The 71,424-nt window shown below is 36.2% G+C and overlaps 3 protein-coding genes, 2 long non-coding RNA genes and 6 other non-coding genes across 18 annotated transcripts; 3 read left to right on the forward strand and 8 right to left on the reverse strand.

Moving 5' to 3' along the window:
- The first annotated feature begins 2,057 nt into the window (after nt 1-2,057).
- On the forward strand, nt 2,058-6,243 carry LOC133790792 (cysteine synthase). Of its 4 annotated transcripts, none has more exons than XM_062228557.1 (11): nt 2,058-2,220; nt 2,796-2,850; nt 2,973-3,082; nt 3,426-3,483; nt 3,560-3,823; nt 3,903-4,040; nt 4,151-4,202; nt 4,475-4,554; nt 5,279-5,338; nt 5,431-5,511; nt 5,882-6,243. In XM_062228557.1, the coding sequence occupies exons 2-11, from the start codon at nt 2,809-2,811 to the stop codon at nt 5,972-5,974; spliced, it is 978 nt and encodes a 325-aa protein (XP_062084541.1). In that variant the 5' UTR covers nt 2,058-2,220; nt 2,796-2,808; the 3' UTR covers nt 5,975-6,243. The 4 variants fall into 4 exon arrangements, with proteins under 4 accessions (XP_062084541.1, XP_062084544.1, XP_062084543.1 ...); XM_062228560.1 differs by having other exon boundaries at nt 2,084-2,184; nt 2,794-2,850; XM_062228559.1 differs by having other exon boundaries at nt 2,117-2,274.
- Nucleotides 6,244-6,930: 687 nt separating this feature from the next.
- On the reverse strand, nt 6,931-8,641 carry LOC133789478 (uncharacterized). The gene is made up of 3 exons (XR_009873568.1): nt 8,486-8,641; nt 7,533-7,849; nt 6,931-7,199 (listed from the first exon to the last, which is right to left on the reverse strand). It is a non-coding gene; the product is annotated as an uncharacterized LOC133789478 (long non-coding RNA).
- On the reverse strand, nt 7,573-7,732 carry LOC133792934 (U1 spliceosomal RNA). Its single transcript, XR_009874397.1, has one exon. It is a non-coding gene; the product is annotated as a U1 spliceosomal RNA (small nuclear RNA).
- LOC133792935 (U1 spliceosomal RNA) lies at nt 8,497-8,656 on the reverse strand. The gene has a single exon (XR_009874398.1). It is a non-coding gene; the product is annotated as a U1 spliceosomal RNA (small nuclear RNA).
- Nucleotides 8,657-33,590: 24,934 nt separating this feature from the next.
- On the reverse strand, nt 33,591-33,747 carry LOC133792936 (U1 spliceosomal RNA). Its single transcript, XR_009874399.1, has one exon. It is a non-coding gene; the product is annotated as a U1 spliceosomal RNA (small nuclear RNA).
- Nucleotides 33,748-33,976: 229 nt separating this feature from the next.
- LOC133790793 (cysteine synthase-like) lies at nt 33,977-38,090 on the forward strand. Of its 3 annotated transcripts, none has more exons than XM_062228564.1 (11): nt 33,977-34,221; nt 35,625-35,711; nt 35,806-35,915; nt 36,044-36,101; nt 36,430-36,693; nt 36,775-36,912; nt 37,011-37,062; nt 37,148-37,227; nt 37,471-37,530; nt 37,678-37,758; nt 37,867-38,090. In XM_062228564.1, the coding sequence occupies exons 2-11, from the start codon at nt 35,673-35,675 to the stop codon at nt 37,954-37,956; spliced, it is 972 nt and encodes a 323-aa protein (XP_062084548.1). In that variant the 5' UTR covers nt 33,977-34,221; nt 35,625-35,672; the 3' UTR covers nt 37,957-38,090. The 3 variants fall into 3 exon arrangements, with proteins under 3 accessions (XP_062084548.1, XP_062084547.1, XP_062084546.1); XM_062228563.1 differs by lacking the exon at nt 33,977-34,221 and adding an exon at nt 35,139-35,277; XM_062228562.1 differs by lacking the exon at nt 33,977-34,221 and adding an exon at nt 35,148-35,477.
- On the reverse strand, nt 34,070-34,229 carry LOC133792933 (U1 spliceosomal RNA). Its single transcript, XR_009874396.1, has one exon. It is a non-coding gene; the product is annotated as a U1 spliceosomal RNA (small nuclear RNA).
- A 192-nt stretch (nt 38,091-38,282) lies between the features above and the next one.
- On the reverse strand, nt 38,283-38,999 carry LOC133790795 (uncharacterized). Its single transcript, XR_009874075.1, has 2 exons — nt 38,868-38,999; nt 38,283-38,443 (listed from the first exon to the last, which is right to left on the reverse strand). It is a non-coding gene; the product is annotated as an uncharacterized LOC133790795 (long non-coding RNA).
- Nucleotides 38,886-42,932, forward strand: LOC133790794 (cysteine synthase-like). 3 transcript variants are annotated; one of them, XM_062228566.1, is made up of 11 exons: nt 38,886-39,043; nt 40,263-40,363; nt 40,463-40,572; nt 40,721-40,778; nt 41,135-41,398; nt 41,474-41,611; nt 41,726-41,777; nt 42,101-42,180; nt 42,359-42,418; nt 42,513-42,593; nt 42,691-42,932. In XM_062228566.1, exons 2-11 carry the CDS (start codon nt 40,325-40,327, stop codon nt 42,778-42,780), a joined length of 972 nt encoding a protein of 323 aa, XP_062084550.1. In that variant the 5' UTR covers nt 38,886-39,043; nt 40,263-40,324; the 3' UTR covers nt 42,781-42,932. The 3 variants fall into 3 exon arrangements, with proteins under 3 accessions (XP_062084550.1, XP_062084551.1, XP_062084549.1); XM_062228567.1 differs by lacking the exon at nt 38,886-39,043 and adding an exon at nt 39,755-39,988 and having other exon boundaries at nt 42,359-42,410; XM_062228565.1 differs by lacking the exon at nt 38,886-39,043 and adding an exon at nt 39,766-39,988.
- On the reverse strand, nt 38,891-39,051 carry LOC133792931 (U1 spliceosomal RNA). The gene has a single exon (XR_009874394.1). It is a non-coding gene; the product is annotated as a U1 spliceosomal RNA (small nuclear RNA).
- A 164-nt stretch (nt 42,933-43,096) lies between the features above and the next one.
- Nucleotides 43,097-43,256, reverse strand: LOC133792932 (U1 spliceosomal RNA). The gene has a single exon (XR_009874395.1). It is a non-coding gene; the product is annotated as a U1 spliceosomal RNA (small nuclear RNA).
- Between the last annotated feature and the right edge of the window lie 28,168 nt (nt 43,257-71,424).

Genomic DNA, 71,424 nt, shown 5'->3' on the forward strand with positions numbered 1-71,424 from the left:
TATTACTTAACCCATTAAATAAAATTAATTTTATTAATTAGGATGTTCTTCATTGTTCATAGGTATTAACCTATCGAATTCGATCATCACCAACACGGGGTGTTTCTCATATTCAAGAGTAACACCATAAGCATCAATAAACCTAGAATTTTCAAACTATACCATCACACCATAACTCTGAAGAAAAAAAAATAGAAAAAGAAAAACATATCCAACATCCCGACACAGCCCATATCCAACAACCGAGGTCCACTGTCCATGAGGAAACCTCGCCTTCGCCCAAGCCAGATCCAATAGCTCTTCTGTCGCTCGAGCCCATATCCGATAGCCCTTCCGTCGCTATCCTCCATGGTTGCGAAGAAGAAACACCATGTTTAAGATTTTTTGTGATTTAGTACCCAATACTTTTCTTTTTGTTAGTGGGAAAAATACCAAATGTCAAGTTTCATATGTTTTCGTTGGTACCCACTCTAACGGTCTTGTTAAAAGTTATACACGTGGCACGATTTAATTAATTTATTTCATAATATATTTTAAAATTCATTCAAAAATTAAGAATTTTGGGAAAAAATAATAATAACTTAATTACCATTAATTATAACTAAATTGTCAAAGAAGGTGAAGTTTAAGGGCCATTTATGCTAAAAATCCATTATTTTAACATAAAATGTATACAGTTTTTATGTTTTATTTTAAGATATTTGCTGCGAAAGTAGCCAAATTATTATGTTTGTAGCACTTAAGTATCAAAATTACTTTTTGCTGGCAAAAGTACATTCAGTCCATATTTTGTTGCATCCGTCTATTCCAATCGTTAAGTGTGCTTGTGCATTGTTGGCGAAAGTACCAAAATAAATAAATATTTGCGGTGAAAGTACATAATTTAAGAGATGTGTATGTACAACAAAAGTACCCAAATTATAAGATATTTACGGCGAAGGTACCCAGGTTATATGTAAATTTGACGTCATGTGGTGGACTTAGCAGGAAAATAAACAACTGCAACAAAATATGGACGGAATGTATTTTTGCCGTCAAAAAAATAAATTGGGTACTTAAGTGCTACAAACGTAACAATTTTGGTACTTTCACCACAAATATCATTTTTCTTTTCTACTTTATGCTAAATTTACATGTATAAAATTATTATTTTTATTTTATGCATGAACGGTTTTGAAACCGATAAACACATGCCCTAATAATATACTACTAAATTTAAATAAATATTAATGATTTTTTCTTTTGCACTACTTTTAGGCGGTGCAAATGAATCTAAAAAGTTTGAAAACTTTATTATGGGTGTTCATTGGTCGGTTTTGTCAAGTTATAACATATTTTAATCAACCGAATGTAAAAATTGGGTTGCAAAATTCTAACTCTAACCCGTTTAGTTAATAGAAAAAAAGTTTAACCCGTCTAATGTCTTAGGCAGTTTGGTCTGGTTAACCTACCCAAACCAATCTTAAGTTTTTTTTTTAAATGTTCAAATAATTAGATTCATCAAACTAAAAATATAGTATACACATTCCAAACTTAGACATATTATTTTAAATTGGAACTTTAAAACATTATTCTAAATTTATTATTAAAAATTTAAAAACAATATTTAATATTACATATAATATATGCAATAATATATGTATGTATAAATGAAAAAAAAATTCTTAATTGGCTTATTCCGGTTATATTGGGCGAGTTGATAGAATTCACAAACCACACAATATAATAATTGAACGATTTGAATTTTTATCGAGTTATTTAGGTTGCATTTTTTTTTTTTGTAGATTTTTTAGTTTGGATGATTTATTCAAATTTGGCGGTTTGCAAAATATTTTGTAGAGCCCTAAATTTTCCTATTAATGTTAAATCACAATCTAAATAAAAAAAAATTAATGCTAGATCATACGTTTGGTATAAAAAAATACAGTATGGTTATAATTATTATTTTCCTAAAATAGCCAAAATCGTATTTGGCCCACAAAGATAGCAAAGTACATTTTACAATATATACTTTTTTATTTTTTTAAGAAAAAAACGAAATAGAAAAAAGAAAAGAAAAAAAAAGCGGAGAAAATGAAGTATGGAAAATTATATAAAAAAGACAAACCGAAAAGTCATAGGATCAGACGCAACGCTAGCTCTTAAAATTGTCTAAATCTGGGTTTGGTTCTGTTCTGAGCTAAGATAAGTATTGCTTGGTCGAAGTTCGATTATCACTTGGTATAATCTTCATTTCTTGACAAGTTTCTTTGCATTTTCGGATTTTCTGATAAGGTTTCTGACATTTATTTCATTCAATTATGAATTTTTAGTTTTGTTTTTAAGATTTGATTTACACGGAGACTACGTTTTCCACTTGAATCTCTTTCGTTTTTTCATTTGAAACAATAATAAGTCGGGGATATATCGGTTTCTGAGGTATTTAAGTATAGTTGGAGGATCTGTTTATGAATTCTTTACTTTTCAGTAGGTGATATTGTGTATTGGGTTGTTGTTTTGAAGTTCTTTCACTTGTTTGGTAGCTGAGTTTAAAGAGGAAAGGGTTAGAGAGATTTTGGTTGTAATGGGTTTATTTGTTGTTCTTCTTGTGTAAGATGAGAGACCCATTACTCAATTATCTCTGTTATACAGTAATTAAATTTTAGGGAGTTCGAAAACAGGACCATATTTCCTCTTTTGGAGGGGGAGGGGGGACATTTTTGTTCTGTTACTTTTATTCCCGTTGACTTTTTTACATGATTTTTTTAATATGATTTTCTATGCTGATTCTTTTGGATTATTGGTTGGTTTCACAGTGATCGGATAAAAATGGTGGAGGAGAAGTCCAATATTGCAAAAGATGTCACCGAAGTAAGACCCTACCCAAATTTCATCACTAACTTTGCTTCCCGTTGATGTTTAAGTATGATAGTTTGATAATTGTCTAGCTCACAATGGCAACTATTTTGTTTTTCTTTTCTTAAATTATTCAGTTGATCGGCAATACACCATTGGTTTACCTCAACCATGTTACCGCCGGTTGTGTTGGTCGAGTTGCTGCGAAGTTGGAGATGATGGAACCCTGTTCTAGCGTCAAGGACAGGTACTATATTGAGTTTTAGTTGGTTATCCTGGATGTTGTATTTTGGTAGCGTGCTTTATGATCCTTGTATCATAATTTTGTTTGGGATGATTTTATTTTCTGAGCAAGTTGGATTTTGATTTGAAGATGTGAAATGTTGAAATTCTTATTTAGTATTCTTGCTTCACTCAGTAATGTTTTCAGAAGTTAGGTTTTAGAAATCTAGAATTTAACTTAAAGGTTACTAAGAAATGAAAGGGCCTACCAGGCCACACATTGAACTAACAATGGAATCTGTGACATTGAATATAGCCTTAGGTGTCAATTAAATTAATACTTAATGCACATTCTATCTCCATTGTAGGATTGGTTATAGTATGATTAAAGATGCAGAGGAGAAGGGTCTCATTACTCCGGGTGTGGTTAGTATCTACTTTGTCATTATAATTGTGTCGTATAATTTTCGACATGACAAGAGATTTCGTTTATGTGGTGCAGAGTGTTCTTGTTGAGCCAACAAGTGGCAATACCGGCATCGGATTGGCATTTATGGCAGCTGCGAAGGGCTATAAATTAATAATTACAATGCCTGCTTCCATGAGTCTTGAAAGAAGAACTATTCTCCGTGCTTTTGGAGCTGAGCTAGTTCTCACAGATCCAGCCAGGGGCATGAAAGGAGCCCTTTCAAAGGCAGAAGAGATAGTAAACAAGACACCGAATGCATATATGCTTCAGCAATTTGAAAACCCTGCCAACCCTAAGGTTAACTTATTGTTAATGTTAATTCATACATGACAAGCTGACTGCATAGCTTTACTCAGATTTTTTCTTGTCTGTTTAGATTCATTACGAGACTACTGGACCAGAGATTTGGAAAGCCTCTGGTGGGAAAGTTGATGCTTTTGTTTCAGGGATTGGGACTGGAGGTACAATATCAGGGGCTGGAAAGTATCTTAAAGAGCAAAACCCTGACGTTAAGGTTGGCTTGTTTGCATTTAGGAAATACCAGTTGTTCAAATTTGAAATTTTTCTTGCTTTTCTGGTATTCTTTAGTATCATGTCACTGATAAGCTTCTTACTTATGTTTAGCTAATTGGTGTAGAACCTGTTGAAAGTGCTATTTTGTCTGGAGGAAAGCCTGGTGAGTAATGATTCCAGTTAACTTAATTTACAAAACTCTTCTTTGTTTGTCATAATCCTTACAGATTGAGCAATCAAATGGATTTGTTCCTTTTTTTGTGAGTGGGATATGTTGTCAAAAATAGCTTGTATTTCCTCTTCAAGGAAGTGTGGCAAACAACTTCCTAATCCTTACTTGATTCATTTGATATCCATCCCTGATTATTTCTATGATCATTTCTTTCTTATATTAGCTTTTGCCTAATTGATAAAATGAATGCATGTATGTCAAAGGTCCACATAAGATCCAAGGAATTGGCGCTGGATTCATCCCTGGAGTTCTGGAGGTCAATCTAATTGATGAAGTTGTTCAAGTATGTCTCAGAGATTCTATTTGGAATAAGTTATTTTAAAACCATTGGATGTTGTATTCGGTTAAGCTTGAATATGATACATAATGCTTTGGCAAAAATCTGACAAAATTAGTTTGTGATGGTAAACCATCCAATACACAGTTGAACAAAAAGATATGCATTATCCTAAATTTTCACATGTTATACCGCGTTCTATTATGACCTGGGCCCTTTCGGGATGGTTTGAATGTAGTTTTCTAATTAAAATGATTGCTTCAGTTAGGAATAAATTATATTGAAATCATGCATTATCATATTCAAATAGTTTGAATTAATGAATTATACATTATGCAAAAAATGTGAAAAGGTTGTCATTGATTGTAAACCATCAATTTTAATACTGTCACGGTTTATAATACAAGTATCTTAAGTGCCCTCAATGTGATTTTGTGCTGAGCATGGGATTGCCACGTTGAATTTGATTTTGCTAGAGTTTGCATGCTTACCTTGAGTAACTACCTTCTGCAAAGTTCCCCAGTGAACACCAAGCTTTGGCTTTTTTGTTTTAGATCTTAGGTCATTTTTAAGCCTTTGTTATTCCTTTCTTGTATCATTTTGGCTATACTTTTGATGGATTTTTTGTTTCATATGCACAGTCTTCCTTGGTTATCAATTCTTTTCCTGGGATTTGTTGTCTCTTCTATGCTTCTCTTTGACTGAAGCTAATTTTTTCTTTATACTCCAGGTATCAAGTGATGAAGCTATAGAAACTGCTAAGCTTCTTGCACTTAAAGAAGGCTTGTTGGTAAGTTTAGTGATCTGTTGGAGAACATGACTATATATATAATATGTATGTATTTTAATTTAGCTCTTTGTTCTACTTGTCTTGTCTTGCAGGTAGGGATATCATCTGGTGCTGCTGCTGCTGCTGCAGTTAAGATAGCACAAAGGCCGGAAAATGCTGGAAAGCTCATTGTTGTAAGTTGATATTGCCTTACATTTTCTATATCATAGACAATTCATGTTAAAAACTTGAAACTTCATGTGAAATCGCCAAGTAAGCCCAACAAATTTTATTGAGTAACCATGACAGAAAAGAATTTGAGTTTTACTTCTCTATGATTTTCCTGACAATTTCCTTGGATATTTGTAAACCCTTTCGAATATGGAGCAGACAATTGCATCACCAGTCAAACTATGTAACCAGGTGTCAGCATTGTATTACATCTCCTGTAGTGTGCAGTTTATGTATATTTTGACTATAAGCTTGGACTCCTGGTTTCTGTACCTGCCACATTTAATCCCCTGTTATAAGCTCTTAACATTTCTTCTTAACATATATGAACAGGCTGTGTTTCCCAGCTTTGGGGAGCGTTATCTATCCACTGTGCTGTTTGACTCTGTCAAGAGGGAGGCAGAGAGTATGGTTTTCGAGCCCTGAAGAAGTGTTTCCTATCTATTCAAAAGGAACCATGAATATTCATGCGCATGAGGCAAATAACATGGTTGGGAAGTTGCGTTGGCTTTTGAGTTTGGCTATTTTTACTTTAGATAATTTTTAATAAATACGCAATAAACAATCTAATGAGTTCTTGTTTGATGTTGTAAAGTTTGGTTGGTATCAGCTGTTAGAGGTAACAGCTGTGTACATGTGGACAATCTTACTCGTTGCTATGAAATATTAAAGAATGGTTGTTTCTCCTTGGAAAAGAGTAATTGTGATCTAAAGTAAGTTCACAAAACGACAGTAATCTGAAAACGACAACAAGTCCACAAAAACAATTGCAAACGAGAATGAGCTGAAAACGATAACTAGTTTTTTAAAAACGTCTAGAATTTTTATAAAGAGAATAATTTCAATGAGCGACAACGTTTTCGCAAAAAAGACAAATTTAAAAACGACAAAAATTTCAAAAACAGACATGTCAGACAATAATTATGTTAAATAATTTAGTAGAATCGATTGTTAAATGTTCATTTTTGTTTCTGATCATATTCCCATACCTGTTTTCATAAACTTTACGAATGTGTAAATTTCATTACCTAACGATTTTTTTTAAAAGGTATGCTATAGTTGCAAAACCTTAGCAAGTGAAGTCAAAAGATTTATTTATTTGCTAAGATTCATCAGAGCCATTAAGCCAATGTTTCATGTGTCAAAATAAAACATTACAAGTAGATAAGTGGTGTAAAATAATATCCCAATGGGAGTTTGAAAAAGTAGATAAGCAGTGTGAAAGCTTGTACATAACTCTTATTTATCAAGTATATTTGTCAGATAGAACATAATTTTATAAATTTAAAAATAGAAAATCAGTTCGGTCCACATAAATAAATATCTGATTAATTAAATGATTTCAAATTTAAACTTCAAATTAAGTTAATAACAAAAAAAAGTAAAAACTACGTTTTCATAATATTTCCATTAAGCTAGACAATTAGTCTTTTGGATTGAAAGCCACGGATCACATAATGGGAATGTCCCTCAAAGATTTGAGTGCATATCCAACCCTTTACCCAATCTATGCTTATAGAATGTATATGGATATGAGAGATTTGGACGGATGGACGAACAGTTACATATCTAATGAAGTATTTGTGTGCTTCAAATTCTATAACCTTTTTCATTGTTTCAAAGTTGTAGGCACGAATAAATCCATTGTCAGCTGCAGTAACAAACAAGTATTATCTAACAATGAACTTTGCCGATCTCACTAAGCAATCACAAGAAAAATAAAAATTTCTCTTTAATTAGTCCGTGAAAAATCCCCATGGTTTTGAATGTGTACGAGTGCACTGTACTTAAAGAGTAATGACTAATGTTATATGTAACTGGCAAGTGACTTTGAAAGACTAAATTTATGTAAAAAGTTCCACATTTAAGTTAAATATGATCCAAAGTTGAATTAGGTTTTGAGTGTGAATTAGATTATATGTAATTTATATGCAAGTTCAACCAATGGCTGATGAAATGAGAATACAGCGTTGAAAAACGTTACCTTAATTGGTAGAATATACAAGATTAGAGACTATATTGGACAGGGGCCGCGCGAACGCAGGCCCCCACTACCACAAATTATGACGTTGGCTCTCCTACTTGAGGAGACCATAAGCTGGCACCCCTCCTAAGTGCAATAGAGGTCACCAACCTAGGCCATGAACCATCTTGATCGCTCATTGACCCCGTCCAGGTAAGTGAATTGCTCATTGCTCTTTCCTTTACTTATACTCCCAACTTATGTTTAAGTTTTATTCCCATTCAATGTGGGACGTAAGTAATCAGCGTGGTGTGTGAGATCCAATTCAACCTAAAAGCCTAAAAGGGAATAAACAAATATTACACAAGGCTCCTCCTTTAAGTTGTAAACAGTCACTAATCGAGAACAAAAAAAAAAATCAAATTAACTACTCTAGTCTCTGTCAACATTTGGCTAGAACTATACCCTATAGGCCTAAAATGACATCCACGTGGGCATATAAAATGGAGCAGAAACCAATGTAAATAAGCTTTAATATGCCAAAAAATATACATTTATATGTTTCACTAGTATTAAACTTTCTAGTATTTTTTGCTAATCATTGTCTCTTTTATATTACTTTCACCTAGTTTTATCTTTTGTCCTCTAAAGCAGTCTTTACATCTCCAATAAGAACAGTTTTTCTTTTCATACTAAGCGAATACATTTTTTATATATATAGAAACGTTGGTATCTGTAAAATTTCAGTCAGACCATTCATGGGTCATCACACAACATACAGCTTATGGGATTGAATCAGTATCAAGCACAGTACACAGCCCATTTGCCCACATTGTGAGCAACAAAATTAAACTCCTAGCACAAAATCAAAATTGCAGCCCATGAAACGATGCAGAACAAGCGAATACATTTCAATACATCTTAAAGAACACGAAATACCAGTTAACATGTGAGAAATCATTTAGAAAGCTTACAACTAAAATTGCAGGGGCCGCGCGTACGCAGGCCCCCTCGGCAACAAATTATGACGTAGGCTCTCCTGCTTGAGGAGACCTTAGGCTGGCACCCTTCCTAAGTGCAATGGAAGCCACCAACCTAGGCCATGAGCCTTACGGATCGCCCATTGACCCCGTCCAGGTAAGTATGTTTTCATGAAGCTCCTCCTTCCTTTTTATATGTCTCAATTATCTTTCATCTTTCATACTCTTCTGATGTGGGACTTTTGTGTTTTACAGCCTTCCAATTGCATATGTCAACCACTGTTGCCGCATTATTTTCCAAGTGCAACTCCAACTCTCCACCAAAGTATCTAAATCTTGAATTTGGAGTTAAATAAGCGGTCTCTTTGTTTTATGATATATGACTTATTTTCTATAGGAAAGCTGCTCCCTTTGTGGCTGTTCTGTTGCGAGTCAATAAAACTTTTCAACAAAAAAAGAGAGTTAAATAGGTCCTCCAATTGAACTATAAATACAATGCAACACTGTATAATTTATAGAGTAATGATACGTGCACTCAAACATTACACACAGTAACGTGTCACTGTTTTTTAAAATAGTAGATCTCAATTTTAATAAATGTGATTGACTAGACTAAACTGACACATCACTATGTGTAATGTTTGGGTGTATATTTTGAGTGCACATATTATTACTCATAGTTTCAGATAAATTGTCATCATATTTACTTTCTAATACGTTTTTTTTTCTTCTGTTATTGTTTAAAATTATGGTTACTATATTTGCGGCGAAACACCCTATTCTTTTTGAGTTGACATACCAAAAACCCCAATAAAAAATTTTGACGACAATACCTTGACTATTACATTTTCTTTGCAGATGAATCATTTTAGTTGTTAAGTGCCAACAAGGATTTTCCTTGCACACGTGTCCATATTATATTGGGACATGTGTTAAATAACTAATTATTTATTTAAAAAATATTTTATATATGAATTTACTCAATTAAAAATAAGATTTAGAATTAAAGTCTAATTTCACATTAAAAAAAATCTAAGAATAAATAAATATACACTTAAAAACTGATTAAATAAAATAAAATTTTGAAACTTAAAACCCAAATTATTAGCTAAAACCAAACGATTAGTCGAAGACCAAACTAATATCATCATCATCATCTCACCTCATCATCATCCTCATCATCAACATCGTCGTCATCATCACCACCACCCAACGATTAGCTGGAACTACATGCTCTTCGCTGATGGTTGGCGGAGGCTTTTCTCCAAATTTGATGGAGGCTCTGATTAGGGGTGGAAAATACACATTTATTGATTTTAATAGTCAAAATCAATTAAGTTTTAATTAATATTTTCATGGAATTAATATGATTTATTTTATAAATGAAAATATTTAATTATGATTTAATTTATTGTTATTTTGTAGGAATTAAAGTTGTATTTTGAAACTTTGAAATGAAGAGAAAAGAAAACAATTAAATCTGAAAAAAGAGAATAGAAAGTGGCATTTTTCTTGAAAGTAAGTGGCCCAATTGGAAGGAGAAGCCCAGGCCCGTCCTTCCCCAAGCCCACCGAAGCTGAGCGCGCCGCCGAGCCGAGCTGCCTGCCAGCCTCCCTGCGCGCCACCTGTCCGTGCTCCAGCACGCCATCTGTCCCTAGCAGCCTTCCTCAGCACCCCAGCAAGCTGCCCTTCAACCAGTCTCCCACTCTCCAGCAGCCTCTCACGCCCAAACCCCAAACGAAAGGCCCAATCCTCTCACGCCTAAGCCTCCTTCGGCCATGCACCTTTCAGCAGCCCAACACTTTTCTTCAGCTAGCCCAATGCATCAATACCCCAATCCGCAGGCCCATCTGAAGCTTCTCCAAGCCCAGCCAGCCGCCTACGTGGCAGTTTCCCATTGGCTGGGAATGGGTCAAAACCCACATCTGTCACCAGCCACCTTCAACCCATATTTTGTGGGTATTGGGTCTTGCAAAATTGTCATTTTAAGCTTTAAAGCTCATCTTTTTTAGTGCTTTAGAAAAATGGTATTTTGACCATACACCAAAATAACTAGGTTAATATTTATAATAAGATTTGATTTTTCAAAATCATATTTTATTATTAATATTTCATATTTATTTTGTAAACCCCAAATTGTTGTTTAATTTCTTTTTAGTCATTTTCTCCCTCTATAAATAGGGACTCTTTCTTCACATTTTGTATGTAATTTTTTGTAGCAAAACTCTACCAAATTTTAGTCTCATTTCTCATATTTTCTCTCTAGAATTTCATGAGAATGTCTAGCATAATAGGATAACCTTCTTAGGAAAGTTAGGATAATCATATATGCACTATGACTTTGTTTGGTATTTTTTATTCACCATATGCTTAAAGTTTATATATTTTAATGATTTAATTTCTTTCATCTCTACTTCTTCTTCTTATTATCTATATTTATGTTTACTAATATTATATAGATTTTGTCATGCACTTTCTATGTATTATCAAATTAGTGAAAATAATATAGATAATATCTTTATCATTTTCTCCATCTCACTCACACATATGTACTTTTGTTAAAATCTATATAGAATTAGTTATGCTCTTTCTATGTATTTTATAAATAGTAAAAGTAATATTTGTGTTAGGTCTTATGTCCAATATTTTATTGCATTATTGTCAATGGTATAATGTCATTTTTAGATTTCTCATAAGATTTATCTCATCTTTCCATGGTAAAAAATAATAATCACTTGAATACATTTTTGTAAAATATATTTGTGCATCAATGTTAAATATTCCAAATGAATAGTTGGGATGTGAACTTCTCATTTGTGTAACTTTTGTGAATCAAAGATCCAAATAAATAAGTATGCATATTGGTGACTCTTGATCCTTCCTACTTGTTACCTATTGTTATATCACACTTTATTCTATCTTTTCTAATCTTTAAATCTCCAAAAAAAATAAAAAATATCACTTGTTCTATTTTCTTCATATTATTTATCTCTAACATTTATTTATTGATTAACTTTATTTCTTTGCCTCATTGTGGAATCGACCGCCCTACGACAACCGCTAAGTGGAAGTCACGTTTGGGCGTTAAACAAATTTTGGAGCCGTTGCCGGGGAGGTAATAGTGAAAAAAAAAGTTTTTCAATAAATTTTGTAAAAGAGGTAAGTAATTCTATTCTTTTCTTTTTTTGTATATTTCTCTAGGATTTTTTTTTTTTAGAATTATCTTATTTACTCAAAAAGCTTAAAAAAAATCACTATCATTATTTTTTGTACATTTTTAGTTAGTTTTTCATTTTTAGTTTCTCTAGGATTTTTTTTTAGATTTATCTTATTTATTATTCTTTCTTTTTCTTAGTTTATTTTGTTGTTAATTTTGCTAGTTCTCTTTATCTCTCTTTTTATTTATTATTTTTGTACAAAATAATAAAATAAAAAAAGGATTGTTGTGTGTTTATTTAGTTTTTTTTTCTTGTAGCTTATTTTATTTATTTTTCTTTTTTTTTAGTAAAAAAAAAACTTAAAAAAAATAATAAATTGGATGTTTATCTTTTGCTAGTTTAGTCTTCATTTATTTATTTTATTTTAATTATTTGTGTTTATGATTTGTTACATTTTTTCTTCTCTATCCTACTTTTGTGCTATTTTTTTCTATGTGTTTGTTGGATTATTTTTTTAAAAAAATTTGGTTACTTAGTTAGTCTTTCCTCATCTTTGAAAAAAAATGTCACTTTCTTAGAATTTATTAATATTTTTCTTTTCCTAAAATTTATTTTTTTTAGGTTTAGTGAGCATCTTATTTCTTTTGTTTAAATAATTTTTGTTTTTCTATTGTTAGATTTGTTTTTTTTTTTTTTGTTATTATTTTTTTTTTACCTTTAGGTTTTAAATATTTTTTTTTTAAAATCATAAAATACAAAAAACAAAAATAATAAAAACAAAGCTTGTTTTGTCAACATAAGCAATTTTTGCTTAAAGGCCAATTTGAGTACAGTTCCATTGATTAGAGATGAAAAGTGCACTTGTATTGATCTTAAATGTCAAAATAAATTAAGTTTTGATTACTATTTTCATTTAATTAATATGATATATTTTATTGATGAAAATATTTGATCATGATTTAATTTATTATTATTTTGTAGGAATTAAAGTGTATTTTGGCACTTGGAAACAAAGAAAAAAGAAAAAAATTAAATCTAAAAAAAAGAGAAGAGAAAATGGTATTTTTGAAGATCAAAGCCCAAGAAGGAAGCCCATTTTTTTGGCCCAAGCCCAGCAGCAAGATCCCTCTTCTCCCTTGCGCCACGAGTCCCAGTCCCCTTCTCCTTCAGCCATGCACCCAAGCCTCCAACGTGACCAGCCACATGCATCTCCAACAAGTTCCTCCCATCATCCCAGCTGGCCCAATACTCCAAAAGCCCATCAAGCAGCCAACTCCCATCAGCTCTCCCACGGCCCAGTCAACTTCTCACACCCGAAGGCCCAACACGCCCAAGCAACCCAGACTTCTCTTCTTCAGCCCAGGCTGCCTACGTGGCACTCTCTCATTGGTTGAAAATAGGTCAAAACCCTCTTGTGTCACCAGGCATGTTTTGTGGGTATTGGGCTTTGTAAATTGCTATTTTGAGCTTTATAGATCATGTTTTTGTGGTATTTTAGAAAAAGAGCATTTTGACTATACACAAAAATAGCTAGGGTAATATTAATAATAAGATTTGATTTTTTAAAATCATATTTTATTATTAATATTTCATATTTATTTTGTAAACCTCATTTTGTTGTTTAATTTCTTTTTAGTCATTTTCCCCATCTATAAATAAGGACACTTTATTCACATTTGGTATGTAATTTTTAGGTAACAAAACTCTACCAAATTTTAGTCTCATCTCTCATATTTTCTCTCTAGAATTTTATGAGAATGTCTAGCATAATAGGCTAACCTTCTTGGGAAGGTTAGGATGATCCTATATGCACTATGACTTTGTTTGGTATTTTTGATTCACCATGTGCTTAAAGTTTATATATTTTAGTGATTTATTTTCTTTCATCTCTATGTCTTCATCTTGTTATCTATATATATGTTTACTAATAGTATATAGATTTTGTCAAGCACTTTCTATGTATTATCAAATTAGTGAAAATAATATAGATGATATCATTATCATTTTCTCCATCTCATCCATATATATTTACTTTTGCTAAAATCTATATAGAATTAGTCATGCTCTTTCTATGTAGTTTATAAATTGTAAAAGTAATATTTGTGTTAGGTTTTATGTCCAATCTTTTATTGCATTATTGCCAATGGTATAATGTCATTTTTAGATTTCTCATAAGATTTATCTCATCTTTTCATGGTAAAGAATAATAATCACTTGAATACATTTTTGTTAAATATATTTGTTCTTCAATGTTAAATCTTCCAAATGAATAGTTGGGATGTGAACTATCCATTTGTGTAATTTTTGTGAATCAAAGATCCAAATAAATAAATATGCATATTGGTGATTCTTGATCCTTCCTACTTGTTACCTATTGTTACATCACACTTTATTCTATATTTATTTCTAATATTTAAATATAAAAAACAAACAAAAAAAATATCACTCTTTCTATTTTCCTCACATTATTTATCTCTAACATTTATTTATTGATTAACTTGTTTCTTTACCTCCTTGTGGAATCGACCGCCCATCTATACTACGACTACCGCTAAGTGGAAGTCACGTTTGGGCGTTAAACAAATTTTGGATTTGTATATTTATTTTTCTTTTTTTTTTTGTTATTAGTTTTTTTTTTTACCTTTAGGTTTTAAATATTTTTTTTTTAAAATCATAAAATACAAAAAACAAAAATAATAAAAACAAAGTTTGTTTTGTCAACATAAGCAATTTTTGCTTAAAGGCCAATTTGAGTACAGTTCCATCCATACTTACTTAGTAACCTCGGGGAGTTCTAGTAAGTGTTGGTTGTAAGAGGACCGTTTTTATGAATTGTGACCCTTCCACAATTATCTAGTAATCTCGGGGAGTTCTAGATAAAGTGTGGGTTTAAAGTGGGACCGTTCTAAAAACCTCAAATCGACCTGGAAACAAGTAAAACAAAAAAAAAATCAAAAATTAAACAAAAAGAAAAAAAAATGAATGATGAAGAGAAGAAACGTTTCGAGCTGTATTTTCTAATGTATTATCCTTCAGTTAGAAACAACCATAATTCTAGTGCTACTGAGGGTACTAGCCGTTTTCGAGGTGCATACAAACTTAGTGTAAGAGAATACCGAGAACTTGAGATTTTAGAAACTAAGTTTGAAAGAGAAAATTACGAGGTTCCCGAGATAGATTATGATGAACGTTATTGTGACTTTGAAAGAGTCGACCATAGGAATCATAATTCTAGTTGGACCAACCCCGTAGATTTTAGTTGGAAGCCTGAGTACAACTACCATGCACTGCCTCCCATGAATTTTGAGCAAAATTTTCCTATCTTCCCACATTCACCTCCATATAATGTCTGCACTAATACGACTTCTTTAGATGACATTTTACACACATTTATAGAGGAGCAAAGAGAATTCAATAAACAATTTGTGGAAGATTTTAGGGAAACTAGTACTCAACTTTTAGAATTGACCAACGCTATTATTTCACATAATTCAAGTCAATTCTCGTCCCAACCTGAGGCCATAACACCATCCCCTACTCTCAGTTCTAAACCCGATGAGGATGATGCTATTACCATTTGGAGTGAAACTCTTTCCCATACTGAAATTCTTCCAACCACTCCAAAGAACAATGGAAGCTATCATACTGATGTGATAGACTTAATCGTTGAGGAAATCATAAACATATTTGCAATGAAACATTCACCTAATTTCCTCAGTGATTTTGACCCCAACCATTTTATTTATCCTGGAAATGTTACTAACGCTTCTATTTTTAAGACGTAGGATAAAAGAAAATTCATTTTCGATACAGGATAGTACGCAAATATGCAGTTGGTAGACTTACCTGAGAGCGATGCTTTTGTCTACCACAAACTGATCAGGTTTTATCTTTCTTTTTAGTGTGTTTTATTTTAATGTGTGTCTTTATTTTATGTTACGAATTTTACTTTTTGGGGTTTTGTTGTTGGTTATCATATTCCCTTTTTCTCGCACACTGAACTTAACATTAGACATTGATGAAAATGTCTCATTTAAAGTTGGGGGTAGTATGCATATTCATGCATTGAAATTTATTTTAATTACCATTTTGAAATTTTGAGTTAACTTTTTGCAAAATTCATGACAACAAAATCTTGGTGAGGTAGTTTTTGCTATTTTTACTATTAGGAAGTAATTTTTTAGAGCAATTTCTTGCACAACCAAACATTGAAAAAATACACACATTCAATTGAGAAAAATCCTAAAGTTTAAAGCTTTTAATTTTTGTGAGATGTGAGAATGAGAAAACAACTTTGAAAGCTTCTATTGATCATTTGAGTTGGTAAAATTAATTTTTGGGATTTAAAACATGACATTTACTAGAGGAATAATATAACGCCCTGGATAGCCAAGACCGCTACACTGTGTACTTATAAAAGTGCGAGACTTGCTAATCAAGTCATTAACTTAAAAACGTGTCACTAAACATGTATGAGCTAGGGTTAAAAAGGCTTTGGTCTCAAAAGTTTCATTTCATATAATTAAGCAATTATATACACGGGATCCCAAAAGAAACAGAGTTTAAAAGTAGGTTTACAGACTCCCAAAAATACAGAAAACTGTCAGTCATACTAAGGCAAAATGAACAATTTCTGGGTCTTGCGTTCCTGCCTAAACTAGGGTTGTGCAGAAATTTTTACAACCCGCCCAACCCGAATAATCCGCCCAAACCAACCCGAAAAAACCGCCAAAAAACGCAACCCGAATAAACCGACCAAAATTTAAACCGCCCAATTGTTTCATTGGGCGGGTTGAAAATATAACCTAACCCGCCCAATATAACCCAACTCGCCCAATTAAGCATTATATATATATAAATTAATTAAGTTTTGTTTTATTTTTTTACTATAAATTTAAAATATTGTTTTAAGTTAAAAAAGATAAACTTCACACTATTAGTATTAGTATTTAAAAGAAAAAAATTAAAAAAAATTTAAAAAAAAAATAAAAATTTGTTTGGGCGGGTTGACCCGCCCAACCCGACCAACCCGACACTCGCCCAACCCGCCCCAAAAAATCCCATTTCGGTTTAGGCGGGTTAACCCGACCAACCCGCCCAAATTATTGGACGGTTTAAAAAAAAAATTTCTTAATTGGGCAAGTTACGGGTCATTTTTGCTAACCCGATTATGACATTGGATGGGTAAAAATGCCTTGTAACCCGACCAACCCGCCCAATGCTCACCCCTAGCCTAAACCTCAACCGTGGCGGCTGAGCAGCTGGCCATGTACATTCCGCTCGCAGAGCTCTCCAAATCAAGGCTGATCGAGCTTGCCCTTGCCTTTACCTGCACCACGTAGCACCCGTGAGCCAAGGCCCAGCAAGAAAACATGATATGCAACACAAACAATAATAACATATAGTAAATTCACTAAGCAAGAACTTTCACCAAATAATCCACATTAATCATTCAGCATACATTCAGAATCATGGATGCAATCAATCACTTGTAACAATCATATCACATAATAATCAGGGCCGACAACTTAGGACGCACCCCCTGTTTACCCCACTGACTCCCACCCGCTTAAACCGAGCTCAGTGCATATTAAGCTGTCCTTGGCTACCAGTGGCCAAGCCGCGCCCTGTGCGCTAGTGTAACCCTTAGGTCGTTCGTTCACTAATTACCTTGCATGGCATAATACCATCTATTCAAGCATACACAATAGGGAACCCTTAGTCCCATCACATATATTCAACCAGGTGCAGTTTTCTTACCTTTAATCCTTGTGGTTACTGATTATGAGCAACGCTCCTCAAGCATGATCCGTTCCCGAGCCTTAGCTTTTATCACCTAGCCACAACCAAGGTGAAGGATACCATTAACAAACTTAAATGAGCTTCTAGACAAAGTTCTAATCTCCGGAACATTGAACTTCACCAAACATGGTAAAAGATTCAATCCCGAACACCCTAGGTTAAATTCCCAAGCCTAGAATCTCAAAATCCCAAAATCCCTTAAGGGTCGCGGCATTAGCCATCCATGCCATGGCATGGACCCAACCAGTGGCCTCCCAAAGCACAAAAACAGGTAAGGGTCGCGGCCCTACTTAGACCATGCCGCGACCCGCCCTCCTTCCTCAGCACCCATCAGCTTCGAAGGGTCGCGGCTCACCAAGAACTATGCCGCGGCCCGACCCCTTCAAGCCCAGAAAAACCTCAATTTTTGACTCCCAAACCTCATGTAAACTCTCCCAAAACAACCCCAATTCCACAACTCAATTATCCAAAAACTTCCCACAAGATTCCAGCAACACAACCCAGCTGAAAACTAGACTAGAAACCCATCAAAAACCCACTTCAATCACTGAAACTTTCTAACTCAAGAACCCAAAACCCAGCCATGCAAAAGTCGAATTTAAGCCTCTAAATCATGAATTATAACTTACCTCTTCAGCTGAACTCCTTTTCTAAGCAGAATCCCTGTTAATTCCCAAGTTTTCCAGCTCCAATTCAACCTTAACATCAATATCACAATCATCTCATTACTCGGTCAAAAACTCAAAGTTTCTAACTTCAAAACACAGTTTAATTCTTACCTTAGCCTTGATTAAATCTTCCTCGGACAATCCTTGAGTTAAACCTCTAAATCCCCACCTCAATTCTCAGAAATTCCCAGCTTGATTCACTAAATTTTCAGTGGTTTCCTCCTTGTGTTTTTCCTTGAAAGAGAGAGTAGAGAGAAGAGTTTAGATAGATAAGTCGGTCTAATATTTGTTCTACTGTTTTCCTTAAGTTTCTGTCTAATCTTATCCCATTGAGTCAATCCCGAGGCTCGGGGTGCTGGAAACGTCCCTGAGGGCAAAACGGTAAAATTCCTCAATATTCCCGTCTAGACTTCCTAACCTCAAATATATCTCTATATATTTATTTTCATAACCCGATAGTCTAAATAACTACCCGATACCTAAAATACCCTTTACTTATCCAAAGTCAACTATTAAGCCCCGTTGTCACTTTTCCCCGCTCTCTAGCCCTAGGATCGCCTCGAGTCGTGCTCTGCAGACCTACCCACATAATAATGTGGTTCTCTCAATGCCATATATATATATCACATTAATACAAATATAATCATACAAGCATTCTAATCATACAATTATGCATTTAAATCAATAAAATCATTCAAACCACATTTAACCCAATAATGCCCTCCCGGCACACTAATCAAGGCCCTTACGCCTCATTAGCGAATTTGGGGTCGTTCAGATAATTTTTGTTTTAAAGAGCCTTTGTTGTATTTTATTGTAATTTTCCTTTTAATTTCTTGTAATTTTATTCATATGTTGTCTCTTGTCAAAAAAATTATAAAAAAAAAAAGAAGAAGAAAAGAAAAAAATTTATAAAAAAAAGGAAAGAAAAAATATATATATATAAAAAAAAATGAAAAAAGAAAACAAGAGCAACATTTTTCATCTTCTTCTTTTGTAGTTTTGTTGAAAATAAAAAAAAAATCAACATTACTACATTTGTTTTCAATTTATGTCATAAAACTAAAATAAAAAACAGAAAGAAAAAAAAGAAATTTTTTTTGTGTATTTTATTTTTGTTTTGTTCTTTATTTTGGCTCTTAATATCATTTTGAAAAATCGCGAAAGTTCTTAAGTCATTTAGATTCCAATTAATTGATTAGCCTATATTTTGATCAATATTTGTTAACATTGTTTGTCCTAAAATGATAACATCAATTTTTGAGTGTGAATTGATAAATTTCCAATTCTAAGAGTGTCAACCATCTTCCATAAAAATACTTTCAATACCCTTGTGAGGATTTGGAGTTAAGACTTTATTCTTTGGTGATTTTTCAATATTGTTTGTGTTAATTTTGGAAAGAACGATATGGTTTGGTGCACACACACAAAACTTTTGAATTACAACTTTGATAGCTTTAAATAGAAATTTCTAAATTCTCACTAAATATTTTGTTAAATGAATTTGCATAATTTAGCTCACTAATTCATCTTGGTAATAATTTTTATCTGCTTGAATTGCTAGGGACTAGCAATAAGTTAGTTGGGGATTGTGATTAGTGGTGAAAAATACACATTTATTTATTTTAATAGTCAAAATAAATCAGCCGCCTACGTGGCAGCCAGCCAGCCGCCTACGTGGTAGTTTCCCATTGGCTGGGAATGGGTCAAAACCCACATCTGCCACCAGCCACCTTCAACCCATATTTTGTGGGTATTGGGCCTTGCAAAATGGCAATTTTGAGCTTTAAAGCTCATCTTTTTTTGTGCTTCAGAAAAATGGTATTTTGACCATATACCAAAATAACTAGGTTAATATTTATAATAAGATTTGATTTTTCAAAATCATATTTTATTATTAATATTTCATATTTATTTTGTAAACCCCAAATTGTTGTTTAATTTCTTTTTAGTCATTTTCTCCCTCTATAAATAGGGACTCTTTCTTCACATTTTGTATGTAATTTTTTGTAGCAAAACTCTACCAAATTTTAGTCTCATTTCTCATATTTTCTCTCTAGAATTTCATGAGAATGTCTAGCATAATAGGATAACCTTCTTAGGAAAGTTAGGATGATCATATATGCACTATGACTTTGTTTGGTATTTTTTATTCACCATGTGCTTAAAGTTTATATATTTTAGTGATTTATTTTCTTTCATCTCTACTTCTTCATCTTATTATCTATATTTATGTTTACTAATAGTATATAGATTTTGTCAAGCACTTTCTATGTATTATCAAATTAGTGAAAATAATATAGATAATATCTTTATCATTTTCTCCATCTCACTCATATATATGTACTTTTGCTAAAATCTATATAGAATTAGTTATGCTCTTTCTATGTATTTTATAAATAGTAAAAGTAAATTTGTGTTAGGTCTTATGTCCAATATTTTATTGCATTATTGCTAATCGTATAATGTCATTTTTAGATTTCTCATAAGATTTATCTCATCTTTCCATGGTAAAGAATAATAATCACTTGAATACATTTTTGTAAAATATATTTGTGCATCAATGTTAAATCTTCCAAATGAATAGTTGGGATGTGAACTTCTTATTTGTGTAACTTTTATGAATCAAAAATCCAAATAAATAAGTATGCATATTGGTGACTCTTGATCCTTCCTACTTGTTACCTATTGTTACATCACACTTTATTCTATCTTTATTTCTAATATTTAAATCTCCAAAACAAAAAAAAATCTCACTTGTTCTATTTTCTTCATATTATTTATCTCTAACATTTATTTATTGATTAACTTTATTTCTTTGCCTCCTTGTGGAATCGATCGCCCGATCTATACTACGACAACCGCTAAGTGGAAGTTACGTTTGAGCGTTAAACAGGCTCCAAACCCAAATGATAAGGGCCAGCCCCTTTGATCTTCAAGTTTGATGAAGGCGAGGGTTGTAGATTGTAACGCCCTACTTCTCTAGAGTCGTTACTAAGTGAGTTTAAAATCATGCTTTCAACTCGCTAATCGAGGTTTTAAGTCAAACAGTGTAATTAAGCCATAAGTAAAGGAAAGACTCGAGAAATAGTAATTTCCATAGAAAATTATAAAAAATTTACACTTGGGATCCCAAAATATAGTTTAGAAATATTTACAACATATAAACTGAACCAAGTCGACTAGACGACAAAATCTAGGTTTATTTACAAGCATCTTCCAAAATTCTCTGGCTGTGGCAGCCAGGCTGGCCAAACATGTACACGCCGCCTCACGCCTGCTGTACTCATGGTTGGTTGATCTTCTCTTTACCCTTACCTGCACCACAGAGCATCTGTGAGCCGAAGCCTAGCAAGAAAACCCACAAACAGATAACATATGCAACACATATATCAAGTACATGAGCAGGCCACCAATGGCTAAACACATACGGTCTAGCCGTCCCAGGCGTTTACCAAGCCCTGGGTTCGCGGACCACGCCGTGAGGATATCCCAGGTATCCTTCTAGGGACTCGCCCTGGCAACTCGCACTCTATGCTCAACGCTGCTCCCGACCCCTTGCCGTTCTTGGCCTTGCACTCAACGTGCCCAACGCCGTTGCCGGCCCTTCGCCGTTCTCGGCCTACACCGTTCCCGGCTCAAGCCGTCCATTCACATCACAATATACATAGCATAACAAGCAAGTATAGAATTCCAGCATATTCAGTTAAAGGGCTACGCCCCGCAGTTCTAACATATATGGGCTCAGCCCCGCATACCAATTCCATTCAAACACATTGGGCTCAGCCCTGCACACAAGCTCTATGGGAACAAGGGTTTTCTTACCTGAGTTTCGAGCTTTCTGAGCACCGATGCCCCGAGCATAGTCCTCTAACGTGAGCCTCGCCGATACCCTAGTCACAACACATTAACAATGACCATCCATTAAATTCTAATCCAATAAATAACTTCGAGCCATAACCCTAACCTCCGGGACCTTGAATTCTATCAATCCGGGTGATAAAATCCATCCCGAGCCTTACCCCTTGAGTTCCCAAGCCTAAAATACCGTAAAAAACTTAGAATGGCACTAAGGGTCGCGACCCCACCCACAAGAGCCGCGGCTAGCCTCGAAACAGAGGCTAGCACCACACTGACCACCACACGGGGCGTGGCACGCATGAGCTTCTCGGCCTCCCATGGCCGCGCGCGCACACGAGCCACGGCGCACCCCTCCTAGGGTCGCGGCTCTCACCTCCAAACCCAGAATTTTCCATCTTCTTCCCTACCTTTTCCTCAAGCTAACTCATTCAAAGCCTACTTAACAAACCCAGATAAATAACACATGTATACCAGCTCAATATCAACACTAAAACCCATCAGAAATCTGCTCCAAAATCCTACTAGAATACCCAAAAACAGATTAAGCTTGACTAACATGCATGCTCTAGCAAACCAGTAACAATTCTCAGCATAATCCCAATAATTGGAGCTTACCTTGCAGAACTCAATCCCCGGGTTGATCCTCAATCCTTAAGCCTCAAGCTCCTAAGATATCACAGCTGAATTCCCTTTAGTTCCTAACCAATTCCTTTGAGTTTCCTTTTGAGTTTTGTCTTAGAGAGTGAAAGAGAAAGAGAAGTAAGAGCTATCTTCAGTTGGGAGGAAGTATGAGTCGGTTTCTAAAGCTTCTAAACAATTCCCCCTTTTTGTTTTATTCACTTAAGTCTATGTGGTTACCTCAAGGCTCGGGGGTACCAAAACGTCCCCGAGGGCAAAATGGTAAATTTCCCAAATATTCCCGCCTAGACATTCTATCATCAAATATATCTCCAAATATTTATTTTCATGTCCCGATAATCCCATAACACCTAGTACCTAAATTACCCCTCGACTCACCCCGAGTCCGAATCTCAACCCCGTTGTGACTCTCAGGCTAAGCGTTCCCCAGGACTGTCTCGGATCGTGCTGCACAGACATATCACATATATATAACATTTATCACATTTATATCCCTAATATCCATATGGGGTCCACATGCTTATCTAACTTAGCTAAACATGCATCATAATCATATATACACATAAATTCCACATATTAGCATATTAAATCATTTATTGCCCTCCAGGCACACTAATCAGGGCCCTAAGCCCGATTAGCAAATTCGGGTCGTTACAACTATCCCTTCCTTACAGAAATTTCGTCCTCGAAATTACCTGCTCTGGTCATCTCCTCAGCTAACTTATCAGATATCTGCCTCGAGCCAAACAACTGTCGTGGGCCCTTCCGACTCAATGCATCAGCCACTACATTAGCCTTCCCAGGATGGTAAAGGATATCACAATCATAATCCTTAACCAACTCTAGCCACCGCCTCTGGCGCATATTCAGGTCCTTCTGAGTAAAGAAATACTTTAGGCTCTTATGGTCGGTGTTTATCTCACACTTCTCACCATACAAGTAATGCCTCCAAATCTTAAGTGCAAACACCACCGCTGCCAACTCCAGGTCCTGCGTAGGATATCTCTGCTCATATTCCTTCAATTGTATCGATGCATAGGCTATCACCTTGCCAGCTTGCATCAACACGCACCCCAAACCCTGCCTAGATGCATCACAGTAGACCACAAACTTTTCATTCTCTATCGGCAAGCTTAACACTGGCGCAGTAATCAGTCGCCGCTTCAGTTCCTTAAAACTGTTCTTACATCTATCCGTCCAAACATACCTTGTCTTCTTCTTTGTCAATTCTGTCAATGGCGTAGCTATTCTGGAGAACCCCTCAACAAACCGCCGATAATACCCTGCTAAACCCAGAAAGCTTCTTACTTCAGGAACACTGCTCGATCTAGGCCAATCTCTGACCGCCTCGATCTAACTTGGGTCAACCAGAATCCCCTCCTTACTGACGATATGGCCCAGAAATGTAACTTGTGGCAACCAGAACTCACACTTACTAAACTTAGCATATAACTTATGCTCTCTCAATTGCTGTAGAACCAACCGCAGATGCTGCTCGTGCTCCATCTCCGACTGAGAGTACACTAAGATGTCGTCGATGAATACTATCACAAACTTGTCCAGATAATCCTTGAAAACCCTATTCATCATATCCATGAAAGCTGCTGGGGCATTGGTTAATCCAAAGGACATAACCAGAAATTCATAGTGTCCATACCTCGTCCGAAAAGCGATCTTTGGTATGTCCTCCTCTTTAATCCTTAACTGATGGTAACCTGATCGAAGATCTATCTTGGAAAACATTGTTCTTCCCTGTAGCTGATCAAATAAATTGTTGATCCTAGGCAGTGGATACTTGTTGTTAATGGTTAACTTGTTCAGCTCTCTGTAATCAATACACATTCTAAGGGACCCATCCTTCTTCTTAACGAACAATACTGGTGCACCCCATGGCGAGAAACTGGGTCTAATGAACCCCAAATCAAGTAACTCCTGCAACTGAATCTTCAACTCCTTTAGCTCCGCCAGAGCCATTCTGTAGGGTGTCCTAGATACTGGCTCCGCTCCTGGTACCAACTCTATAACAAAGTCAATCTCCCTTTGCGGCGGCAACCCTGGTAAATCCGCTGGAAACAAATCCGGAAACTCACACACCAACCTTGTCTCACCCGATCCAACCGACACCACCCTAGAAGTATCCACAACGCTTGCCAGGAATCCCATGCAACCTTCCTGCATCAGGTCCCTATCCCTTAAGGCTGAAATCATTGGCACACGCGGTCCACTAACTGACCCCACAAACACAAAGGGTACCTCCCCTTCTGGTTCAAAAGTCACCATTCCGCGCTTGCAATCAATCGTTGCCCCATACTTGGATAGCCAATCCATTCCCAAAATCATATCAAAATCATCCATCTCTAGCTCAATCAAATCAACAGACAACTCCCTACCATCTACCTCTACTGGCAATGCCCTAATCCACTTCCTAGAGACTACCAGTTCTCATGTTGGCAACAAGGTTTGAAATCCCCTAGCATACACACCACTAGGTCTACAAAGTTGATCTATCACTCTAGCAGATACAAATGAATGAGTAGCCCCTGAATCAAACAATGCAGTATACAAAGAACCAGCACTAGAGATCTGACCTGTCACAACTGAGGGGCTAGCCTCCGCCTCAGTCTGTGTCAAAGTGAATACCCTGGCAGGAGCAAGACTGTCACTCTGCTTCTGCTCCTCCTTCTTAACTTGAGGGCAATCCCTCTTCAGATGGCTGGCACTCCCACAAACAAAGCAGGCCCTGATCCTGCACTCACCCTGGTTTCGACGCCTGCACCGTGGACACATAGGAAAACTCCTCCAGTTATCACTACCACCCTGACGGCCAATAGAAGCACCCCGCACCCTCCTATCAGAACTAGGAGGAGTAAATGAATCTGGAACCCTTCTTTTCTGCTCACTGAGGCCACTGCCCCGACTAGACCCAACAAAAGGAGGCACCGTCCTCCTGGCATCGCGCCTAACAGCGTTGTCCTTCCATACTGATCCTCAGCCCTCTCTGCAGTAAGGGCCTTATCCACCGCTTGGGCATAAGTAGTAGTCTCTGGAATCAACGTAATATTCACATCACGGGCGATCATCACATTCAACCCCCATATAAATCTATCTCTTCTGGCCGCATCCGTCGGCACTAAGTCTGGCGCAAACTTCGCCAGCCTGTCGAATCTCAAGGCGTACTCAGTAACTGATAACCTGTTCTGAGTCAGGTTGATAAACTCATCAACCTACGCAGCTCGAACTGCTATGCTGTAGTATTTCTCATTAAAGATACTCTTAAATTCCTCCCATGTAATGACTGCAACATTCCTCCGCTGGCTCACCACATCCCACCAGATGCGGGCATCCTCCCTAAGCATATATCTTGCACAAGCAACCCTTTCACTTCCTTCGACCCTCATAAAGTCTAAGATCAAGGAAATCATGTTCATCCACTGCTCTGCCCGTAGTGGGTCTGATCCACCCTCAAAGGTAGGAGGTTGTTGCTTCCTGAATCTTTCGTACAAGGGTTCCCACCTGTTCTCAGTCACAGGCTGAACCGACACTGGCGCCACATTCTGTTGTATTGGCAACCCTGTAACCTTTGGAGGGGCTTGTTGCCTCATCTGACGGAGTTCTTCCTCTGTTCTCTGCAGTCTAGCCTCCATTTCGGCCAATATCTGTTGCCAGTTCTGTGGGGCAGGTGGAGGGTCCTGACCCTAGTTGTCATCCCCGGCTCTACTGCCGCGGAGTCTAGCTGATTGTCGAGGCATCTCAACAAATATGCCTGCAACCAACGACGCTGCTCATCAGGCATGATAACAACATCCAAAACCACCTCCCAAACACATCAGTCATCCACAATAATATCTCATATAACATATAACACACAACGGTCCATGCCCTAACATCATGCATATGTTATTTCATTCATCATGCTCTATACAAAATAAGCAGGCAAACAGGGTATGCAAACACATTTTTAGACATATTAGCCAATCTTACCAACCAACCCTGAGTTAAGCCTATCACTGACTGCGTGTGTACATGTTCGGTCAATCTCCAGAACCAATAACCTTGGCTCGCTTTGATACCAAGTTGCAACTCCCTACTTCCTTAGAGTCGTTACTAAGTGAGTTTAAAATCGTGCTTTCAACTCTCTAATCAAGGTTTTAAGTCAAACAGTGTAATTAAGCCATAAGCAAAGGAAAGACTCGAGAAATAGTAATTTCCATAGAAAATTATAAAAGTTTTACACTTGGGATCCCATAATATAGTTTAGAAATATTTACAACATATAAACTGAACCAAGTCGACTAGACGACAAAATCTAGGTTTATTTACAAGCATCTTCCAAAATTCTCTGGTGTGGCAGCCAGGCTGGCCAAACATGTACACGCCGCCTCACGCCTGCTGTACTCATGGTTGGTTGATCTTCTCTTTACCCTTACCTGCACCACAGAGCATCTGTGAGCCGAAGCCCAGCAAGAAAACCCACAAACAGATAACATATGCAACACATATATCAAGTACATGAGCAGGCCACCAATGGCTAAGCACATACGGCCTAGCCGTCCCAGGCGTTTACCAAGCCCTGGGTTCGCGGACCACGCTGTGAGGATATCCCAGGTATCCTTCTAGGGACTCGCCCTGGCAACTCGCACTCCATGCTCAACGCTGCTCCCGACCCCTTGCCGTTCTCGGCCTTGCACTCAACGTGCCCAACGCCGTTGCCGGCCCTTCGCCGTTCTCGGCCTACACCGTTCCCGGCTCAAGCCGTCCATTCACATCACAATATACATAGCATAACAAGCAAGTATAGAATTCCAGCATATTCAGTTAAAGGGCTACCCCCCGCAGTTCTAACATATATGGGCTCAGCCCCGCATACCAATTCCATTCAAACACATTGGGCTCAGCCCTGCACACAAGCTCTATGGGAACAAGGGTTTTCTTACCTGAGTTTCGAGCTTTCTGAGCACCGATGCCCCGAGCATAGTCCTCTAACGTGAGCCTCGCCGATACCCTAGTCACAACACATTAACAATGACCATCCATCAAATTCTAATCCAATAAATAACTTCGAGCCATAACCCTAACCTCCGGGACCTTGAATTCTATCAATCCGGGTGATAAAATCCATCCCGAGCCTTACCCCTTGAGTTCCCAAGCCTAAAATACCGTAAAAAACTTAGATTGGCACTAAGGGCCGCGGCCCCTATAATGCCCCAAATTTCCTAATAAGGTTTAGGACCTTGATTAGGAGGCCCTGAGGGCCATAATTGATTTATTATAGTATTTAATGATTATATGCATGTTTACATGAATTATATTATTATATGATGGTGAATGCATGCATATGGGGGAATTTGTTATTGTGAGGGTATTTTGGTAATTTGGCCACTGTGGGCGTAATTGTATATTTTAGGTGCATGGTTGTGATTAATTAATATAGCCACATTATAAGGTGGATTGGTTCGAGCTATTCGACATGAGACGATCATGAGATGTAAGTGTTCGGTCTAGTCATAACGGGTTTAAGTTCGGGACTCGGGGTGAGTCTCGGGGTGAATTTAATGATTAGAACATTACCGGGAATTAAAGGGTAATGGGATATGATTTATTGGTATTTGGGAATATTGAGAATAGCGGGAATTGGAGAGCGTTAATTATAATTAACGAGATAGGCGGGAAATGACGGTTTTACCCTCGGAAGCTTTTAGAGGGATTTATTTGGCTTAAGGGCATTATGGTCTTTTGACCTTAAGGATTTATATTAGTTTTTGGGGGTTTGGAAGGCTATAGAAACAGAGCAAAACAGAGCCTATCCTCATCACTTCTCTTTCTCTCCCGTGCAAGTCTTCTTTCATTCTTTTCTTTGGATTTTGAGAGCCACCTTGAGGAGTTAAGCTTGGAGATCAAAGGGGGAAGCTAGGGAACTTGTCTCAGTCATTAAAGGGGATTCAAATTGTGTTTGAGGTGAGTTCCAGTCTTGTATTTTATGGTGTGCTCTGTTTTTTTTAGTTAAGTTTTGAGTTTCTTAAGTTTTTACGCTTAGAATTGGACTTTGGCAATTGTTGAGTTTTTGGTTGGTTTGAGCTTCAGGTTTTGGTGGTTTTGGACCATTGGGAAGTTTGGTGACTTTGATTTGGTGATTTGGAGATGTTTAGATGGGTTTTTGGAAGGTTTTAGAAGTGGAAAAACGAAGAAAAATGGCTGGTGCAAAGTTGGGCCGCGGCCCTGTTCTTGGGCGCCGCGACCCTAGCTTGAGGAAGGTGGAGGAGGCTCTGCCTGGGGGGCGGGCCGCAGCATGGTCCATGTAGGGCCGCGACCCTTAAGGGAAAAATTGCCCAAAAGTGTGTTTTTGTGATGGAAACTTAACTCTAAGGGCCTAGAATCGATCCTACTACTTAGTTGAGTGGGATTCGATTTTCCGGAGGCTTGGGTTGGGTTTGGAAATATTTAATTACTTATTTTGATGAGGTTTTATATTTGGTTATGACTAGGTGACCGCTAAGGGGCTTAAAGGTTGATCGTTCTCAAGGGTCGTTCTTATATTGGTTCTAGCTCGAATCTGAGGTAAGAAAACTGCACCCTGTGTATACGTGACATGCATGATGGTTGATTATTGAGTATGACATGCATGGCTATTATTGATGCATGTCGGTTGATTATTATGTATGACATGCATGGTTCTTATTGATGCATGTCGGTTGATTATTATGTATGACATGCATGGTTATTATGATGCATGTTGGTTAATTAATGAGTATGACATGCATGGCTATTCTTGATGCATGTTGGTTGACTATTAAACGTGACATGCATGGCTGTTATCGGTGCGTGTTAGATTGCTGGATTTATTGCATATGATGCATGAGAAACATGTGATTGGGACATGCTTTATATACTGAGTATGATATTGTTCAGAGCTTGAGCCTCTTTGGTTGTGCATGGTCCTAATTGTACTGGTATCTATTTAGTAAGCATGCTAAATACCTTGTTTATGGATATTGAACATGTGGTATACGATTGGTGGCATGACTTGCTTGTGATTGACACTGACTAGTCAGGGACCGACTCTAAAGTCGAGAATCACGCATTGAATGGCTCTATGGCATTAGTGCTAGACCGACCCTAGGGTCGAAGAACTTATAAGCGCTTGCCTGGTCTACGACCAGATGACTATAGCCAAGGTATATGACCCCGGTGACCGTTTGTCACATGGCTAAGGGACGTTGTCCATAGTTTCGACTCTAGAGTCGTGAGGAAGGTTATGTTGGTGACTAATCACCTTGCACCTGTCCTAATCAAACTTATGAAAGTATCACTTATCAGTTAAGCCCTGGTGACCCTATCGTCACATGGCTAGAAGGAGCAATGCTCATTATTGTGACTTTTGGCTATTGTCACCTATTTGCTTGGATTGATAGTCTTGAATGGTTATTATGATCGTTGTTGATATTATATCATGCTTTATTGTGTTTTCTTGCTGGGCTTCGGCTCACGGGTGCTACGTGGTGCAGGTAAAGGAAAGAGGAAGCTGGACCATCCTTGAGTTGAAGAGCTTAGGTGATGACGTGTACATATGCAGCTGCTCGTCCGCCACAGCCGAGGTTTAAAGTGGAACTAGGGTTGAACCTTGTTTTGCCGCTTAGAACGGCCTGTTGTAAATATTTTCTGTAATAAACTCTGAAATTATATTTTCGGGATCCCAATGTATATATTAAGCGTTCTAGTGAAACGTTACATCTTAACCAAAATGTTTAAACCCTAAACCGCTAATCATACTTAGTTACACGATTTGGCCAAATGACTCGATTAGCGAGTTTAGCACTGTTTACAAGGCACACCGTAACGGTCCCTGGAGTTTGGGGCGTTACAGCCCCACCCACAAGAGTCGCGGCTAGCCTCGAAACAGAGGCTAGCACCACACTGACCCCCACACGGGCCGCGGCGCGCCCACCAAGCATCGCGGCGCGCATGAGCTTCTCGGCCTCCCATGGCCGCACACGCACACGGGCCGCGGCGCACCTCTCCTAGGGCCGCGACTCTCACATCCAAACCCAGAATTTTCCATCTTCTTCCCTACCTTTTCCTCAAGCTAACTCATTCAAAGCCTACTTAACAAACCCAGATAAATAACACATGTATACCAGCTCAATATCAACACTAAAACCCATCAGAAATCTGCTTCAAAATCCTACTAGAATACCCAAAAACAGATTAAGCTTGACTAACATGCATGCTCTAGCAAACCAGTAACAATTCTCAGCATAATCCCAATAATTGGAGCTTACCTTGCTGAACTCAATCCCTGGGTTGATCCTCAATCCTTAAGCCTCAAGCTCCTAAGATATCATAGTTGAATTCCCTTTAGTTCCTAACCAATTCCTTTGAGTTTCCTTTTGAGTTTTGTCTTAGAGAGTGAAAGAGAAAGAGAAGTAAGAGCTATCTTCAGTTGGGAGGAAGTATGAGTCGGTTTCTAAAGCTTCTAAACAATTCCCCCTTTTTGTTTTATTCACTTAAGTCTATGTGGTTACCTCAAGGCTCGGGGGTACCAAAACGTCCCCGAGGGCAAAATGGTAAATTTCCCAAATATTCCCGCCTAGACATTCTATCCTCAAATATATCTCCAAATATTTATTTTCATGTCCTGATAATCCCATAACACCTAGTACCCAAATTACCCCTCGACTCACCCCGAGTCCGAATCTCAACCCCGTTGTGACTCTCAGGCTAAGAGCTCCCCAGGACTGTCTCGGATCGTGCTGCACAGACATATCACATATATATAACATTTATCACATTTATATCCCTAATATCCAGATGGGGTCCACATGCTTATCTAACTTAGCTAAACATGCATCATAATCATATATACACATAATTCCACATATTAGCATATTAAATCATTTATTGCCCTCCAGGCACACTAATCAGGGCCCTAAGCCCGATTAGCAAATTCGGGTCGTTACATAGATGGCTATCGGAGGTGGAAGAGGCAGCTGGGCAAAGGCGAGGTGATGGGAAGCTAATGCCCACCATCCATGGAGTTTGTTCCATTCCTTGCAGCCATGGGTTTCGAAGTTGAGCACCAAGAATAGCTCGACCAAATCTGCATGTTTGACGAGATGAGATATGCTTCAATGGGTTTGATGGTTCTTGGGCAGATCTGAGATTTACATTTGTTGGATTTAATGGGTTTATGGCTGTGTTTGTGTTAGGTTATTGGGTTTAAGTTAATTTTTGTCTAGGTTATTGGATTTATGTTGATTTTTTGCTACCCTCCACAGAACACGATGGAGGCAAGCCTGGTTAAAGAAAATGAACACATGGAGGACACCATATATGGATTTGATTTTGCATTTATTTTTGAATTTTTTGTTATGAGGTCCGAATCTCGAAGGAACGGATTTGGTTTGGGTTTGAAATATGTGAGTTCTCATTGTGTAAGACTATGGTAGATTTTTTTGTGTCATTTGTTTTGTGTAAGAGTTTAATCTGATTTTGTTTTGATTTGTGTATCAAAGTTTTTGGGTTTGATTTGAAATTTTGTTTTATTAATTCATACTTTTATTTTATTTTTTAATTAAATAAATTTATATTTAAAATATTTTTTAAATAAATAATTAGTTATTTAACACATGGTCCAAAATAATATAAACATGTGTGTCTTTGCTGACATTTAACAGATCTAGTTGGTACTTAACAACCAAAAAGACTCATTTGCAAGGAAAATGTAATAGGCAGGGTATTGCCATTAAAAAAATTTATTAGGATTATTAGTGCGTGAACTCAAAAAGAATAAAGAATTTTACCGCAAATATTCTTAATACTTATAATAAACTGCCTTCAATGTTGGGGTATTTCCCCAAAGTCTAATAGTGAAGCCCAAGTGAAGCTCGATATACAAGGTAAAAATTAAATAGAGTACCAATTTTAAGTGATTTTCTCTCATTTGTAGCTATATTTTGAATATTTTTCTTTTTATACCTAGTATTTTAGTCACTATTCCTGTTATATTATTTTTCTTGCTCAAAAACTCATAGCAGAGTGCATTTTTCAAGTAGTATTATGATAAATATAATTATAAAAAATAGGTAATATTAAACAAAATTTATTTAGAGGCTAATTTAGTTGATTAATCTTAAAATGGATAATTTTCAAGTTATCCCATATATATATAAGACGTGGGTCCGACCCACCGAGTGCCCATGTGGAGCCCTATACAGGTTGAGGCTAAGCCCAAACTCATTTTCGTTTCGTGGTCACCTTCTAAGTAGGACTTAAATATCATTTGGGAACTCAATCATGGGTTTTCAAGTTTGTCTCATCATACAACTTGAGGGTTTTGAGCGTTTCTTTGGCCTTGAGATTACTTCTACTATAGGTTTGCCAGACGTAAACCTACAAGTTCACAACTAGGGTCTAAGTCTCAGAATTGTACTAAGTACCAATCCATTAAATGTCTTTCATACAGTGTATGGAAAACGTGCCACGCATATTCTTATTTTACTTGCTTCGACTTAGGCTGCTCCTGTCATATAAGTAAGATGCAGCATATCCATTATGTTCATTATAACATTGGTAAGGCTTGACTTCTTGGCAAATCTATGAGTATCCTCTCTCACCTACAACCAGATCCACGAGTGAAGCTCTCCCTTGAAGCTTCACCTGATACAACAATTGAGAGCAACTGTCGATTGCCTATACTTTCATTTATTCAAAATTTGTGTTTGTGAATTAGACTCCATCGTTCCCTTTATTCCATCGGAGAAACACCCAAAGGCTCAAGCAAAGCAACAAAATGCAATTTTCACTTAATAAATGCATTATTTTAGCTGTCACGGGATGGAATAATAAATTTATGTTAAAGTTACTTTGTTATCCAATTTATTAGATTAATGGGTTGGGAACATTTCAAAACAATCAATAATTTTTCATGGATACAACATATTAACAAAGTAGCAAAAAATTGGAAATTAATTTAGAGAGGGGCCGCGCGAACACAGCCCCCACTACCACAAATTACGACGTACAGTCTCCTCATGGGAGATGTTAGGCAAGTGCACCTCCAAAGTGCAATGGAAGCCACCTACCTAGGCCATGGGCCTTCTTGATCACCCATAGACCCCGTCCAGGTATGTAATTTTTTCTAGTTCTACTTATTCTTGTTTTATTAGTCACTCCTGACCCCTCCTTTTGTTCTTTCCTGATGTGGGACTATATAGTACATGTTGTCCAAATTCTTCAAGTTACTATATTTTTTTTTCGTGCTCTCTCTTGCCTACATGTATTGATTATATATAAAATGTATAATGAATTAAATAAGCTGGCTAGGCAAAAAAAGAAAAGAAAAATTAACATAAATGCGTATAGAGATAAACATGAAATGATCTAGCATTGAAATCGTTCCTAATATTGTTGACTTTCTTCAAGGCAACTACAATAACAATTGAGATAGCATTAGACAGGGGCCGCGCGAACGCAGGCCCCCACTGTCACAAATTATGACGTTGGTTCTCCTACTTGAGGAGACCATGGACAAACACCCTTCCTAAGTGCAATGGAAGCCACATGCCCAGGCCATGGCCCTTCTTGATCGGCCATTGACCCCGTCCAGGTAAGTAATTATTCAATGGCTGTTTATTTATTTTTTATACATCTACTAACTTCAACCTTCTCTTATGTGTTTTCCATGTGGGATTCTTTAATTTAATCATAACCAACGAAGTAGAGATTATAGACTTCTTTTTTATAGATTTGAAAATCTGAAATAAAGGCTAGTGCTTTATAAGAGAGATTATGAAACTCATTCCACTCAAATACATGTAAAAAATAAATGCAGCAAATATTTCTCTTTTATTTGTACAAGAAAAAGAGTAATTAAGTGAAAAATGGTCATTAACATGCTTACAATGTAAGCATATAATACCTCAAATTTACAACCGCCTGCTGCAGTTAGAAAAAAGGTTCCAATTCACTAAACTCAAATTGACCATAATAACGTTATATGGAGAAGAGTAAAGACTAACATTAACAAACGAAATTTTATTTCTGCAGCAAAATAAATTCTCTTACTTCCATATAGCTTGTTGTACTGCAAGGTAACCCAACTAACAATAATTGGTTTTTGGAAACTCTTTTGCAAAACGAAGTGTTTTCGACCTGGGGATGGATGAGCTGTAACAAGTAATTAAGCACAAGCAAAGATCTTCAAGATTTATAACTGAAAAAAAAACCTTTATTACTCAATTCAATAAATCATTAGTGATACAACTAGAAATAAATAAAGGAGTAGAGTTTATCCATTGAGTTGTATATTATTTAAATTAATTGGTCTGCCTTTTTAGTTCTTTACTTGTTTATGTTGATTGGATTAAGAAAAGATTATCCCAAAGATACAATAATACATAGATTCCTATACACAGCACAACAAGACAAAAACATAAAACGTGACCATAAATTGTAATAAAAAGATATGATCCAAATTTATGTGGGACCAAAGATTAAAATAAAAAAACTTCCTTTCAAAGTGAAATATATCAATTATCAAAAAACATTAACAAGGAATTACTGCCAGAACATAGGCTTATTGTGACTGTGAGCGAAAGAGGCGAGAGCTGCACTGAACACAACACTACTATACCTGCGGTGACCAGTGTTTAGCTAAAAACAGGTTTAAGGGAAGATTTAGTGCTTGGATTTGTTTTTTCCTATGTTGATTGCTTGCGCCTTGTTGATTTGAGGCACATTGAAAACACTACTGTTTGGGTTTGTTGATTTTGACAAAACAGCTATTTCAGTGCTGGTTCTGAGTTAGAAAAGATACGCATCTTATTCTACCTTATACGGAGTGTGTCGTCTTTGTTTTTTCATGTAATTTTATAGAAATCGGTTATTAAGCCTTTGAATTTTGTTCTTGTGCCTTAGTTATTGAATTTGTTCAACGATTGATGTTGAACTTTCTTTTCTATTCATCCCTTTAACTAATTGTAAATTTGTTTTCAAAATGGTCTTCACCAGTTTTGGCCGTTGCAGAAAACAATTTGTGGTTCTTTGAAATAAAATAGCATGGAGGACAAGTTCAGAATCAAGAAAGATGTTACTGAAGTAATCTATCTTTACCAGAACTTAATCTTATGATTTCTTTTGCTTTGTCTACTATTTTACTAATGGTCTTCTCTTTTTATTTTGGTTCGAGTAGTTGATTGGCAATACCCCAATGGTTTATCTCAACAATGTTGTTGATGGCTGTGTAGCCCGCATTGCTGCCAAGCTAGAAATGATGGAACCTTGCTCTAGTGTCAAAGACAGGCACAAATATAAATCCTCTTCTATTTCTTTGCAGCTAATTTGAGATTTCTAGCCAATTTGGTTAGTTTTAGAACTTTGTATAGATTGATTAACTATGCATTTGGCCTTCTTGTTCTTCTGTTATTCAGAATTGCACACAGCATGATTCAAGATGCAGAGGAGAAGGGTCTAATCACACCAGGAAAGGTTAGTCATGATAATCTTCCATGTCTAGAGATATAGTTATATTGTTGGCCGTACATATTTTATAGCATGGTATTACTGTCCAGCCCATTCCAAAGTTTTTTTTAGTACAGTAATTATGTTTCTGTAACATGGTTGCTTTCAGAATCTATTTTGATTGTGTCAAAAATATACTTCGAGGTGAAACTCCAGGCTATCTCATATATGTATTTTTACAAACCACACATCTCTTGAACAAAGCAATGGAAAGCAATATGTAGAATGTTAGTACAAACAAATTATCTTTGTTCTGATTCTGCTTAATTAATTGGGAGTTTGGGTTTGATTGAAGACTGTTCTCATTGAGCCTACAAGTGGCAATACCGGTATTGGGTTGGCATTCATAGCAGCAATTAAGGGTTACAAGCTTAAACTTACCATGCCAGCTTCAATGAGTCTTGAAAGAAAAATTATACTTCGAGCCTTTGGAGCTGACGTGTATCTTACAGATCCTGCAAAGGCCTTTAAAGGGGGTCTAGATAAGGCTTTAGAGCTGCTAAAGAACACACCTAACAGTTATATGCTTCAGCAATTCGAAAACCCTGCCAATCCTAAGGTACCATAAAGTAACTCCTAGTCTTACGAGTTTGCCATATTTTGTCAGATTTTGAGCTGTGTTGTTATGGTTTTTTTCTAGATTCATTATGAAACAACTGGCCCAGAAATATGGAGAGACTCGGGAGGAAAAGTTGATGCCTTGGTTTCGGGGATAGGGACTGGTGGTACAGTAACTGGAGCAGGGAAATTTCTGAAGGAGCAAAACTCAGAGATCAAGGTTGAACTTTAATTTAGCTGAATCAGAAAAATGAAGGTGCTTAAAGAGAAAGAGAGCAGTTAATGTGCTAATGGTGTAATTTTTTTGTTTGTATGTAGATTTATGGGGTAGAGCCTGTAGAAAGTGCAGTCTTGTCTGGTGGACTGCCTGGTAAATTATCACTTTAAATTTGTGTGGCTTTAATATATTGTTTTATTTTCATCTAATATAAGATATATCTGGTGTTTTTTATTAGGAAGGCATCTGATCCAAGGACTAGGTGCTGGTATAATTCCAGATATTCTAGATGTTAACCTGCTAGATGAAATTTTCCAAGTAAGTTTTGGAGCTAGTTAAACTGATTGATTTGACATACAATTTGCATCTGGCTCATGATTCATTGTTTTATTTTTCTAATAAAAACATCACCACATTTATTGAGTGCAGAGGCCAATGTGGCTACCTATGCTAATATGTTATCTGGTCATGAAGTTCAGATGGAAATATTTTTAACTTAATTGTTGAAAGCTAAAAATCTGATTAATTTCATATTCCTTTCAATGATGTCAATGCTTTCAGATATCAAGCGAGGAGGCAATTGAAATGGCCAAGCTGCTTGCCTTAAAAGAAGGTTTACTGGTATGTCATCTAATTTCTTTTTGATAATTTACTGGAATGAATTTGTGAAACTAGCACTTTTTTAATAATAAAGAAAATCTTTTAGATCTCTTTTGTTTTTAATATTATCCAATAATTATGCTCATTTTAGGAATGTATGTTTTGCAGGTAGGAATTTCATCTGGTGCTGCAGCTGCTGCTGCCATTAAGCTTGCGAAAAGGCCTGAAAATGCTGGAAATCTCATTGTGGTAAGTCATATCATTCTTCTCTTCTTTGACTTCTCTATTGAAAGATTAGCATGTGATCAATCCAATTTTTATGGACTAATGTCATTTGATTTTGTCAATAATTTTCAGGTTGTGTTCCCTAGTTTTGGAGAACGTTACCTTTCTACTGCACTATTTGACTCCATTAGGCAGGAGGCAGAAAATATGACTTTTGATTAAAGACTTTAAACTCAGTAGTTTGAGCTGTGCTGAGCTTTAACCCAGAATTCTTAGAGAGACAAGATAGTTGTTTTGTAAGTTTTATTGGTTTAAATTCATGAAAGCAATTGCATCAGAGATCTCTTTGCGGCAAAGTGATTTTTCTTATTTGTCTTTAAACTACATGTCGTTTTATAGCATTTTACCTTGAGATGACCAATACAATTGGCATCGTATAGGGTAACTCCACTACCTTTTTCTTCTCCTTTATTATAAGCATATATCCATTTCAAATTTTGTTACAAAAATAACCTCAAACCCACTTGGAAAGTCTCAAACACCCTTAACACAAATTAGGACTATCTCTTCTCTTTCCCCTTTTCTTTCTCATCTCCTCTATCACGATTTGCAGCAGCCACATTTTCTTCTCACCATGATCAAGAGAAAAAGTCTATTGCAGCAACTATCTTCTTCTACTCATCTCTTCTCCAAATCATCATATCAAAATCTAAATCACAAAAGATCAAAGACAGGAATTGATTAATAAAAAGAACTCATGCTTTATAGTTCTTTTGAAAATTCTCCAAAGTTGAAATAGAAATGAGTATTTGGACCAATTGATAATAAGTTATTTACAAGTTATTGGTGTGTTATAAAATATTTGTTTGTGTTTTTCGCACTAATTTGGGCTTAGAAACCAACCAAAAATATGAATTTTCTCTAATTTGGCTTGAAAACCAACCAAAAATATGAATTTTCTGTGGAGATTATGAATTCTATTTAAATCTGCGATTTATGGAAAAAAGTCAGATCGCTTTCAATAATGGAGTAAAGAAATGATAATATATTATCACTAAAAAAATGTTGCTAATTTATTGTATGAAGTTTATCTGATATAATTTATTTGTAATAAAACAATGATAAAATTATACCAATAAAAGATTGGACTAAATTGGAGAGGGCCGCGCGAACGCAGGCCCCCACTGGCACAAATTATGACGTTGGCTCTCCCACTTGGGGAGACCATAAGCAGGCACCCCTCCTAAGTGCAATGGAGGCCACCAACTTAGGCCATGGGCCTTCATGATCGCCCAACAACCCCGTCCAGGTAAGTATGTTTTAAATTGTTCCTTCTTTGTTTTCTATAGATCCAACTCTTCAACCCTTTTCTATGTTCTTTCCATGTGGGACTGTTATATTGCATCACAACACCGAAAAACAAAGTATTAATGAGTATCAAGTTTATAGAGTTTTCCTCAAAAGATTTATAACTCAATTGGAGAATTAATTAAAGACAGGAAAATACTAACTAGTAACGACAGTCTTAAACTTTATAGAGTTTTCCTTTAAAGATTTATAACTCACTTTTGTGTGCCTAAACGTATGAATGTAAGCTACAAAGCAAAACTTCCAAAATTCTAAGCATAAAACCATAAGCAGCTTAAAAAGTTGGCTGAGATCAAAGCTAACTTTAAAACAAAGAAAGTAATAAGCATTACATAAGAAAGAAAGAATTTGCATTTAAGGTGAGGTCTATTTCATATATATTTCTATGGTTTATTCATATATAATTGAATTTGTCATAGCTCTTTGGTTTTATACTTGTTTATGTTGACTGGATTAAAAAAGATTATCCCAGAGATGTGATTACCAACCACAATGAACAAAAGGTGACCATAATATGTATCAAAGAAAAGATAGGATCCAAATGTGGACCCCGAGCATGACAATAGTACAAGCTTGCTTTCCAAGTAATGCCATTTATCTAAAATCATCAAGATAATTAAATAACTAACTTAAAACTTAAAGCATAGACTTAGCCCCGTTGTGAGTGCAAACAAGGAGCCGGGGTCAACACAAACATAATTTATTATTAAGCTGCAACTTTAGTCAAAACAAAATAAAATATGTATATAAATAAAGAGAAAAACTATGAAACCAACACTCGGCTGTTATTTAACCCATTGTCTCATTATCTTTTTTCTTCTTTGTTGAATCTGAGTTACTTTACTTCAGATCAGATTTGCCAGACTTGGACAGTTTCCACAACTGAGTATGACTTTTTGTTATTTTCATAAGTTGATTGTTTATGTCCTGTTAATTTGTAAAATGTTCATTCCAAATCATTAGATTGTCTCTTCTGTTTTGGTTTTCAATTCCTCTTTAATTTCTTCATTGAGTTAAGTTGATTTTGACAAGTTTGTTGTATCAAATGGTTTCTTTTATTAGATACTGGATATTGAGCCTTTGACTTTTACTTTTATGCCATACCTCGCACTGATTGTGATTTTCTTGTTTTTTTTTTCTAACAAAATGGTCTCCTGCAGTTCTAGCCTTTGGAGCTTAGAGAGGGAGAAAACAATTCTGTAGTTCTTTGAAATAGAATAAGATGGAGGGCAAGTTCACAATCAAGAAAGACGTTACTGAAGTAATTTATCTTTGCCATAACTTAATCTTATGATTTTTTTTTGCTTGCTATATATACCATTTTACTAATGGTCTTCTCTTTTTATTTTGGTCCATGTAGTTAATTGGCAATACGCCAATGGTTTATCTCAACAACGTGGTTGATGGCTGTGTAGCCCGCATTGCTGCCAAGCTAGAAATGATGGAACCTTGCTCTAGTGTCAAAGACAGGCACGAATATATAAGTTTTCTTTGATTTCTTTGGAATCTACATTAACTTCAATTGATGATATGAGAATTCTAGCCTATGGTGTTTGTGTTAGAACTTTTGATTGATAGAAAAAAACTATGCAATTGGTCTCACTTTTCTGGTATGCAGGATAGCATACAGTATGATTCAAGATGCAGAGGAAAAGGGTCTAATTACACCAGGAAAGGTTAGTCATGAAGATCCTCTATTATTAAATATATGGTTATATAATTGGCCATACACATTCTATAGCATGATGTTACTATATCTCAAGCCCTTTCCATAATTTATATAACAGTTTGTATGCAATCCAGATCCAGTATATGTTTTATACATATATGCTAATACTATTCCCAATACAAGTTCCATCTAAGTTCATTTCTTTTCATGACTTTATTTCAATTTTTGTTAAGCCTCAAAAGCATGTTCAGTCATACAAGGGAGGCTGCCACATATGTAATTGAGTTGTGAATTTCTGATCTCTGAACTAACATCTTTCTCTGACCGTCTATGCTTGAAAAATGTGCCTGTGGCGGATGAAAGACTGTCCTAGTGGAGCCTACTAGTGGCAACACCGGCATTGGATTGGCATTCGTCGCAGCAGTCAAAGGTTACAAGGTTAAATTAGTTATGCCAATTATAAGCAGTATCGAAAGAAGAATTGTGATCCGAGCTTTTGGAGCTGAGGTGTACATCGGAAACCCTGAAAAGGGGATTCAAGGGGTTTTTGATAAGGCCTTTGAGCTAGTAAATGAAACTCCTAACAGCTACATGCTTCATCAATTTGAAAATCCTGCCAATCCAAAGGTATACAGAAACAATGGGCCTGTAATGTTGCCATCATGATCAGATTATTTAATTATGTTGTCTTTGTTCTTGCAGATACATTATGAGACCACTGGCCCTGAAATATGGAGAGATTCTGAAGGGAAAGTTGATGCCTTGGTTGCAGGGATAGGGACTGGAGGTACAATAGCAGGAGCAGGGCAGTTTCTTAAGGAACAGAACCCAAATATCAAGGTCTCATACTTTGATGCATACATGTGCCTAGTTTAGATCATTTTTGCTGTTTAGGGAGGGAGGGAGTAAGTATTTTCAATTATATTAATTGGGCTTTTCCTTAATTATGTATAGGTTTATGGGGTAGAACCAGCTGAAAGTGCAATCTTGAATGGTGGACCATCAGGTGAGTAATTATTCATAATTCCCTCAGTTTCCTTGTTCATCATTATGCTTTTCTCTCTCTCATATATGTGGACATTGGGTTCTTGTTAAAAATTAAAAATGGTAGATGATGGAAGGCCTGAAGAGCTTGAGTTTCACTGTCCAATTATTAGTATAGAATGATGAATTAGGAGTCTTGAGCTTGTCATTTTTGTTCCATTTATAAAATCTTGAGAAATTTTGATGTTTCTCGTGCATGTTCTCCCATTTTTTCGGCCTAGAAGTTGCGCATGTTTAGATTATTGAATTCTCTAACTAGACACACTTGGCGTGGACATGTCTTAGGGAAGCATGCTATCCAAGGACTTGGAGTTGGTTTTGTCCCAGAAGTTCTGGATGTTAAGCTACTTGATGAAGTTATTCCAGTAAGTTTTGAAGCCATTTTGCATATTTATCTCAGCAGTACTTGTTAAACATTGGAGCAAATAATTTCTGTTGGTCATGAAGTTAAATGGAAAATTCCATAACTTCATTATTGAAAGCTGCTAATTAAGCCATGCCATATCCCTTTCAATGACACTGAATATTAATGTGATGTCTCAGGTATCGGGCCAGGAAGCCATGGACATGGCCAAATTGCTTGCCTTAAAAGAAGGTCTGCTGGTATGTCAACTAATTTAGTTTTAATTATTTTACTTATTGAGTTAGAAACTTGCATTTAAACATCTTACTCATTTTAAGAACATCTCTTTTGCAGGTAGGAATTTCATCTGGTGCTGCAGCTGTTGCAGCCATTAAGATTGCAAAGAGGCCTGAAAATGCTGGAAAACTTATCGCTGTGAGTCTTGATGTGTTCTTTTAAAAGATTATCATGTGGTGGTGATTAATCCAATTTTATGGACTAATATTTACTTGATTCTGCTAAAAACGTTCAGGTTATATTCCCCAGCTTCGGAGAACGTTACCTTTCTACTGAACTATTTGACTCCATCAGGCACGAGGCAGAGAACATGACTTTTGACTAAAACATTAGTTCACTTAGTTTGATCTGCGACCAATCATAAATGTTCCCTTTATCGTAATGTTATGTATTGGATTTAGTCAAAGTTCACTTAGTTTGAACTGCGACCAGATTTTCAACAATAAATTCTTATCATAAATGTTCCCTTTATCGTAATGTTGTGTACTGGATTTAGTCACAGTTCATTTAGTTTCAGCTGCTACCAGACTTTCAACAATAAATTCTTATCATAAACGTTTCAACTTCCCTTAATCATAATGTTATTGGCTTTCCTTTTAGCTATATAATTGCATAGTAAAAAGATTAATGACTATATCGGACAGGGGCCGCGCGAACGCAGGCCCCCACTAGCACAAATTATGACGTTGGTTCTCCCACTTGGGGAGACCATGGGATAGCACCCCTCCTAAGTGCAATGGAGGTCACTAACCCAGGCCATAGACCAGCTTGATCGTCTATTGACCCCGTCCAGGTAAGTGCTTTTTCCTGGTGTCCCCTCTTGTTATCTATAGATCTGATTCTTCAACCTAATGTTGTTCTCTTTCGATGTGGGACTTCGCTATTCATGTAATTATTTCGAATTGTCAACACTCCAATAGGCCACCGGCTATATGGGAAACTATGGGTAATCGATTTTTTTTTTTCCGAGGAAACGGAATTTTTTTCTAGAGCTGACAATGTGAATGAAACAAAGGCCAAGGATAAATAGCTGTTCAAAAGCCAATATAATTACACGGGGGAAATTTTAATTTGTATGCTTCATCATTTTTATAAATACAAAAAAATGCTAAGTATATTAAAATTTACAAAATAATGTTAATTTTTTACACTTTACCCAAAATGCGATTTCCACTTCTTCCTCACTTCTCATTTCTCTTTTCTCTCTTCTCTCTTCCCTCTCTCTCTCTCTTATTCCACTCTCTCTCACCTCACAACACCACCACCACACCAAATATTATATTTCAAACAGATTTGGATATGATTTTTAGGTTTTTTTTGCGATTTTTTTTAGATCTGAAACTCTGAAATCTGCAAAAAATCGACCTTGCTCGATGGTGCTCGATGCCAGCTCGATGAGACCTTCAAAATCATGATTTTTCATGAAAAAATGACTTTACTCGATGGTAGTTCGATAGTGGCTCGATGTCAGCTCGATGAGACCTTCAAAATCATGATTTTTCATGAAAAAATGACTTAGCTCGATAGTGGTTCGATGGTAGCTCGATAGGGATTCGATGGTGCTCGATGGTGTTCGATGCAATTCTTGTAAGAGACATAATTTTTCACTCGGGTATCCGTTTGGGGTGATTTTTTTTTTATTTTGGGTATTTTTTTCAAGATCTACACGTTTGACATGTTAATATGCACATTTGTGAAGTGTAACACTTGTAAAAAATACAAAAGTGCAAACATACCTCATGTTTAAGACATCTTTTGGTATATTTTTAAGTTTTAAACTTCCCAAATGTGCATATTAACATGTCAAACGTGTAGATCTTGAAAAAATACCCAAAATAAATAAAAAATCACTCCAAACGGACACCCGAGTGAAAAATTATGTCTCTTACAAGAATTGCATCGAGCACCATTGAGCACCATCGAGCCACTATCGAGCTACCATCGAACCACCATCGAGCTAAGTCATTTTTTCATGAAAAATCATGATTTTGAAGGTCTCATCGAGCTGGCATCGAGCACCATCGAGCCACCATTCGCTGGGGCCTTCAAGATCAAGATTTTCATGAGAAAATGACTTAGCTAGATGGTGGTTCGATGGTAGCTCGATAATGGCTCGATGGTGCTTAATGCAATTCTTGTAAGAGACATAATTTTTCACTCGGGTGTCCATTTGGAGTGATTTTTTTTTATTTTGGGTATTTTTTCAATATCTACACGTTTGACATGTTAATATGCACATTTGAGAAGTTTAAAACTTAAAAATATACCAAAAGATGTCTTAAACATGAGGTATGTTTGCACTTTTGTATTTTTTATAAGTGTTACATTTCACAAATGTGCATATTAACATGTCAAACGTGTAGATCTTGAAAAAATACCCAAAATCAAAAAAAAAATCACCTCAAACGGACACCCGAGTGAAAAATTATGTCTCTTACAAGAATTGCATCGAGCACCATCGAACCACTATCGAGCTACCATCGAGCTAAGTCATTTTTTCATGAAAAATCATGATTTTGAAGGTCTCATCGAGCTGGCATCGAGCACCATCGAGCCACTATCGAACTACCATCGAGCAAAGTCATTTTTTCATGAAAAATCATGATTTTGAAGGTCTCATCGAGCTGGCATCGAGCACCATCGAACCACCATCGAGCAAGGTCGATTTTTTGCAGATTTCAGAGTTTCGGATCTGAAAAAAATCACAAAAAAAACCAAAAAATCATGTCCAAATCTGTTCGAAATATAATATTTAGTGTGGTGGTGGTGTTGTGAGGTGAGAGAGAGTGGAATAAGAGAGAGAGGGAAGAGAGAAGAGAGAAAAGAGAAATGAGAAGTGAGGAAGAAGTGGAAATCGCATTTTGGGTAAAGTGTAAAAAATTAACATTATTTTGTAAATTTTAATATGCTTAGCATTTTTTTGTAATTGTAACTTTTATCAAGCATATAAATTGAAATTTCCCATTACATGGTTCTTTTTATGGTTATTCCTATGCAAAGTATATTCCAATATTTAGTTTGCACTTTTAAGTGATGTTCACTCTTAGGCGATTCATTATATTTTAGAATATTTAAAGTTTTTCCCCTTTTTTGTGTGTAATGAGTATTTCATTTGGAAAGGGAAATTTCAATTTATATGCTTGATAAAGTTATAATTACAAAAAAATGCTAGGCATATTAAAATTTTTAAAATAATACTACTTTTTTTTACTTTACCCAAAATGCCATTACTATTTCTTCCTCACTTTTCACCCCTCATTTCTCTCTTCCCTCTTTCTCTCTCTTATTTCACTCTCTCTCACCTCACACTACCACCAACACCACCACCACACTAAATATTATATTTCAAACAAATTTGGACATAATTTTTAGGTTTTTTTGGCGATTTTTTCAGATCTGAAACTCTGAAATTTACAGAAAATCGACCTTGCTCGATGGTGGTTCGATGGTGCTCGATGCTAGCTCGATGGGACCTTCAAAATCATGATTTTTCATGAAAAAATGACTTAGCTCGATGGTGGTTTGATGGTAGCTCGATAGTGGCTCGATGGTGCTCGATGCAATTCTTGCAAGAGACATAATTTTTCACTCGGGTGTTCGTTTGGGGTGATTTTTTTTTTATTTTGGATATTTTTTCAAAATCTACACGCTTGACATGTTAATATGCACATTTGTGAAGTGTAACACTTGTAAAAAATACAAAAGTGCAAACATACCTCATGTTTAAGACATCTTTTGGTATATTTTTAAGTTTTAAACTTCCCAAATGTGCATATTAACATGTCAAATGTGTAGATCTTGAAAAAATACCCAAAATAAAAAAAAAATCACCCCAAACGGACACCCGAGTGAAAAATTATGTCTCTTACAAGAATTACATCAAGCACCATCGAGCCATTATCGAGCTACTATCGAACCACCATCGAGCTAAGTCATTTTTTCATGAAAAATCATGATTTTGAAGGTCTCATCGAGCTGGCATCGAGCACCATCGAGCCACTATCGAGCTACCATCGAGCAAAGTCATTTTTTCATGAAAAATCATGATTTTGAAGGTATCATCGAGCTGGCATCGAGCACTATCGAACCACCATCGAGCAAGGTCGATTTTCTGCAGATTTCAGAGTTTCAGATCTGAAAAAAAATCGCCAAAAAAATCCAAAAATCATGTCCAAATATGTTCGAAATATAATATTTAGTGTGTCGGTGGTGTTGTGAGGTGAGAGAGAGTGAAATAAGAGAGAGAGAGAGAGAGAGAGAGGGAAGAGAGAAGAGAGAAATGAGAAGTGAGGAGGAAGTGGAAATAACATTTTGGGTAAAGTGCCTAAAAATAGCATTATTTTGTAATTTTTAATATGCATAGCATTTTTTTGTAATTATAAAAATGATCAAGCATACAAATTGAAATTTCCCTTTGAAAATCGAAAGAAAAATTATTCCAATGTAAGATAGAAAAAAAATTATTAAATTTTTTTATTTTTGTTCCATTTCATTAGTGTTCATTTTCTTATAGTCATTACTATTCTTCTATTTTCATTATCTCCAACCAAACGACACAGTTTTAGAAATGAGATTCCAATAAAATTAGAATTATTTGAATGAGAATTCCAACACCACATCTTATAAATTAAGTTTCCATTCTTAAACTAACTTTCTAAAAAATATATTACCCATTTTGATGAAATATATTTAATATTATTATTAACTATTAATTATTTATTTAATAATTTAATATATATATAATATTTAAATTTCATATTTTATCACCAAAATTTTAATAATATTCATTAATTTATTTGACTAATTTCTTATTTTCTTATAGAAATAATTTAATAAACTAATATATTAATATTAGATTATTAATTTATTAAGTTGTGTTTTTTTTAAATATTTCTTGTTTCACACAAAATTGACTATTTTGCTCATTTTAGATACTTCATTAATAATTTATATATGTTATAAAACTATTAAGAATACTGAAATATAAAGTATAAAGAAATAGACAGAGTAATAGAGAGAGATGTAAAGAAAGAGTGAAACTCTTGTATGTGTTATTTCAATGGGCGAATGACCCATATTTATACAGATAAATAAGTCATAAGGAAATCAGGTAACTACTCTGAATATAATCAAGAATTAATGTTGATATTTTACTTTGGGTAACCTAGTGATTCTTCATTATTATGGACATCCATATATATAATATTTATAACACTCCCCCTTGGATGTCCATGAAAATTGCCTCGTTAAAAACCTTGCTAGAAAAACTCAGTAGGACAAAAACTCGGCAAAGGGGAAAATAGTACAATGTATATTTACTCTCCCTCATTTCAACGCTTTTGAAGATCCTTTAATCGATGCATTATGATCTTATGTACCATCTTCTCGAACGTTGATGTTGATAATGACTTTGTAAATAAGTCTGCAAGATTGTCGCTTAATCGAATTTGATGAACAGCAAATCACTACTCTTTTGAAGATCATGTGTGAAGAAGAACTGCGGTGAAATGTATTTAAATCTATCTCCTTTAAGGTATTATCATTTTAGTTGAGCAATACATGCATCATTATCTTTATAGATAATTGTTGGTATTTCTTTATCGGGTGATGTTAACCGAGATTTTCGGCAACTATATCAATAAGTGGGATTTAGTGATAATAATAATGAAAATAGAAGATTGACACAGGGTTTTTACGTGGTTGGGGCGTTAACTAGCCTTAGTCCACGAGTCATTTGTATTAGAGCTTAGAGAGCTTTTGACAATGGAGTTTTCTGCAAATTTGAGCAGAGTAATCGCTTACAAGCCAACCCTTCGGATCCCCCCTACTGTGCACAACTGGCACTATTTATAGGCAGTCTTGTGCAATGGGCTTGGGCTGGACTAATACTGGCCCAATAGAGATGTAATTATAGTTTGCTCACTAATGGAGCCATAATACAAAGGATTTGAAATATATAACATATATTAACAAAGGTCCATTGGGCCAGCCCAAACATGATCACATTATAAGACTCGCGACAAACAGTTGCTCCAGTCTGGGTGTTACGATCCACGAGGAAGATTCGGAGGACAAGATCTGTCAGTGTAGTGGCAGCACTGTTTCCCAGGAACAGTGTACGCTCCATGCGTAACTTCTTGTTCATAGTTGAGGAGACCAACTTTTGTGTTTCTCGAGGACCTGTCAGCTTCAGGAAAGACTAAACTTTTCCTACCCGGACATCTTGTCCGGGAATCATTCTGGACGGGGACGCCTTGGCCGAGATCATTACTGATTGTAATGCCCCGAATTCTCCGATAAGTTTAACAGCATGAAGAGTTGGCCGGGAGGGCCATACTTGCTTAATTATGTTATTAATCGATTAAATGCATGTATATGTTGATTATATTATGATATGATGTGAAATGCATGCATATGAGTCCATATTTACAATTACAGGGGTATGATGATAATTTGGCCCGTTGAGGGTAATTTGTGTATTTGGGTGCATAACTTGATTTGTGAATGGGATTCTATTATTATGGAGATATATTCGAGCTAAGCAACATGAGACGGTTATTTTTAGTGGATTAGCGGTTTTACCATAATGAGGCCAATTTTTGGGTAATAGAAATGTTCATTTGATGATAAATTGGGAATATTTGAGATCAGGGTGGAATTTCGGAGGTTTTGACTATAATGTCCCCGGGGGTGTTTTCGGGACCCCGAGCATTAGGTTTTATTTGAGGTTACTTAAGGTTGAAGTAACTTATCAGATAGAACATACGATAAGGAAACCTTCCGTTCTCCCTTTTCAAAGTTCGTTTTACCGTTTAAGCCTTTTTGACGAAATCTTGAGTTCTAGGAGTCGGAATCAAGTGAGGATCGAGGCATAGCGATCCTAGGGAAGATTAGAAGCTTCTTAACCGAAGGATTCGACGGAAAACAACCCAATTGAAGGTAATCGAAGTTTAAGTTTTGAGTTTTTCCGAGTTTCTAAGCTTTGAATTGATTTTGTGAATTGTTGAGTTTTCGGTTCGTTCGAGCCTTGGGTTTTGAGAGTTTTGATGCATGGGGAAGCTTGGGAACTTTTTTTTGATGATTGGGGAATGTTTAGGGATGATTTTGGAGGCTTTGGAGTGTTAGAAACGCGGTTGGGAATGGCCCAGGGTGGAGCGCCGCGGCCCTGTTCTTGAGGCGTCGCGGCCCTTCTTTGAAGAAGCAGGTGGAGGCCTTGTGCCTGCTGGGCGCCGCGGCCCTTGATGAAGGATGCCGCGGCCCTAGCCTCTGGGAACCCTGGGGGCCGCGGCCCAAGGTGCTAGGGCCGCAGCCCTTGCCCTGTTTTCGCCCCGTTTGCTCGTTTTGACCCCGGAAACCTAGTTTTAGGCCTCGGGAGTGTCCTTGCTACTTGGATTAGCTTGGATTGATCTCTTTGAGGTTAGATTATGGTTTGAGACCCTTGATTATCTTGATTATTAATGGTATCCCAAATGTGTTGTGATTAGGTAACCGCTAAAGGACTAAAAGCTAAACTGTTCTCAAAGGTTGTTCTTTTGCTCATTCTAGCTCGAATCAAAGGTAAGAAAACTGCACCCAAAGTGTGACATGCATGGATATTTGTGAGGCATGTTGATTGTATAAATATGGACATGGATTGGATACAGAATCGACAAAAGTGTTAGTATCAGTTGTGAGGCTGTGACTTACTTGTCAGGCTCGGCAGTGTTACTGGACACAGGTCAGGAAGCGCTGACTTACTTGTCAGAACGGCCTTAGCGTGAAACACGCAAGCCAATAGAGATTAGATCTAATCGACCATTAGCATTGAATAACTCAAGTATCATTAATGCCTGACCGACCCTGAGGGTCGATGAACAAACAGAGCCTGGAGGCTAGTGGCTTACCTATCAGCCACTCTCCCGCTACAAAACAGAGCTTGAAGGCTAGTGGCTTTCCTATCAGCCACTCTCTCGCTAGAAAAGAGAGCTTGGAGGCTAGTGGCTTACCTAGCAGCCACTCTCCCGCTTAAATCATGTGATGTTCATTTGCTTGTTGAAAGCTTTATGTTCAGTATGATTATAATGATAATAATGTGATAATGTTTATGAGGAATGTTATGTTTTCTTGCTGGGCTTTGGCTCATGGGTGCTATGTGGTGCAGGTAAAGGGAAAGAAAAGCTCACCTAGCCTTGAGTGGGGAGCTGATGTGGTGTTGTGTACATATGCGGCCGCTTGACCACCACGGCCAAGGTGTTCTCAGAGGAACTAGGGGGTTTACCCTATTTTTGCCGCTTAGGTCGGCGGAACTGTAACTTTACAACTATAGTGACCATTTTGTACTGAGAACCACTTGTAAATGTTTTGTTTAGCTCTGCAGAGCAGTTTGTAATAAAATCTCCATTTCCTTTTTATTGGTTTTGTACCTTAACCTGTTAATCATACTTAGAGCACGTTTTTGACCAAAGGACTCAGGCAATGAGTCAAATTTCCGGTCCACCGTTCACCGTAACTGTTTTGGGGTAGCCAGGGCGTTCCACTGATGGCCCGGACCATATGGACGGGGACACCTTGTCCGGGATCATCTTGTCCGGGATCATTCTGGACGGGGACACCTTGGCCGGGATCATCTTGTCCGGGATCATTACTGATGGCCGGACCATATGGACGGGGACACCTTGTCCGGGATCATTACTGATGGCCGGACCATATGGACGGGGACACCTTGTCCGGGATCATCTTGTCCGGGATCATTCTGGACGGGGACACCTTGGTCGGGATCATCTTGTTCAGGATCATTCTGGACGGGGACACCTTGGGCGGACCATATGGACGGGGACTATCATGACTTTCTTCCCTGTTCATTGGGCTCAGGGTGGGCCTGGATCTCTTTGAGGGAGCCCATGTACCCATCATGTCACGCCACGCGTCGCGGGGGAAAACATGGATAACAGGTGATAATCAACATGTTCCTCAAATATGTTGTTTCATTTATCTCAATCACACATTTTCCCATTGCCTCGTGAATTGCAAGTATCTCAACATGATTTAAAGTTGCCTCGTTAAAAACCTTGTCAGGAAAATCCATTGGGACAAAACCTGAACTAAGGGAAAAAGAGTGCAACACGTATATATCTCCCCCTTATGCATATATCCATGGTAACTTTCATGATCAAATATCTCATATGATTTTCATTGTAATTATAAATCACCATAAATTATCTATGATCACATATTTACTATAACTCTTCTATAGCATATATGTAGAATGGAATATGAATATTTATCCAACATATTAAATCAATCATGTATATAACCTTGTTCATTATCATATCATATCAACAATGTTATAATATGCATCATATTTGTGGATATTCATTATCTATGACTATGTTCAATCCAAAATTTGAAATTCAAATATGATCATATAAATGAATATCTTCAATAATATCAATTTTCATTTGCAATAAAGATGGTACTTCGGGACCATATATTCATTGCATTCTCGTTACATGTTATTTAATTTCTACATCAAGTGATCATATACACTATGGTTCTTTATGCATACGAAATTCTTTGGGACTTATCTACTCATAATTTAATCTATAAACAAAGAATATATTTAATAATTCTCAATCTATAAGATGAAATAAGAAATCCTTATTCAATAGTTTGTAAAATAATCAGGAGCTCTTCAAAAGCTTTTTACAACGTATTATTTATGAATTCACATTGCATAGACAATCATACTTATAATTTCAAATAATTATTCACTTGCATGTCTTTAATCCAAACAAAGATCTTTATTGTATAATGCACGCAACTTTGAATTTATATATAATAAGACATGTTAAATTCTTCTGGAATTTTTCCGGTAAGGCATATTTTCAATTCTCATATTACTAGGCTCCAAATAAATTATTTGTGTTGTGATTAGTGGTGAAAAATATACATTTATTGATTTTAAGTTTTAATTAATATTTTCATAGAATTAATATGATTTATTTTATAAATGAAAATATTTGATTATGATTTAATTTATTATTATTTTGTAGGAATTAAAGTGTATTTTGGCACTTGGCAACAAAGAAAAAAAGAAAGCAAGAAGGGAAGAATTAGAACTTAAAATATAGTGGAATTGTGGCATTTTTGAAGAAAATAGGCCCAAACCGAAGCTCCAAGCCCAGGCCCAACTCTTCCTTCATGCTTCCCCCAGCTGCCAAGTGTCGTGCTCCTTTCGCGCCATGTGTCCAGGTTATCCTTGCTCCGCCTTGCGCCACGTGTCCAGGACATCATCAACTTCCTTCAACATCAAGCTCCCAACGTCAATACAATCCCAGCCTTGCCTCCTTCAAAGTAACTGAAGGCCCATTTCCTCAATCATCCCAGCAGGCCCAACATCACCAAATCCTCCTTCAGCCTCCAACACATCAAGCACCCAACAAGCCCAACGCAGGTTCAAGCCTCCTTTCCCTTCAGCTAGCCGCCTACGTGGCAGCTTTTCATTGGCTGAAAATGGGTCAATGGACCAGCTGCCATCAGCCACCTTCAACCCATATTTTGTGGGTATTGGGCCTTGCAAAATTGTCATTTTGAGCTTTAAAGCTCATCTTTTTTTGGTGCTTTTGAAAAAGGGCACTTGACCATACACCAAAATAACTAGGTTAATATTTATAATATGTAACGACCTTAAGGTAGGGTACGTCCGCCACATACTCGTAATTCCAGGGTTTACGAGTATGTTAGGCACTTGACGAAATGAATTAAATGAAATAATACTAAGAAATACAGAAAAACTTAAAACTTTTATATAAACTTATTAATAGAAAATTATTACATGTATGAATATTTTAAATTTAGTGTAGTCATATGAAAACCCTAAACCACTATTGTATTGCTACTAAGTCCGTGCTCCACAAGTTGCTCAACATCTATAGCCACACCTGGAAAAATGTTGGAAAATAACATAATGAGCTAACGCTCAGTAAGTAAATCTCATGCATACACATACACATAAATGTCGTGAGTTTGAAGTACACATATACTAATATGCTGTCTTATATACTTATGCACTACATTTATTGCTCATGCACTTTCAAACTTTACTTTTATGTTCTTTCTTTTACTTTCACATTTTTATGGGCTCGATTTCACTTGTGCACACTGTTTGATTCGGCCAATGCCTGTAGGGCTTGTTACACATATCATATAGAATCCCATGGGTTCTCCTCCGGCTATCCATCATCGCAGCTAGGCTCATCATACCACTCATTTCATCGTTTTCATAGCTGCCATACTTATTACACATATGAAGGAGAAAGACGGAAACATGGCAAACATATCTGAATGGTCAACTCTGACCTAGCCCACACTAGTGGGCAGCCACTATAAGTCTTATAGACCTCCGTCTTCTTCATTACACTTACTTAATTGCTTCATCAAAACAGTGGCACCCTTTTTAAACATCTTATTATCGCTTTGCTTAATCATTGTGTCATTAAAATGTTCACTTCACATAAGACATTTCAAGGCATTTCACAATTTTCCTCATATTCATATGCATGGTCTTATATCACATAATAATGTATCACATAACTGTACATGCCATGCATACATGCTGATGCTGAAATGCCAATGTTCATGTTGACGATTCATGTTGATGGTATTCAATCAAGGCATTGTATCACATCTCATATAACTCAAAACATCTTTAGTCATAATACATGAAGCTTTGGGTTGGTGGCTTTGTTATACCTTAACGTAGAGATATGGCTCAAGTCTAAGGTTTCCAGCCTAAAAACTTAAACGCTTCATATATCATAACATATAACAAAATCATGAACATAAACGTAATCCACAAATTCATCGACATAAGAACACATACTTGCACATAATTCATATCAATCTTAACCAAGTAAGACATATTTCACATATCACGAAATTTACCAATTTCATATCACACAACACTATTATGATATTCATATAACTATTCTTCACATACTTATCATATGCATCATCATCATCCCATACTTAACTCATCAGATATACACAATCAATGTAGTCATGCATCTTACACTTAAGCACAAAATGTGAGATTCACTTACCTTAGGTCCTTAGCTTATTTTAAAACTGCTCACCAAGAGTCAATCAATCAAATCCATATAAATCATATTCAAGGCACATCATTTATTAAATTTTATCAAAATCGTAAATATACACTATTGATAGTGTATATTAACAATACCAGGAACTATATAAATGATAATAATAATTATTATCAACGTAATGCAATTAACTCTTCGTATAAAATGATGCTTTAAATCTTGCTCATAAAATAATGTACTCTCATGATAATAATAATAATAATAATTCTATAAATAAACTTATTTCAATATTAATAACAAAATACATTAAAACAATACATATGTGAATGTATATATTCAAATCGTCATTTTATAAAAGAAATCATATTTTTAACATAAAATTGTAATAATCGATATAATGATAATAATATAAATATAAATATTTATATTATTATTAATTAGTCATAATATCAATTCCAGTGATATAATAAATATACTTTCTCCAAAATTCACTGGTCTTACAAATATCAATAACTGTAAGAAACTGATATTTGATATTATTTTAATATTCAAATATTAACAAAATATTAATATACAAGAATAATTTTTAAATAATATGTTTACTATAAATCACACTTTTCATATACATATATATGAAACTATATTCTTGATTTACTTAACAAAATAATAACAATAATAATTAAAATTACTTAATCATAATAATTTTCATATTAATAGAAAATCAATTAAATATGTATTTTTTTATAATTTATTTAATATATAATATTTTCTAGAAAATTGGACAGCACAACGGCTATAAAATGGACAAACCCAAAATCAAAACCTGTATCAGAAATACATATAATCCCAGACAGCCAGTATAATTACAGAAAAATATTCAATATATCAATAATATATAATTATATACTATAAATACACATAATATAAATTATTATAATCAATAACAATATAGGTCAAAGAATTTATACCACAATGATTGGGTTCCACAACAAGTCAAACGATGATTTTCTGAGACTCAAAACGTACTTCGAAACCTCGAACACTAAGTTTCGACCGTCGGTCTGCGGTGGATCGCGGTGGCTCGTGGTGGGCCCACCACCCAACTATGGTAGATGTAGGAACAAGTTATTGGGTTTTGAAGCTCACAACACGAGGAACACGATGATGGTGACGGATCGGCAAACGAATACCCGAGGTGGCCGAATCGCAACTTTGAAGTCGCGGGGTGGCCGAACTTAAATCGATCAGTTGAGGTGTTTAATCGGCGAGTGAGCTCTAGATTCCCGCGCGGTCGATAGTTCGGAGGCCTCTGAATCCAACGGTCCGGCGCGTGGCTATAAGTGGTGATCGTCGGTAGATGTTCGGTGGTCGGGCAGACGCACGCACGCGAGAGAGAGAGAGAAGAAAAATTTTCTGAGGAGAGAGAGAGAGAGGGGCTCGGTTAAAAGGCTGAAGCCTTTTTTTTTTTTAATTACACTTGGACCCAAAATACTAAAATTCTTTTCAAATAAGCCCTTTAGCAAAACTTTCTTAATTTTATAAAAATCCCCAATTAAAATTATATGACATTTGGGTCCAATACTTGACTACTCAAGTTTTTATCTCTTTAATCTCATTAACAATATAAAATCATATTTTTAATACTATTTTTCCATTAGTATTTCTTAAATTTGTAAACATTTTACGTATTAAAACTCTGATTTATAATAAAAAAAAATGTATTATGAAAATGTTGGATATTACATAATAAGATTTGATTTTTCAAAATCATATTTTATTATTAATATTTGAGATTTATTTTGTAAACCTCAAATTGTTGTTTAATTTCTTTTTAGTCATTTTCTCCATCTATAAATAGGGACACTTTCTTCACATTTGGAATGTAATTTTTAGGTAGCAAAACTCTACCAAATTTTAGTCTCATTTCTCATATTTTTTCTCTAGAATTTCATGAGAATGTCTAGTAAAATACATCTCTATTTCTTCATCTTATTATCTATATTTATGTTTACTAATAGTATATAGATTTTGTCATGCACTTTCTATGTATTATCAAATTAGTGAAAATAATATAGATAATAATATCTTTATCATTTTCTCCATCTCACTCATATATATGTACTTTTGCTAAAATCTATATAGAATTAGTCATGCTCTTTCTATGTATTTTATAAATAGTAAAAGTAATATTTGTGTTAGGTTTTATGTCCAATCTTTTATTGCATTATTGTCAATGGTATAATGTCATTTTTAGATTTCTCATAAGATTTATCACATCTTTCCATGGTAAAGAATAATAATTACTTGAATACATTTTTGTAAAACATATTTGTGCTTTAATGTAAATCTTCCAAATGAATAGTTGTGATGTGAACTTCTCATTTGTGTAACTTTTTGTGAATCAAAGATCCAAATAAATAAGTATGCATATTGGTGACTCTTGATCCTTCCTACTTGTTACCTATTGTTACATCACACTTATTCTATCTTTATTTCTAATCTTTAAATTTAAAAAACAACAAAAATATCACTTGTTCTATTTTCTTCATATTATTTATCTCTAAACTTTATTTATTGATTAACTTTATTTATTTGCCTCCTTGTGGAATCGACTGCCCAATCTATACTACAACCACCGCTAAGTGGAAGTCACGTTTGGGCGTTAAACATGTTGCAACATTTATATGACACATGTCAATTCTCATAAAATATATATACTCCAAGCTATAATCAAATCTTGGTTATATTTTCTCATAACAATATGTATATGCATTTATTTAATCATTCTCCTGTCTATGCAAATTTTGTACAATAATTCGTTTGTGTACAAATATACAAAATTTTCATTAGATCTCCATTTGATGAACCAAGTTTTTCACTTTTCATTTCTAAATCCTTAGACCTTGAGGTTGAGATTACTTCCCCTAGTGTGATTTCAGTCCTTCCATACTTGATTGCTGTCTTGACCTCCCTATATGATTATGGTAGAGAATTTAGTATGGTTATTGCTTGATTCTCATCACTTAGAGACTCGTTCTCCCCTTAGTTAGCAAGCTCGATGTGCATTCTTAGGAATTCATCTATGTTATGTTCAAGAGTCTTAGAATGACTCATCTTGTACCCAAATATTCTTTCTTTCAAGAATATCTTGTTAGGCTATAAATGTAACGCCCTAATTTCTCATAGATTACCGAGAACACAGCGTTGGGTCATAATCGTAAATATTGCTCTTTTATTTAATAAAAGCTTAAAAATAAATACATGGATTCATGGTTTTTTAAAAAATAAAATACTTGTCTTTAACATAAAAATGAGCAACATTTAAATAAAACAAAATTTTAAAATAAAAGTTTAAATAAATAAATAATTTGGCCCGCTCGATCTTGCTCGACTATATGGTCCCCAACGAATACATCACGAAGCTCTTAGGTCCCACTCGCCACCGGCCTTTCTTGTAGAGTCCAAGAACTTTACTTAGCTAAGATAGATAGTAGTATGATAGTATTTATAGCATTATCTTTGTTACTGTGGATTTTTGGTTCAGACCGGGAAGTATTTGGACACTCATAGTAGTACTTATAGATTTTCTAAGTTTAATCTATAGTTTAAGAATATTAAGTATAACCTAAGGTTTGATTAAAGTGACTGATATTAAGGATTATATTTCTTATATTATAAGGTTTAGACATCAACCAATAGGATTTTAAACACATGTTATGAATGGTGATTAAGGATTAAGTATTTTTGAGGATTTAATATAATAAGGAGTAAAGTTTGAATGTTATAGGGTCAGTCAGCAGCTTTGAGTACGTTGAGGGCTTAGTCAAGGCTGTTTACTCCATTCAAACTTAGCTAAAAATGTGTAATTTCGTGTTTAAATATTCAGCGTATGCCGATATATCGCAGCTATAGGGGGCGATATATCGCAGCACGTAGATACGGAAAACACGAATTGATGCACGGTCGCCTCGGGAACAATGGTCCAGGCGATATATCGCCTATAGGGGGCGATATATCGCCTCCACCAGCATGTTTTCAAACACTTTTGAATTCTTTTCCTTTCAGCCATTCAAACTCCTTCAACAGTCCATCATCTTTTGAACGAGTCTTCAGCCTCTGCTGAACGATTATTCAAATGATTTTCACCTAAAAAGCCATTATTTTTATTCAAGTAAAATCAAGATCTTTTCATCTCCAAACTCTATAAATAGGACCTAGTACCCAGCCATTATTCACCTTTTGCTCTAAGTTCAGAAGCTGCTAGTGTTAAGTGAGTGTAAGAGTGTAAACACTTGGTTTGGGAAAAACTATAAGCTTAAACATCATAAGCTTATCAAACACTTTGGGAAGTGAGTTCTATAGTATTTCGGTGGAGGTTAGATTGATCTTGCAATCTTTGAGGTAAACCCAAAACTCTAGTTCCTTTCTGTATTTTATGTTATTTCCTTTCTCAAAACCTTCTACTCAGTCCCCTAACCTTATTCTTATTTTGGTTAGGGAATCCAAGCTCTTAAGCATATAAGTCGGTAAGTATGTTTTTTTATGGTTTAGTCTTTCCATCTCTTTCATTTCATCTCCTTTCTTAGACTCACTCTTTCTTATGGTTTTAGGAGTGTTCCAAAAGTCCCAACTCAGTCCATAATCCCGGTAACTTTGGTAAGGAAAATAGGCTAGAATCAACATGTTATGTGCTTATGTTATCTATATGTTTTATGTTATTAAAAGTGTTATGATATGTATATGGTATGTTTGTAGGCTTGGGCATATGACCCATATGACTAACAAGACCCCAAATGGGTTATGGGCATATGACCTACTTAGCTAGTAGGACCCCACTAATCCCATGGGCATATGCTTGTTTAGTCTATGGGACCCCAAGTAATAATGGCCATTATAATAAGTGTATGTTATATGTATTATGTTAAGTCTTTATGTTTTCTTATGAAATTATGTATGTGACTTTGTGTTAGATTTTCCTTACTGGGCATTAGGCTCACTCCTTTCTGTTTATGTGCAGGAAAATAAGTTTAGAGGCGGAAAGATTCGTGACGCTTGGAGAATGTGTATCGATGATGAATGGAGTCAAGGGGCCGAGCGTTATTCGATTCGAGGATATAGTCTCCTTTTATGTTTTTATGGTTTTTATGTGTATTTTCCGCATTATGATGTAATGTCTTTTATTTTAAACCATGTTTTGTTTTAAAGACAATGGGATCCCAAAATCCTTCTTAGTATTCTGTTTATTTGTAAATAACTCTTATTTTTCAAGTTACTCAATAAATTATGGTATTTTCGTAAAAATGTAAGTTTTATGTATAGTTTCGATAATGGTCCAATTAGTCTAGGTTAGTGGGTCATTACATTTCTATCCCTAATTTCCTGAAATAACAACATCATAAGGAGTGAGCTTCTAAGCCCAATAAGAAAAATACAAACAAGGGTTAGTCATATAATCAAACATAACATATATTCACCATAGTCATACAAACACAAACATCTAGATAATATCATATCTTAAGAGATAATTCTAAATCATAATCTATAAATCATAGGTCATACTCTAAGTCATCATAAGTCATAGGTCATAGATCATACATCATAGGTCATACTCATAATCATAACTATAGGTCATATATCATAATCATAACTAAAAATAACAAATCAGATATAATAAAAAGATAAGTGCTTATACAGAGGTGGCAATTAAGCCCCGGGCAAAAGTCTGTCATACACCGGACATAGGTCCGTCATAGAGTTTTGGCAACCGAGCCTACCGGACATAGTCCGTCATACATCATTGGACACCTTAGGTCCAGACATACTTACCCCTTTATTGTACCTGAAATGTTAGGTCATACAAAAATAAACTACATCATACACTGGATCATAATACTAAACTATCTAATTTTCCTTACCTCAAAGATTATCAAATAACGAGTGCGAGAGATTGCAAAACAAAGAACCCCAAGAATACGATCGAAATAACAAAGACCACCTTCTTAGCCGCTAATTATTTGAACCTTAATATCATCAAAAACCCCATCAATGATTTTCTAAAAAAATTATTTAAATCACTAAAAATAAATAACTCAACCATACCTTGAATACTCTACCAGCCAAAATCTCAAGCACCCAAAAGCCACTTATTTTCTCTTAATTTCACTATCTTTTGACTCCTCTTATTTATATGCTTTAAAAAAAAAATATCACGTTTCCATTTTAAATTTTCAATATTCAAAACTATTCAAATTTGAAAGTCCTAAAATATCTATTTCCCACATAACTATCCTTGACCCTAACTAATACTAGCCTATCCGAAATTTCTCTCATCCTTTACTAAGTAATTATATATATATTTTTTTATATAAAATCATTCCTTAACAAATTCTACTCACCGAACTCTCTCTATAATAACAACAAATATCTTTTTTTTTTTAAATCTATCAATATACTAACCTCAAACAAAAGCCTTCACATACGGAAGTTCTTAACTACTTATATCTCATTTACTTAGTTATCATTATTATTTTAGTTGCCACATTTGACTAAGTCAAATACTTAAATATCTTAATAACCATATCATACTATCATCTATTCAAAATAAAGTTCTATTTTTCAATTTCAAAGTATATATATCTTTGAACTAATGTAGTCACTACGTGACTAACATTATATAATTGGAAAATTACTAACAACTAAATAAAACTTAAAATCTATTCTCCAAAATTTATTCAACCATTTTTTTTAAAACTAGACATAACTTGATACCAATTTATCTAACAAGCTAGAATTATATGCAATCATCTCACTTTTTCTAAATTTAATTAAAATAATACCACAACTAAAAGTATTATTCTAAATTAACACTACTAATGAACATGTCATAAGTAAATAGCAAACAATTAAATAACTGAGCTACTTAGATATTACAATAAACAACCTTAGTTTTGTGTTACAACTCAAAATAAAAATACAAGTAATCTAACTTTAACGATAGTTGATTAGAGGTGAAAAGTGCAACTTTATTGATCTTAAATGTCAAAATAAATTAAGTTTTGATTATTATTTTATTTAATTAATATGATATATTTTATGAATGCAAATATTTGATTACAATTTAATTTATTGTTATTTTGTAGGAATTAAAGATGCATTTTGTCATAAAGAAAAGAAAGAAGAAAGAAATAAATAAAGTTGAAGAAAGGAGGAAAAGTTGGCATTTTTGCAAAAATTGAAGCCCAAAAATTCGGCCCAAAGCACCCTAGGCCCGCAACTTTCCCTTCTCTCCAGCGCGCCACTTGTCGCGTCCTCGCATGCCACGCGTCCCAACAGCCATCTTTGACCTAGCCTTTGACCCATGTTAGTCTCTTGCTTCCTTCTAAGTCTCTGAACGCCCATCAATCTATGCCTCACCCAACCAACTTCAACTAAGGCGATTCCTTCAACATAGCGTCCATGCCCAAAGCAGTGAAGGCCCAACTCCTCCATTCTCAACTCTCATCTTCAGCCTAGCCTCTTACTTTAGCCCCAGCAAGCCGAATAGCTCCAGCATCAATTCAGCCCAAAGAGCCTAATTCTTCAGCCCAGGCTGCCTACGTGGCACTCTCTCATTGGTTGAAAATGGGTCAAAACCCTCTTGTGTCACCAGCCATGTTTTGTGGGTATTGGGCTTTGTAAATTGTTATTTTGAGCTTTAAAGATCATGTTTTTGTGGTATTTTAGAAAATGAGCATTTTGACTATACACAAAAATAGCTAGGGTAATATTAATAATAAGATTTGATTTTTCAAAATCATATTTTATTATTATTATTTCAGATTTATTTTGTAAACCCCATTTTGTTGTCTAATTTATTTTTAGTCCTTTTCTCCATCTATAAATAGGGACTCTTTCTTCACATTTGGTATGTAATTTTTAGGTAGCAAAACTCTACCAAATTTTAGTCTCATTTCTCATATTTTCTCTCTAGAATTTAATGAGAATGTCTAATAGGCTAACCTTCTTGGGAAGGTTAGTGTAATGCCCCAAATTTCCTAATAAGGTTTAGGACCTTGATTAGGAGGCCGGGAGGGCCATAATTGATTTATTATAGTATTTAATGATTATATGCATGTGTATGTGAATTATATTATTATATGATGGTGAATGCATGCATATGTGAGTATTTATTATTATAAGGGTATTTTGGTAATTTGGCCACTGTGGGCGTAAATGTATATTTTGGGTGCATGGTTGTGATTAATTAATATAGCCACATTATAAGGTGGATTGGTTCGAGCTATTCGACATGAGACGATCATGAGATGTAAGTGATCGGTCTGGTCATAACGAGTTTAAGTTCGGGGCTCGCGGTGAGTCTCGGGGTGATATTAATGGTTATAGCGTTACCGGGGATTTTAGGGTAATGGGATATGAATTATTGGAATTTGAGGATATTGAGATTAGCGGGAATTGGGAAGAGTTAATTATGATTAACGGGATAAGCGGAAAGTACCAATTCTACCCTTGAATTGGTTTCAGAGGCTTTAGATGACACAAGGGTAATTTGGTCATTTAGGGGTGGATATATATGACCTTAGTGGCTGTTGGCTGTAGAAAGTGGTAGATTAAAACAGAACAAAACAGAGTTCTCCTCTTCTTCCCTTCCCGTACACTTTCCTCCCTTCTCTCTCCTTTGGTGTTCTTGAGTTCTAGGAGAGGTTTCAAGCTAGGAAATCAAAGGTGGCAGCTAGGGGACTTGTTTCAGCCATTAAAGGGGATTCAAAACTGTGTTTGAGGTAAGTTTTAGCCTTTGGTTTCAGGTGTTACTCTGTTTACCCTTTTAGTTTTCAATTCATGGTTTTGATGTAGGAAGTGGGAATCAAAGGGAGTTTTTGTGTTTGTTTGATTGGGATTTAATGAGGGTGAGCTATGGGTGTTATTTGGGGGTTTAATTGTGGTTTGAAGGACTGGTTTGAGAGGAAAGAACACAGGAGAAAACTGGGTTCGTGCGTGGGCGTTTTGGCTGTTCTGGGCTGGGCGCCGCGGCCCTTGGCGTCTGGCAGGGGGGAGCCTTTCTGTTTGAAGGTGCGTCGCGGCGCAGCAGGGGAGAGCCACGGCCCTTAAGGCCATTTTGACCAAAAACATGTTTTTAGCTTGGGGATTCAAGCCATAGGCCTCGGGGTTGAACCTAGTACCCGGTTAAGTGGGGATTGATGTCCCGGAGGCTAGATATTGATTTGGGAACTTATGTTGATCATTTTTATTGATGATACCTTATATTTGGTTATGGCTAGGTGACCGCTAAAGGACTAAAAGTTGATCGTTCTCGAGGGTCGTTCTTTAAATCATTCTAGCTCGACTTTGAGGTAAGAAAACTGCACCCTGTGTAACCGTGACATGCATGGCTATTATGATGCATGTTGGTTGATTACTGAGTATGACATGCGTGGTTATCATTGATGCATGTCGGTTGGTTATTATGTGTGACATGCATGGCTATTCTTGATGCATGTTGGTTGACTATTAAACGTGACATGCATGACTGTTATTGGTGCATGTTGGATGGTTGAATATATTGCATATGATGCATAAGAAACATGTGAATAGGACATGCTTTGTATACTGGATGTGATATCGTTTAGAGCTTGAGCCTCTGTGTTAATGCATAGTCCTAATTGTACTGGTATCTGTTAGTAAGCATGCTAAATACCTTGTTTATGGACATTGGACATGTGATATATGTTTGGTGGCATGGCTTACCTGTGTATGGCACTGACTTATTAGTCAGAATCAACAATGGTGTTAGATCCGTCTGTGAAGCTGTGACTTATTAGTTGAGTTCACCACGGGCTGAGCACTGGTCGTGTTTTACCGACCCAAGGGTCAGAAATGGCAGTGCGTTGTGAGCGTCGGGCCGAATAAAGATTAGAACTAATCGAGGTCGGCATTGAATGACTCATATGGGGTATTAATGCTGGACCGACCGGAAGGTCAATGAGAACTATAAGCGCTTGCCTGGTCTAAGACCAGATGATTTCAGCCAAGGTATATGACCCCGGTGACCGTTTGTCACATGGCTAAGGGACGTTGTCCATAGTTTCGACTCTAGAGTCGTGAGGAAGGTTATGTTGGTGACTAATCACCTTGCACCTGTCCTAATCAAACTTAAGAAAGAATCACTTATCGATTAAGCCCTGGTGACCCTATCGTCACATGGCTAGAGGGAGCGATGCTCATTATTGTCACTTTTGGCTATTGTCACCTATCTGTATGGACCGTTGGTTCCGAAGGGTCACTTTGGTTATTGTTGATATTATATCATGTTATATTGTGTTTTCTTGCTGGGCTTCGGCTCACGGGTGCTACGTGGTGCAGGTAAAGGCAAGAGAAAGCTGGACCATCCTTGAATTGGAGAGCTTAGGTGATGACGTGTACATATGCAGCTGTTCGTCCGCCACGGGCGAGGTTTAAAGTGGAACTAGGGTTGAACCCTGTTTTGCCGCTTAGAACGGCCTGTTGTATATATTTTCTGTAATAAACTCTGAAACTTTATTTTCGGGATCCCAATGTATATATTAAACGTTCTAGTGAAACGTTACATCTTAACCAAAATGTTTAAACCCTAAACTGCTAATCATACTTAGTTACACGTTTTGGCCAAATGACTCGATTAGCGAGTTTAGCACTGTTTACAAGGCACACCGTAACGGTCCCTGGAGTTTGGGGCGTTTCAGTTAGGATGATCCTATATGCAATATGACTTTGTTTGGTATTTTTTATTCACCATGCACTTAAAGTTTATATATTTGAGTGATTTATTTTATTTCATCTCTATTTCTTCATCTTGTTATCTATATTTATGTTTACTAATAGTATATAGATTTTGTCAAGTACTTTTTATGTATTATCAAATTAGTGAAAATAATATAGATAATATATTTATCAGTTTCTCCATCTCATTCATATATATTTACTTTTGCTAAATCTATATAGAATTAGTCATGCTCTTTCTATGTATTTTATAAATGGTAAAAGTAATATTTGTGTTAGGTTTTATGTCCAATCTTTTATTGCATTATTGCCAATGGTATAGTGTCATTTCTAAATTTCTCATAAGATTTATCTCATCTTTCCATGGTAAAGAATAATAATCACTTGAATACATTTTTGTAAAATATATTTGTGCTTTAATGTTAAATCTTCCAAATGAATAGTTGGGATGTGAACTATCCATTTGTGTAATTTTTGTGAATCAAAGATCCAAATAAATAAGTATGCATATTGGTGATTCTTGATCCTTCCTACTTGTTACCTATTGTTACATCACATTTTAATCTATCTTTATTTCTAATCTTTAAATCTCAAAAACAACAAAAAAATATAACTCTTTCCATTTTCCTCACATTATTTATCTCTAGCATTTATTTATTGATTAATTTGTTTCTTTACCTCCTTGTGGAATCGACCGCCCATCTATACTATGACTACCGCTAAGTGGAAGTCACGTTTGGGCGTTAACACAGAGATCAAAGTGTAGAGTAGACATTTCTTGAAGAACAACTCTTAGAACATAATATCACAAAGCTATGATTTTATGTGAAACACAAAAGTTGCAAGTGTAATGACCCACTACTCTAGACTTTTTTGGACCATTAACGAAACTATACATAAAACTTACATTTTTGCGAAAATACCATAATTTATCAGAAACTTGTAGAAACAAAGTTTACTTTCATAAAATAAGTAGGATATGGGTACCCATTGTCTTTAAAACAAAAATAACTTAAAAACTAAAAAGAGTTACATAGAAAATGCGGAAAATACATTTAAAACCATAAAAACATAAACAAGACTACATCCTCGAATCGAATAACGCTCGGCCCCTTGACTCCATTCACCATCGATACACATCCTCTAAGCGTCACGAATCTTTCCACCTCTAAAGCTTATTTCCTGCACATAAACAGAAAGGAATGAGCCTAATGCCCAGCAAGGAAAAATCTAACACTTAATCATATACATAATTTCATAAGAAACATATAGACTTAACATAATACATATAACATACACTTATTATAATGGCCATTATTACTTGGGGTCCCATAGACTAAACAAGCATATGCCCATGGGATTAGTGGGGTCCTACTAGCTAAGTAGGTCATATGCCCATAACCCACTTGGGGTCTTGTTAGTCATATGGGTCATATGCCCAAGCCTACAAACATACATGCATACATATTATAACACATTTAACAACATAAAACATAAGATAACATAAGCATATAACATATTGATTCTAGCTTATTTTCCTTACCAAAGTTACCGGGATATAATGGACTGAGTTGGGACTTTTTGGAACACTCCTAAAACCATAAGAAAGAGTGAGTCTAAAGAAAGGAGATGAAATGAAAGAGATGGAAAGACTAAACCATTTGAGAAACATGCTTACCAAACTTATGTGCTCAAGAACTTAGATTCCCTAACCAAAATGAAGATTAAGGTTAGAGATTGAGTAGAAGACTATGAGAAAGAAAATAACATAATACAGAAAGGAACTAGAGTTTTGGTTACCTCAAAGACTTGAAAGACCAATCTACACCTCCACCGAAATACTATAGAACTCACTTCCCAAAGTGTTTGATAAGCTTATGATGTTTAAGCTTATAGTTTTTCCCAAACCAGGTGTTTACACTCTCACACTCACTTAACACTAGCAGCTTCTGAACTTAGAGCAAAAGGTGAATAATGGCTGGGTACTAGGTCCTATTTATAGAGTTCGGGAAAGAAAGTATCTTGATTTTACTTGAATAAAAATAATGGCTTTTTAGATGAAAATCATTTGAATAATCGTTCAGCAGAGGCTGAAGACTTGTTCAAAAGATGCTGGACTTATGGAGGAGTTTGAATGGCTGAAAGGAAAAGAGTTCAAAAGTATTTGAATTTATGCTGGAGGAGGCGATATATTGCCCCCTATAGGCGATATATCGCCTGGACCATTGTTCCCGAGGCGACCGTGCATCGATTCGTGTTTTCCGTATCTACGTGCTGCGATATATCGCCCCCTATAGCTGCGATATATCGGCACACGCTGAATATTTAAACACGAAATTACACATTTTTAGCTAAGTTTGAATGGAGTAAACAGCCTTGACTAAGCCCTCAACGTACTCAAAGCTGCTGACTGACCCTATAACATTCAAACTTTACTCCTTATTATATTAAATCCTCAAAAATCTTTAATCCTTAATCACCATTCATAACATGTGCTTAAAATCCTATTGGTTGATATCTAAACCTTATAGTATAATAAATATAATCCTTAATATCAGTCACATTAATCAAACCTTAGGTTAACTTAATATTCTTAAACTATAGATTAAACTTAGAAAATCTATAAGTACTACTATGAGTGTCCAAATAATTCCCGGTCTGAACCAAAAATCCACAGTAACAAAGATAATGCTATAAATACTATCATACTACTATCTATCTTAGCTAAGTAAAGTTCTTGGACTCTACAATTCTCCCCTACTAAAAAGAATTTCGTCCTCGAAATTTACTTATCAAATAACTCCGGATACCGGCCTTGCATGTCTTCCTCCAACTCCCACGTTGCCTCGCGTTCAAAACTATTGCTCCATAGGACTTTGATTATAGGAAGGCTCTTAGACCGTAACTACTTCATCCCTCTATCCAGGATGCTAACCGGTCGTTCCTCGTAACTTAAGTCTTTCTGGAGCGCTATGGTATCGTATTTGAGGACGTGAGATGGGTCTGACACATATTTGCGTAGCATCGAGATGTGGAAGACGTTGTGACTATCGGCTAGTGCTGGCGGTAGGGCTAGTCTATACGCAACTGTTCCCACTTTGTCCAATATCTAAAAAGACCTATGAATCGGGGACTAAGCTTGCCTTTCTTCCCGAACCGCTTGACACCTTCCATAGGAGATATCTTCAAGAAGACTTGATCTCCAACTTGGAACTCCACATCGCGTCGCTTGGTATCCACATAACTTTTCTAACGGCTTTGAGCAGCAAGCATACGCTGTCTAATAAGCGTTACTGCTTCTTGAGCTTGCCTAACAGCTTCGGGCCCTAGAAGCTGCCTTTCTCCTACCTTGTCCCAGTGCAACGGTGATCGGCACCTTCTTCCATATAGCAACTCATAAGGTGCCATCCCGATCGTCGACTGGTAGCTGTTGTTGTACGAGAACTCGATCAGCGGTAAGTACTTGTTCCACGATCCTTCGAAATCAAGTATACACGCGCGTAGCATATCCTCTAAGATCTGAATCGTACGCTCAAACTGCCCATCTGTCTGAGGATGGAAAGTTGTACTAAGGCTTAACTTAGTACCCATATCTCTCTGTAAGTTTATCCAAAATCTTGACGTAAATACTGATCCTTTATCTGACACTATCGTCTTGGGGATTCCATGCAATCGTACAATCTCTTGGATGTAGATGTCTGCGTATTGGTCTGCCGTGCATGAAGTTCTAACAGGCAGAAATGAGCCGACTTGGTTAGTCTATCTATTACTATCCAAGCGGAATCATGCTGCTTGTTCGTCTTTGGTAGCCCTGTCACAAAATCCATGGCTATATCATCCCACTTCCATTCTGGTATGCCAAGCGGTTGCAATAAACCTGCAGGCCGCTGATGCTCTGCTTTTACTTGCTGGCATACCAGACACTTAGATACATATTCCGCTATGTCCTTCTTCATCCCTGGCCACCAATAGACTGCATTGATGTCATGAGTCATCTTGGTAGACCCTGGATGAACTGAGTACGGGGTGCTGTGCGCTACCTCTAGGATCATCTTCTTAATACTCTGATCGTCTGGTACGCATACCCGATCCTTATATCTCAATAAACCTTAACTGGATATTGAGAAATCTGTAGTCTTGCCTTCTCTGACTGCATCCATGTGTGCTGCTAGCGATTCATCACGTCTCTAACCATTCCGTATGTCTTCTAGCAGATTCGATTGGATAGACAAGTTAGCCAGCTTGCCTACAACCACTTCTATTCCGGCACTGATAAGCTCCTGCTGTAGCGGCTTTTCAATTCTGGATAAGGCTGCTAAGTTCCCATAGCTTTTCCTACTAAGCGCATCGGCAACTACGTTCGCCTTTCCTGGATGGTATAGGATTTCGTAGTCGTAATCCTTTACTAACTCCAACCACCGGCGCTGCCTCATGTTAAGCTCCTTCTGTGTAAAGAAGTATTTTAAATTCTTATGGTCCGTATAAATCTCGCACCGTTCTCCGTAAAGAAAATGGCGCCAGATTTTCAACGCAAAGACCACCGCTGCCAACTCCATATCGTGAGTTGGATAGCGTTGTTCATACTCTTTCAAATGATGTGAGGCGTAGGCTATCACCTTGTCATTTTGCATCAACACGCATCCCAATCCTAGCTTTGATGCATTGCATTAGACAACGAACTTATCGTCGGGTGTCGGTACACTAAGTACTGGTGTTGAGCAAGGATTATCTTTAAGCAACTGGAAGCTTTCTTCACACTTATCGTTCCAGTTAAACTTTTGTTGCTTCCGGGTCAGGTTGGTGAGTGGAGTGGCTATCTTAGAAAAAGCCCTCTACAACTTTCTATAATAACCTGCTAGCCCTAAGAAGCTTCTTATTTCTGACGCGTTCTTTGGTCTAGGCCAATCCTTCACGGCCTCTACTTTTGGTGGATCTACTGCAGCTCCATCTTTCGATGTGATGTGCCCGAGGAACGCCACTTGCGAAAGCCAAAATTCGCATTTCTTGAACTTGGCGTAGAGTTGATGCTCCTTCAATCGCGTCAAAATCATCCTCAAATGTTCCTCGTGCTCTACTTCATCCTTAGAGTAAATTAAAATGTCGTCGATGAACACAACGACGAATTTATCCAAGTAGTCTTTGAAGACCCTATTCATTAAGTCCTTAAACGCGGCTGGCGCGTTAGTAAAACCAAAAGACATAACCAAGAACTCGTAATGTCCATAACGAGTCCTAAAGGCTGTCTTAGGAATATCTTCATCTTTTTCCTTGAGCTGGTGATACCCGGATCGTAGATCGATCTTTGAGAATACCGTCGCGCCTCGGAGTTGATCAAACAAATCATCAATCCGAGGTAGCGGGTATTTGTTCTTAATTGTTACTTTATTCAGCTCACGGTAGTCTATGCACATGCGCATACTTCCGTCCTTCTTCTTCACGAATAGTACCGGAGCTCCCCATGGTGAATGGCTTGGCCTAATGAAACCCAAGTCTAGGAGTTCTTGTAGCTGCGTCTTTAACTCCTTGAGTTTCGTAGGTGCCATCCGGTATGGTGCCTTAGAGATAGGCTCGGTGCCCGGTACTAATTCTATCGTGAAGTCTATTTCTTGATTTGGCGGCAATCCTGGCAAGTCATCGGGAAAAACTTCTGGAAATTCTTGTATAACTCGAACATCTCTAACTTTAAGTGACGTCTCCTTTTCCACATTCGTGATGCTGGCTAAGAACGCTTGGCATCCTTTATCCATCATTCTCTGAGCTTTGAGAGGTGACACTAACGGTGTGCGTAGTCCTGAAGCTTGTCCCATGAAGCACAGTTTCTGGCCGTCAGGAGTCTCGAACATCACCTTCTTGTGTTTGCTGTCAATCGTTGCGCCATGCCGTGCTAGCCGATCCATGCCTAGTATTACGTCGAAGTCCTTGATCACTAGCTCTATCAGGTCTCCTTCTAGTTCTATGTCCTCAATCTTGATCGGTACGCCTCGTACTATTCGTGATGATAGAACTACTTTGCTCGAAGGCAACTCGGTTACAAACCTAGTTCTAAATCTTTCACTAGGTTTGTCTAGTTTTTCTATCATTCCTAACGAGATCTACGAGTATACAGCTACCAATCAAGCGATACTAGAACATATACT

This window comes from Humulus lupulus, chromosome 7 (assembly GCF_963169125.1).
Source record: "Humulus lupulus chromosome 7, drHumLupu1.1, whole genome shotgun sequence".
NCBI lineage: Eukaryota > Viridiplantae > Streptophyta > Magnoliopsida > Rosales > Cannabaceae > Humulus > Humulus lupulus.

Excerpts from the sequence above, each read along its gene's own strand:
- LOC133790792 (XM_062228557.1), top strand. The coding sequence starts at position 2,809 with ATGGTGGAGGAGAAGTCCAATATTGCAAAAGATGTCACCGAA. Across the intron at positions 4,203-4,474 it reads TTTGTCTGGAGGAAAGCCTG|GTCCACATAAGATCCAAGGA; the intron begins GTGAGTAATGAT and ends TGTATGTCAAAG. Across the intron at positions 5,339-5,430 it reads CACTTAAAGAAGGCTTGTTG|GTAGGGATATCATCTGGTGC; the intron begins GTAAGTTTAGTG and ends CTTGTCTTGCAG.
- LOC133790794 (XM_062228566.1), top strand. The coding sequence starts at position 40,325 with ATGGAGGGCAAGTTCACAATCAAGAAAGACGTTACTGAA. Across the intron at positions 40,364-40,462 it reads TCAAGAAAGACGTTACTGAA|TTAATTGGCAATACGCCAAT; the intron begins GTAATTTATCTT and ends TGGTCCATGTAG. Across the intron at positions 40,573-40,720 it reads TGCTCTAGTGTCAAAGACAG|GATAGCATACAGTATGATTC; the intron begins GCACGAATATAT and ends TCTGGTATGCAG.
- LOC133790793 (XM_062228564.1), top strand. The coding sequence starts at position 35,673 with ATGGAGGACAAGTTCAGAATCAAGAAAGATGTTACTGAA. Across the intron at positions 36,102-36,429 it reads GTCTAATCACACCAGGAAAG|ACTGTTCTCATTGAGCCTAC; the intron begins GTTAGTCATGAT and ends GTTTGATTGAAG. Across the intron at positions 36,694-36,774 it reads AAAACCCTGCCAATCCTAAG|ATTCATTATGAAACAACTGG; the intron begins GTACCATAAAGT and ends GTTTTTTTCTAG.